The 72,089-nt window shown below is 36.2% G+C and overlaps 7 protein-coding genes across 7 annotated transcripts; 1 reads left to right on the top strand and 6 right to left on the bottom strand.

The window, feature by feature from the left end:
• Window positions 1-531: 531 nt before the first annotated feature.
• Window positions 532-1,467, bottom strand: LOC118992733 (olfactory receptor 51A7-like). Its single transcript, XM_037054697.1, has one exon. The coding sequence runs from the start codon at window positions 1,465-1,467 to the stop codon at window positions 532-534; it is 936 nt and encodes a 311-aa protein (XP_036910592.1).
• Window positions 1,468-11,229: 9,762 nt separating this feature from the next.
• Window positions 11,230-16,214, top strand: LOC118992739 (olfactory receptor 51A7-like). Its single transcript, XM_037054703.1, is given in 5 exon segments — window positions 11,230-11,302; window positions 15,287-15,397; window positions 15,400-15,426; window positions 15,429-15,649; window positions 15,651-16,214. Coding segments are annotated over 5 exon segments (996 nt in total).
• An 8,084-nt stretch (window positions 16,215-24,298) lies between these two features.
• On the bottom strand, window positions 24,299-25,240 carry OR51G2 (olfactory receptor family 51 subfamily G member 2). The gene has a single exon (XM_037054695.1). It carries the CDS (start codon window positions 25,238-25,240, stop codon window positions 24,299-24,301), a length of 942 nt encoding a protein of 313 aa, XP_036910590.1.
• A 6,642-nt stretch (window positions 25,241-31,882) lies between these two features.
• On the bottom strand, window positions 31,883-32,992 carry OR51G1 (olfactory receptor family 51 subfamily G member 1). The gene has a single exon (XM_037054694.1). It carries the CDS (start codon window positions 32,986-32,988, stop codon window positions 32,029-32,031), a length of 960 nt encoding a protein of 319 aa, XP_036910589.1. The 5' UTR covers window positions 32,989-32,992; the 3' UTR covers window positions 31,883-32,028.
• An 11,269-nt stretch (window positions 32,993-44,261) lies between these two features.
• LOC118992730 (olfactory receptor 51A4-like) lies at window positions 44,262-45,218 on the bottom strand. The gene has a single exon (XM_037054693.1). The coding sequence runs from the start codon at window positions 45,201-45,203 to the stop codon at window positions 44,262-44,264; it is 942 nt and encodes a 313-aa protein (XP_036910588.1). The 5' UTR covers window positions 45,204-45,218.
• An 8,834-nt stretch (window positions 45,219-54,052) lies between these two features.
• Window positions 54,053-54,994, bottom strand: LOC118992729 (olfactory receptor 51A4). The gene has a single exon (XM_037054691.1). It carries the CDS (start codon window positions 54,992-54,994, stop codon window positions 54,053-54,055), a length of 942 nt encoding a protein of 313 aa, XP_036910586.1.
• A 12,500-nt stretch (window positions 54,995-67,494) lies between these two features.
• Window positions 67,495-68,442, bottom strand: OR52E2 (olfactory receptor family 52 subfamily E member 2). Its single transcript, XM_037054690.1, has one exon. It carries the CDS (start codon window positions 68,434-68,436, stop codon window positions 67,495-67,497), a length of 942 nt encoding a protein of 313 aa, XP_036910585.1. The 5' UTR covers window positions 68,437-68,442.
• Between the last annotated feature and the right edge of the window lie 3,647 nt (window positions 68,443-72,089).

Here is a 72,089-nt window from a genome sequence, read left to right as displayed (position 1 = left end):
AAGGCTTAGGGAACTGTACGTTAAGGAGAACCAATGGTCGTTCCTATGTGACTATTAAAGAAAGTACAAAGGGATAAAATCTTCAACCAACTTTTCTGACAACAGACTTCTTTCACTTAAATGGAAGATCAGGAATTTGCATTAAATTGACTGAAGACTCCTCAACAAATACAACATGTCTGAAGCTGCTTGAAAGAAAATCAGTAACTGGATAGGGGTAGTGTCCTTTAACTTCCAGCTCCTTTAGCATTCCTTCTCTATAAAGGGGCACAGTCTTAGCTTCCATGCATATTTATCCTGGTGCTGCTAACAGTGTCACTGAAATTCTGTATCAGTGGACTGACTCATGATTTTAATAATATTGCCCATGTCGGTCTCAAGCTCACAGACATCAGCGCCCTGTCAATATGTTGTGCTGTTTGTAAGAATGATTAAAAAACATGAAGATGAATCATTCATAATACTGAAATAGAAAGGTATTATTTAATTCTCTAATTCTGGCTGACTCTGCCTCACTTTTCCCCCATACCTTTATTTTAGACCCAACTTTCCCAGAATTTTCTCACGAATTTGCTGTGTCTTTACACAGTATACAAAAGGGTTCATCAGAGGTGGCACTAGCAAGAAAACGTCAGCAATGAGGATCGTGGCACTTGGGGACTCGTGCTTGCCAAAGCGGTGTATAAAGGCCAAAGCAGTGATGGGCACGTAGAAGATGAGCACAGCACAGATGTGCGAGACACAGGTGTTGAGGGCCTTGAGCCGTTCCTTATGGGATCCAATTCCCATCACGGTTTTCAGGATGAATATGTAGGATACAGCAACGAGCACATTGTCTGACATCATACAGAGGGCAACAAAAAAACCGTAGAAAAAGTCAAGTGTGTTGTCAGAGCAAGCCAGGTTCATGACATCCTGATGGAGACAAAACGAGTGAGAAAGCAGGCTTTTTTCACAATATGTCAAACTTTTGAGAGCTAAAGGAAATGGAAGCATTAAGAGCATGCTTTTAGTGAAAAACACCAGGCACAACTTAGCAACTCTGCCATTGGTGAGGATGGAGCTATATCTCAGAGGGTTGCGTATGGCCAAAAAGCGGTCAAAAGACATTATCAGAAGCACTGAGGACTCCAAATCCATGAATCCATGGATAAAGAATTCTTGAGCAAAGCAGACATTTGGGGAAATTCCGGTAGCATTAAAAACAAAGGTCCTTAGCATAGTGGGAAAGGATGAGAGAGAGAGGCCCAGGTCAGTGGTAGCCAGCATAGAAAGGAAATAGTATGTGGGTGCATGGAGTGAGGGTTCTGTCCAGATCACAAAGAGGACGATGCAGTTGCCGAGGATGGCCACCAGGTACAGGAGGCAGATGGGGATAGAGATCCACACATGAAGGTGCTCCAGTCCTGGGATTCCAACCAGGAAGAAGGTGGTGACCTCAATGTTAGAGGAATTGAGAGTGTGCATGGTAAGTCAGTTGGAAAATATTTATTCCCAGATCTGAAGTGGCACTTTCAATGTGTCTATTACACTCACCTCCTTCCTTTCAGCGCTTTGGTCTGAGACACAAACAAAGAAAATACAATTTGAGAGATTTCTCATATTAAAGAATGAGATATTTCTTTTGAAAAAGACAATTGATGATAGTCAGATAATGTAAATTGACAAAGAGAACCAGAAATATAAATACTGTCTTGATCACTCACACTTCTTTACAATGCCCTCAGAAAAAAATACCCACATAAAGAGTAGTGACCTGCAAATAAATTCCCCCTTTACTCTTAGGCTTGACCGTCCATATTCCCAATCCAATGAAAAATTTTTATAGTCAAGCTGAACTGCAAGATAATGCTTTTTCCTTGTTCCAGACTGACCTTAGATTTTTTTTAAAAAGATGAAACTGTAGGAATTAGATTTTTAAAATAGCCAATAGTAAGTGGTTTCTCTTTTTTTCCAGAGATTTTTGCTCCAAACAATTTTCAGGTCAGGCCTGGAGCTTCTAAATGTGATTTTACTTAAAAGGTGATCTTCCTCGCAATTTCTCCACAGGAAGCAATACAAAGATAGGACAGAAAATAGGTCATGTGAGCGTCACTGTTAATGCTCTCTTTACAGTGAACATATAGAATGTCCTTAAAAATGACCAATCCACAGCAGTTTTCTCCATCCTTGAGCCTGGGAGGAGAGAAGGGATTCTTGGACTTTCTCTACAGTTCAAAATAGACTATATAATGTGGCTTAGTCAATTGGACTGTTGGTGATGAGGGAGATTGGTATTGTCTGAATCTATTTTTTTCTGACCCCCTAAAATACATAGATGTTCTATAACTATGTATTTTTTCACAGACAACTGAGATACGTATGTACTTTTGAGAGGTTCCTTTTTATGGAATTAAGTTCATCATGGACAATGAGGTTCCAAGATACAGGCAGTATGTTAGTTTCTATCCTTTTATCTATAGAAAGTGAGGGTTTAATTGAGAGGCTCCACTTTGTCAGTGGACTCTTGGCCAGTGTCAGGAATCAGAAGCACAGCTTTTCAACTGGTTCATTCTCCAAAATGAGACATGAATGAGTTGTCATTAAGGACCAATATTCAAGGAACTGGAGCTGTCTTCCCAAAACGATAAAGCAGTTAAGTCATGATCTGGGTTAGGCCACCCCCTCACCTCTAAAATTTCCAGTGTGAAAGTATGCAGAGGTCTTTTAAAACAGCATTACTAGCTCTTTGGCAACTCTAATTAGCTCAACTCGGAAGTGGTCTGCTCTTGATCACTCCAAGCAGAGTTCATGTACCTCTACCATAACTTGCATTTCAACTCTAATACAGTACAGAAATTGTCCTGTGATGTGTTATTTACTTATCTACCTTCCTCAGTAGCCAGTAAGTTCATGAAGATGAGTTTGTGTCTTAATATTAATGATCTTGATATTAGCAACACCAAGCACATTTCCTGACATATAAAGCATATTCAATCACTATTAATTGAATCTTATGAAACTGAATTGGTTTACATTCTGTGTAGTGGAGGAGGAAGGGGGCTTACCACACAACACCAAGCAATTGTCAGAACACTGGCAGGACGTCATAAAATTATCTAACTCAATTCGGGCACTATCTATTCCAAGATATCATCGTATCCTGCAGGTTAAAGGCTCAGTCCTACAAGATAACCCCCCTTTTTAACTTCAAATGCCAATCAAATTCCAGGTTATCAACTGTACTTCTGATCAATTGGCTACAGACTGGAGGGTTCCAACACCCTTTTGTTGGACTTCAGATGCCAGTCACAAGTCCAGGTTCTGCTTGTGACCAGCTGGTTGTAAATCAAAAGTTCCCACAACTCCCACCTTGGGTTTGATTTACTTGCTGGAGCAGTTCACAGAATAAAGAAACCCATTTACTCACTAGATTATCAGTGTGTTATGAGAGTACGTAACTGAGGAACAGCCAGATGTAAGAGATGCACAGGGCAAGGTGTGTGGCAAGGGCGGGGAGCTTTCATGCTTCCCTGAGCGTGCCATCCTCCTCCACATGACATGTGTTCACCCACCTGAAAGCTCTCCAAACCCTGTCCTTCGGGGCTTTTATGGATGCTTCTTTACATCGGTGTGATTGATTAATCATTGGTCATTGGCAATTTATTCAACTTGTAACCCTCCCCCCCACCCCTCACCCCCAGAGGTCAGAGGTAAGGAGAAGGCTGAAAGTTCCAACTCTCTAATCCAAGGGCAGGTTCTCCCAGCAACTAGTCCTCAAAGTAGGTGAGGTCCAAAAGTCACATCAGTAACATGACAAAAGATACCTTTCTTTCCCCTATCACTTAGGAAATTCCAACAGAGCTCGGTGATAAGAACAGGAATTAAGGTCAAATGTGTACTTCTTATTAGAAATCACAATAGCACAAGGACAAATTCATTTAATTCACAAAACATTAATTTCCCTAAATATTCCCCTGCTAAATCAATCTTTTTTCAGAATGGCTTTAACCCTCAGGCTTTGGAAGGATCGGGAATGCTGCTTGTTTCTTGTCTTTCTCTTCCCAATTCCCAGGGCCTTTTTTTCAACTTAATTCTATATGCCATTGTCAAAGTTATTTTTCATGTGCCTCTCCTTTCCTCCCTGCTTGTTTGCAAAACTTGTCTAAGTAATATATGGATTAGATAAACTTTTATTTAAAGACTCAATTATCAAAATAAAAGTAGCAAAATCATAAATGGAAAAGTTTTTATTATGCAACTTATCTCTCATTTCTTTGGTATTTTCCTTCATACTTACAATAAAATCTGTAGTTTTTAATGTAGCTGATAAGGATGAATATGATAAGGCTTCTAGAAGCCTCTCTGGGGTGCTACAGCCACATTTCTTCGTGCTGCTCCTCAAACATTGCAACAGTCTTCCCGTCTCAGAACTGCTACAGTTGCTCTTGGCTCTAACTGATGTTTCCCAAAAGTCACATCCTCAGGGAGGACTTTCCTGACCAGTATAGTCATACTCTATTCCATTGTTCTTATTTCTCTTAAATAATTCTCATACAGTCTTTAGCATAAGAAGGCAAATTTAATTGCCTTTGTTCACCTCTAGCATGAGGACTTATAAGAACTTTATTATCATATTTCATGGCTCAAAATTTGGATTTTTGTAGCTTGAGCTCTGAAGCTCTTGCCAGGCATCATTTTGTCCTTTTGGGCTCCAGAACTAGCAGGCCCCGCCCCGCCCTGTGCTGATTGCACTCTTTGATAAGTTGTACTCCTTGTGTTGCTGATAAATAATACTCCCCGTTCTATAACTGTGTGATCAAAGACAGCCATTTTGTTCTACAGGTCTGAGCTGAAACTAGGACTTGATAAATGTTTAATCATATACTATCGATTGTTCTCCCCTTACAATACCACTTGCTCAGTCACTGAGTCATGCAAACATTGGAAGTTCAGTTGCCTCCACCAGTCAGAAAACAAGTGATGTAAGTTTGTGGTCCTGTTTCCCCTACAACTCATCCCTTTGATAATCACCTCCTTGGAACTTTTGCTTTTATAAGCTTTGCCCCAAATTCTCTAATCTGGAATGTATTCTCAGTTCATATAGAGGGCTACATTTATGGGTTTCCAAATTATTACCTGAATAAACTCTCTTTAAACTTTCAGATATTTGTTTACAGGCATGTAGTAAATTCTCAATAATATTTGTTAAATAAATAAATGAACAAATGATGTTTTAAGACACTATCAGGTATTAATTGAAGTGACAACATATTTTCTGTATTTTAAAAGTACACTATAGAAAATCTTAGGGTTAATACTAGTTTAAAAGAGTATTTTTAATAAAAGGTTAAAATACTTAAATTTAAGTGCAATAAATAAATTATGTGAAGTTAAAAAATACACCTATCAGGATAGCTACTAGCCTTTGTATATGTCATTATGTAATTGTTAAATACATACATAAATAAATCACTTCATAAATTGATCCATAAGACACTTTATTTTGTTCCCAGATACTAAGTTTGGGGAAGAAAAAAAGAAAGTTACAGTGGATTGAAAGAGAAAGTAGGGTTGTAAGAGGGGTGGATATTAACCTTCATTGCATTGTTCTGGATATTTCGTATTTGTTATTTTATTTAGCCCTCACATAATATTATTATTCCTGTTTTTCATGTTTTAAAACTGAAGCAAATTTTAAAACTGAATCTCTCTAAAAGATGAATTTCTTGAAAAAATACTGTTATAAACATATATGTTTTGAACTGTTATTTGATTTTAAGCTTTCAATTATACCATGTTTCCATCTTGTTTTGATTACTGTGTCTAAAAACTGAATAAAGCACAAGGAAATTGCATTATAATGGAGGATATATAAAATTAGTGATGTAATAGGCAGTATAAATCTCAAAGTAGGATGAAGTCTTAAATTTATTACATGCTAGTTCCAGTGCCTTACAGTATTACCTCTAAAGCTATTTTAATTAATACAAGTCATTTCAATTTTATTTCTGAAAAAGATTGCATCAGAGGAGAGATTAATGGCCCACAGAAATTGCTGGGAGCAAAATTCAGCAAGTAGCACCAGCTGTGAAACAGTAAAAAACCTAGGGTACATACGTAGTCAATACCTGCTCAGCCAGAGCCAGAGGTGAGGAAGATAAGAGAGAGCTTTTAACAAGGTGACATGGGAGTAAAAGCAGGGAAAGATAGTTTAAAAAGAGGGATCAAAGAGAACATTGGGGATAATTACTATATGCAGACATTGCATTAGGCTAATTTTATATGTAGATAGTTCTATTTTCAAAATGTTTGCTCTACTTTTTACATGAACTTGAAAACATATTTATATGTGAAGCCTCGCAGCCTTACTGCTGAGCAGGTAGTAGTAAAATATCAGAATTAGTTGAGGATGAGATATAATTGGTAAATCCCTGATTAATCTGAAACATAATAAATGTCTTACTAGCAATAGTTATTGTCAAAAAGAGTCTATTGCATTTACTTTTTAAGAATGGTGTCTTATGTAAAAAAATTACTCAAATATTTCTCAAGTAAATTGTCTTGAGAGAAAGCCCAACTCTTATTGCTAATAAGAATTAAAATTCAGGGATACTTCCTCAGATGAATGATATCTTAAACTCTTTCAATATGTCATTTCGTTTAATTCTTAGAGCAACCTCATAGGGCAAATACTATTATTACGTCTACTCTATCAATTAGGAAAGAAAGAAACAAGATAGAACTGGAAGTCAGGCCTAGCTGTGGCGTACTCTCCTGCTGAGTGCCAATCACTGCCCTCTCTCTACTGCTCGCATATTATTTCCTTTCCAATTGCATATGACACACTTGGCGTATCTAAGTTGTTGCTTGGTTTCTATTACAAACTTCTTCTAATAACCTGAGATCATAATGTCGTATCACTTGTCTTTACTTCCCAGACTAAAGCCTTACTTTAGTCTTCTTATTTTAGTCTAGTGGCCAAGATGGTTATCCTTGGCTTGACTTCTAAACCTGGGAAATCTGCCTTCTGATTATTTGGTTAGACAGACAAAATTTAGCCTTTTGTCAGACTAGTTTTTCTATTTCTCAGTCTCTGTCTTGGATAGAGCTCTGACTCTAGCTAGCATTTTGTCTAACTGTGCATGAATAACTGGATGGTTTTTTTAAAAGATGAACCATAGATAGGTGGGTGAAGTGAATAGTGGCAATGGGTGGCTAAAAGGAGATTTCATGCATTTTTAAATTTCATAGCTTCTTCCTCAGATTTAACTTAAAGTCTCCCTGGTCAGGCAAACATAGCTCTAAGTAAAAGCCCCCTCCATTTCTCCATGGCAATTAATTTTTTAAAATTAAGTTCCTCCTATATAAAAATTACAGAAATTTCAGGCAATTAGCCTTATTCATAGCCTTCTCTGAGTTGCAGTTCTTAGAACACCCATGTTTCAGATACCACGATACTAAGACCTGTGTAAGACAGTATTATGTTAGGACCCTGCTGAACTTACCATATCACCACAGAGGGAAACAGAAAGGACTTTAGCTTAGAGGCTTCTCAGCGTCAGTGCCCAAGAACTTTATTTATAGATCCCAGATTCCTTGAGCTGTCTTCTGAGTTTTGCACTCATGGGACACCAATTCCTCCAGCTCTGCTACCCTCTCCAAACAAACGATTTCCCTGAGAAATGTCCTAGAAATTCCCAGAAAAGGACTGGGTTCAAGGCCATAGTTTTAATTTAGACTACAATGTTCCATGGATTTTGGAGCCCCAAACAAATCAAGGAGAACTTGCTCTGCCCCAGATATTAGGGAAAGCAGTTGAGCCTACCAAGAAACTATTTCATTTCAAATAACTTGACATATTAGTTTAGGTTCACCATATCTTTTTTCTTCTTTTTCTCTTATAGTCAATGTAGGCATTTTTCCATTATTATTGAAATATAATTTACATATACTATGATACAAAAACCTGAAGGGATCAGCCCAAATGGTTTTACCTATATCTGCAACCAAGTAGCATTCAACCAGGTAAGTGCTAAAATCTCCAAATCTGATTGCGAATTTGTCTTTTCCTTTTTACTTCTGTTTCTTCTTCTTTGTGATTTTTGAAGCTTTCCTATTGCATGTATAAGCATTAAGGTTGTTACAAGTTTTTTTTATCTTTGTAAAATCCCTCCTTTTTTCTTGGTGATATGCCTTGCTTTAAATTCCATGTGCTCTGAAATACTATGGCTACATTCATCATATATGTTGGTATGTATCACATGTCCTTTTATACTATTAACCTATCTTTTTCATTCTAGTTCACCTGCAACTTTGTTTTGTAATTGAAGTCTTTAGCCAATTACACTTACTGTAAGTACTAGCACCTTTGTTTTATGTCCATTATTGTTTTGTTTCTTCACTGTTCCACCTATTTTGCTACAACTTTGCTCACTTTTTTTGAATCTTCACATCTAATCAATTCACATGTGTTTCAATATTCTATTTTATTTTCTCAATTGACATTTTGACCATTCTTTCTTTTTTGTTTATTTGTTTTATAATTGCTCCTTGGATTATGGTATGTAACCTTAATTTACAGAGTCTACCATGAATTAATATTACACTGCCCTGCAGATAATGTGAAAACTTTCAACAGTTTAATTCAATTTATCTATTTTAACCTGTATGAAATTATTGACAAATACATATTTCTGCATGTTATTAATTTCTTAACACATTGTCATTTTTTACTTTAAAATGTAAATTATTTTTTTCAGAAACTAAAAAAAATAATACTTTATGTTTAATCACATATTCACTCCTTTTAGCATTCTTCATTCCTTTTTGTTTATCTGAATTTTCACCTTGTAGATTAGTTTACTTCAGCCAGATAATTTCTTTTGGCATTTGCTGTGTGCAGGTCCAACAGCTTTGCATTTTCTAAGGTTTTGTTTATCTGTAAATACATGCATTCATCTTCTTTTTGAAAGATAATTAAAAACATTTACTAACCTTCTCTAGAAAAAAGAAACTCCAAAACCCATCTCTTTCAGTTGTTATTAGTTTGGATCTACTATTTAAGGTAGGGTTCATTAGAGAAAGGACTCTTAGATGAAGATTAGCATAAAGGTTACTTTTTTTTGTTCTTTCACAGTCTGTGTGTAGATTTTCAATAAAAACACCTATAAGGATACAGAAAAAATTCCTGAGTAGGTTACTGGAAGAGATGGTAAGTGGAGCCACTCTTACTTTGTATATCACTGTTCCCAGACACATATATGCTAATTATTGAGGTCTAGCTCTATATAATGATTGTTGATGTATTATACACATTGTATCTGGAATACATTGTCCCATCTTCATAGGATATCACTATAAGGTGGAAACTGAACTACACCTGTTCTATTTCTGTAGCAGGTTGGAAACTTTTGGGGGGTGCAGTATATGATAACACCATGACCGTGTGTCTACTGTTGTAATTATTTGCTCTAAATTGCATCCTTTTGTGGGAGGTGATGTTACTTGAGATCTTGTGTTAGTGGATCAGACATTCTACAAACCATAGGAAACTAAATTGACCATTGCGTTGCAAGAAGAAAAAAAAGAAAATGTATCATCGTTATATGTGTCAATTTCTGTCAAATTGATTTGATGCCCCTTTCAGGGTAGAATAATTTTCCATCAAGTGGCTTGTTTCTACTCAAGGGAGAATGCTACATTAACATTGTGTTTAACATTGTTTTTGGTAACTGCCAGGTTGATGGTTAGTAGAAAATGAAATTTGATCAGCCTTTTCCAGTAACCATTACTGCTATCATAGCTACTGCATTGTGCCAGCACTGGGGTTGCTTATGTCAGAAGCTAGGTGATATCATTTATCAGACCCATTCTGTGTACTTGGCAGTTTAGGTCATCTTCTATGATACGAAGAACCAGATAAGCATTGATCTGCACTATTTACAGATACAGAATATTTGCATTATGACAAAATCTGCTCCTCCATCGTAGCTGTGGTTAATCACTATTTACTTTCTGTCATTACAGATTACACTTCTTAAGTTTCTAAAGTTTCATACAAATTGAATTAAGTACTACATATTCTTTTATGTCTGATGACTTTCACTTAGCATCATTTTTTAACTTCATTCATGTTGTTGCATGTATTTGCAATTTATTCTTCTGTATTATTGCATAAGATTTCATATCAATATATAATTTTCAAAAATAAGATGTATTTTGCATCATTAAAAGTATAAATTTTAAACAGATTTTTGGACCAATGGATAAGATTCATCAACTCATTCAAATGTAGCATCCGTTTCATCCTCAGTACCTTTTTCAGAACTACTGGCTTCACCATGAAGCATCATGAGTTTTCCCAAGTCAAATTTGGTCTTCTTCAGCATTTTTACTTTTCTAATGGACATACATAGAAAAGGTAAATAGATTGTCAAATCTTTTTCTGTGTCTTCTCTAGTGCTGTCTGGAATTAATTTGTTGATTCAAGGACTTCCCTACTGGCTTCTGTCTAAGGGGCCTTTAGCTGATGTATGGGGTAGAGAAGCCTTGCTCTTTTCACTATCACCAGTGTTCTCCTGGGTTTGGTGTCTGTTTCCACGACTCCTGGCCTTCCTCCTTACAGAAGCTTTGGCTTCTGTAAATCAAAAGCCAGTAATAGACTTCATGTGTCTCTGCCAATAAGTAAGTAAGTATGTAAGTAAGTAAGTAAGTAAGTAAGTAAGTAAATAAATCCCATCAGTCAAGGTCTGCTATTTTTCAACTACAGAGTACATTTTGTCACAGTTAAGATCCACACCATGGAAGACGATCAGGAAGTTTTTGTCAAAAACATACTCATACGCCCTGGCTGGTGTAGCTCAGTGGGCCTGCGAACCAGAGGATCAAAGTTCGATTCCCAGTCAGGGCACGTGCCTGGGTTGCAGGCCAGTTCCCAGCAGGGGATGCATGAGAGGCAACCACACATTGATATTTCTCTCCCTTTCTCCTTCCCTTCCCCTCTAAAGATAAATAAATAAAAATTTTAAAAATCCTCATAATTAGCTTGACTTTTCTAAATGTAACTCCATTGTTCCACACAGGAAAACTCCTTTAAAAATATGGACTTCGAGTGGATACAAGATGGTAGAGGAGTGAGTGGAAGTTACATTAACCTCTTTCTAGGACCAGCCTGGAATTGCAAGTAAATTGTGGAGAACTCATCCAGAATAAACAACTGAACAATAGAAGGAAAGAAGCCCTATAAGCATGGACAGACCGAAGAAACAGCTTCAACACAATGTGACTGGTTCAGAGTGTGGAGAAGATCCGAGAAGGCTGGGTTGGTCCCTATGGGTGGCAGGTGACCTGGCAGAGGGATCCCCCTGAGAAATGTCAGGTCTAAACCACGAGCTGGGCTCCCCAGCTTATAGCACGAGAGCCCGAAAAGTACGCAGATAACATCTAGCAGTGAAAAGTGGCACAGTTTCTCTCAGGCAGAGATGGACAGCTGGAGATACATAAGCCCTTTGAAAGGCAAATGCATAAATTTTCATATGTATCCACTTACCTTGGGCTCTGGCAAAGGCGGGAACAAAGTGAGCTAGAGACACTTGAAGAGACACCGAGGGCGGTGGCTTGGGGGAGAGAACTAACAGAGCAGCCACCAGGATCCTGGTGCTGAGTCACCTCCGATCTGCAGGAGCCATCTTGTTCAGGCAGAACACTCCCTTCTGAGTGGCATCAGCCTGAGGGGGAGCAATAACACCACCCCCAGGTGATACTTTGCCCCAACTTGTGCTGCTTAAGCCTGAGGGCTGAGTGCAGAGTAACTAGATTATCAACTGAAGGAATGAGCCATGGACAGTAGATCCACAGTAGTCCTGAACAGGCTGCTTAAGGCCAGACTGGGACATCACCTGACATTATCAGAGCCGGATCCAGAAAGAAAAAACAGAACACCTGCACAATAGCATATAAGACCTGGTGGGTGGAGAGATCCTCAGTGAGCCAGCTGGAAGGAAGAACTCATCAAATAATGACTCAACAGCAATTAAAACTCAATTACACCCAGAGAGCCAATATAAATGGCATAATGGCTATCCCAGGAACATCAAGTTCAGGAGATGGAGACTGCACCACAGAATCCTACAGGTCTCCTACCACAGAAACTCAGACGACAAAGATAGGAAGTCAAAGCAAACTTATTTCAGAAGCAGAAATAAGAAGAGTCTCCCCTAAAATGGGGAGATGAAGAAACAACCCCCAATCAAAGGGGAAGGAGGAATCCCAAGGAAGAGTGCCAAATGAAACAGAAGCAAGTAAACTATCTGACACTGAGTTCAAACCAATGGTTATAAAGAAGCTCAATGAGTGCAGGAATGTTTATTCCATTCCTGGAATGGAATAAATAAATAAATCGGTTTATTTCATTAACCAGTTAAGATTGGTGGATTCTGTAAGCAATATTGATCACTCACTATTCAGCCATCTTTTATAAACTAGTTGCATATAATTATGAACCATCTGTAAAAAAAGGACTGTGAAAAGAATTTGAGAGCAAGTTGAATTTTTAGCAACTAATCTCAAGAAATCAGGACATGGTAGTGAGTTATATAGTGAAAGAAAAATAGCCAATATATGTTACGTTATCAAGCAAGTTAGTGCCGAGTCTTGCTCCTTCTAGGTAACTTCTGGAGCCTGTTCAGAATGTGTGCTTTGAAGTTATCCCTCCTAAGGAATAAAAAAGCTAGGATATTTATAAATTTACATATGGGTATGCTAGTGGTTTAGAGCTGTTCCAGGTGGATTTCTATTCTCAACGACTTTGCAAAGCTCCATGTAAGACAAAGTTCACCTATAATGACTCTAACTTAAAGAGAAGCAGATATGGGCAGCTGGAAGTCCAGCCGGCTGCCTCATAATAAACTGTCCAGTCATAAGAGGACAAGATAGTCAACAAAAATATCCTCTAGAATGGCCCATTGTGATTTTTAACAAGACAGTTTGCTTCAAAGCCCTTCATCTCATATGGAGAATGCTTAATCTCACTTATCAGGCGATAATTCATTGTTTTGTCCAGAAATGAAACCCAGCAATGAGTAGGCTTATCCATCCTTATTGTTTTAAATTTCTATTCCTTTTCTTATTCACAGAGATTAATATCTTGTATTTAAGCCTTGTTATGTCTTTTTAAATTATACTTTTGATTTTTATCAAATACCTTTCTAATTGTTATTAATATATAACTTGACTGCATTATTCAGACCAAACTTTCTTTTAAATAGGAATATATACACTTTAAGTGCCTAAAACAAATATAAATCAAAGTTTCATACACCATCATAACATAAAAATTCAGAAACTGTTATTTAATTTAGGTATTGAACCTAAATTAAATATGACTTATATAAAAGTTATAAAGATGTAAATGAAACAAAAAAGATAGTGTTTAAATAGCTTCTAGTGAATGCAATATACAATGTAAAAGGCATGTAATTTGGGGCTACCTGGCTGGAAATCCAACAGTGAGTGGCAGGACATGTCTAATTCAGTGCTTACTTAATGAGATTTGACAAACATAGATCAAAGGAGTAAAGTCATTAATTAGTAAGTCATTCTAAAGTACTTGCATAAATATTTCATACTTGTGGTCTATGGTCTCTGTTTCATAGATAATTTAACTTAGGTGAGAAAAGTAAAGTGTGTGACTTCAAATTAAAACTAAAGTATTTTGATTATAAATAACTTGCTCTTTTAACTGTTGCCTAATCTCTATGAATGCTGCATGTTTTGCCTCCTCTATCAATGTGATTTCCAGCATTTACCTTGTAGTTGAATAGTTTTCAATTGTTTTGCCTTACAACTATCTTTAGCTCTTGCTGGGGATCCTGGGTACCTAATAATTATCATATTAAGCCCAATCTTTTCCCTGTGAAGTCCCTGGGAGATTCTAGGAAGCAGACTTTCTTTTTTTATTCCTCCTAAGGGTCTACACCCCTGAGAGAAATAGGAGTAGTTACATCTCTATAAAGTGAAGGTCAAAACAAAGAGATCTTGCTTTTATTTTTCAGAGATATATTGAACATCCAGTTTTCATAAGTGCAAAAAGCTAAAAATCCTCTTGAAAACCTAAACTAGGGCTTTGTCAGACATATTACATCTGAAGAAATGACTACTAGGGGGAAGAAGAAGTGGGGTGTGTGAGTGTGTGTATGGTGGGGATGGGATTCCATGGCCTGAAATTTAAAAGAGATTTTACCAACCCTGATACCAATAGGGTTCCATTTACTTGACAGTATTACAAATAAAAGTAACTCTTTTTGTTAATTAAAAAAGGAAAAATTCCTAAGCCAATCTAGGACATAATGTGGCGAAGGAATGTTCAGGGAATTTTTGTTGAAGCAATTATTAACACTGGTATTCACTGATTATCTTTATTATGTTAAAGAGTATATCATAGTGTATAAAATAACTATTTTAGATAAATACTGTTTTTTACAACACTTAACAGAGGAGCAAACATCTGCTTAGAGGCCTAAGCAACGTACCCAGATGATTATACAAAAAAGATTTGTGCAGTGTATGGAGAAGGAGCCGTGACAGATAGAATGTGTCAAAAGTGGTTTGGGAAGTCTTGTGTTGAAGATTTCTCGCTAGATGACGCTCCACTACCTGGTAGACCAGTTGAAGTTGAGAGCAATCGAGAGCAATTAATGTGCTGCCATGTGAGAGATAGCTGGCATACTCAAAATATCCAAATCAATAAAGTCATTGGTAAAAATAAAAAATGTGTGTTTTATTTTACAGAAAAAACTGAACAGAGTTTTTGGCCAACCCAACACCTACCTCATAATTTTAAGAATGAAATTAGTCTGTAAATCTATTTTCTAGTATTTAATATTTATTTACCATAGTATAAATATTTTCAAGAATCTCTGATTATTTTCTTAGACTACTATTTTCAAACTTTCTTTCAAGAAGTCAAGAACTTTCTTATAAAACCAACAAGAGGATAACTGAAGATTATGTGGAGAAACAGAGAAAAAGATTCTGAATGCCTATCACTGACTCTCCCAAAGCAGTCCTGTTTTTGGTATTTGGATAAAAATGTTGGAAAACTGCCACCTTAGGATAAATTGTTTTAAGTGAAATTGCTATACTGGAGAACATAAACAGGTTTAAGAATTTTTAATAAATGTTGAAAATTGCATTTTATTAATAGTATGTCAAATATGCTTCTGAGTACAGTATATAAAAGAACTGCTTCTTATCACACTGAATTTTATCCAAAATTATGGCTCCTTTTTGCTTACATGATTTTCAGATCTGGAAAAAGAGCTCATATTTCCACTCGGGTCTATTTTCAATAACTCTGAGGTCCAGCTTTTTTTTCTGATTGGAATCCCAGGACTGGAACATGTCCACATGTGGCTCTCCATCCCATTTGTCTCGTGTACCTGGCTGCCATATGGGCAACAGCACCATTCTCTTTATCACAAAGACAGAGCCTTCACTTCACAAGCCCATGTATTATTTCCTTGCCAGGTTGGCCATCTCTGACCTGGGCCTCCCCTTTTCCTCCTTTCCTTTCATGCTGAGAATCTTCTTGTTTAATGTCATGAGAATTTCACCAAATGCCTGCTTTGCCCAAGAATTCTTCATCCATGGATTTGGTGCTGGAATCCTCGTCATCCATAGAATCCTCAGTGCTTCCAGTCATGTCTTTGGATTGCTTTCTTGCCATTCACAATCTGCTGAGATATAATTCCTTCCTCACTAGCAAAAGAGTTGCTGAAATGGGACTGATCTTAGCCATCAGGAGCATTTTCGTAGTGCTTCCATTCCCCTTCACTCTAAGGAGACTAAAATATTGTCAGAAAAATCTCCTGTCTCACTCATTCTGCCTGCATCAGGATATTATCAAGCTAGCCTGCTCTGACAACAAGAGCAATGTTATCTATGGCTTCTTTGTTGCTCTCTGTACTATGCAGGACTTGGCATTAATTGTGTCTTGCATGCTGATCTTGAAGACTGTGCTCAGCATTCCATCTCTGACAAAGAGGCTCAAGGCCCTGAATACCTGTGTCTCCCACATCTGTGCTGTGTTTGTTTTCTATGTACCCGTCATCACCCTGTCTGCCATGCACCGCTTTGCAGAGCACAAAGGTCTTTTCATTGTTGTTCTTACGGCAGATGTATTCTTGTTGTTGCCACCCCTGATGAACCCCATTATGTACTGTGTAAAGACTTGACTGATCAGGAGAAGGTCTTGGGGAAGTCATTGATGATAAGCAGGAGACAAGAACTTGAATATTGAGGTAATAAATTACTAAACAATAAGCATTTGTTGTCGCCTACTATGTGTTCAGTACCACAGTGCTCACTATTTCATGGAAAATTAAGGGGAGGTGTAAAAAGCTGTGCTGCATAGAATTTATAATAAACTCCAAAATACAATTTTAAATAGAAAAGATGAAATAGTCAGGTGATAGATACACAGAGGTTTAACATTTTTAGGAGTAATCGAAACAAAACACTATGTAGTGAAGCAGGCAGATTTACTCCTTAAAGAAGGGATAAAATTTGGACAGATTGAAATTATTTTTCAAGTAGCATCTATTAAATTTACATGGATGCAATGCATAGTCACTATACTATGGAGGAAAAGTAGACTAGTAGGAACATAGCAGCTATGAAGGATGTTAGTCTGGCTGGAATAGAGAGTATAATTTGGCAAATAGGGAAAAATAATTTTGCATGATATGGATGAAGCAGATTTTGGTGTACCCAGAAAAGGCTTGAAATGTCTAAATTTAGGAGGTCCTGAAAAGACAATTTCATCTCTACAACAAACAACTAAGATGAAAAATCAAATATTAAGAATGGTATGTCTGCAAGTGTACGTAATATGGATTGATTTGAGAGAGATGAAGACAGCAGGTGGATGGGGCATGTTGTAATAATTCTACTAAAGTGGTGGTTCTCAGACTGGGCAGAGAGACAGAGAGAATACAATTATTTAGGGTTTTTGTTGTTTTGCTTCCATAGTCAGATGTCTCTCTGACCACAGGCAGGAAAGGTTCTCTGCTCTTAAAAAAATCATGTAATTATGTTGGATCACCTGGATAATCCAGGATAATCTTTCTATCTCAAAAATCTTTACTCCTAAGTACATGTGCAAAAAATGACCTTTGTCCTGTAAGGTGATATATTCACAAATTTCAGTGATTAAAACATTGAAATCTTTCTGGAGGAGGGAGTGGGAAGGATTTAATATGCCTTAGACAGAAGCATTTCCTCAACTTCTCTTTCTCCCATTTAGCTATTTAGCCAGATTTGGTTTAAATATACTGTTATTTCTTTGCTAACACCTGCCTACTTCAAGTATAATAATTTTATAACTCAATTTTGTTTCCTTTCACCATATACTGATTTCTACAATGTAATTTTAACATCATTAACCTGTAATTATTTAAACATTGTTTGCCTCTGCCATATTATAAATCCCATGATTTATGAATGTCTGAATGTCTTACTTTTTGCTTTGCTTAACACATCCTTGGGCAAAGAAGGGCTCCATTAATATTTGTTAGCCATTTTGTGAATTAATGAGTGGCCATCATTGAATAAAAGCACTGCTCATTTTCTAACCTCAAAATTTTGAGCATCTCTGTGGACAGAGGCCTGACATTATACTGTCAGTCATGTCAGGTTAGTGCACATCATCACTCCCTTAGGCAACTCCTTTCTTGCTGCTACAATCATGCCAAACCTAAAGCAAAGGTTGTGCTGTCTGCCAAATTTTGCTGTCTGCTTTGCCAAAGACCAGGAAATACCTCCCCTACTACTCCTCTCCACCCAAATATAGTCTTACATCTGTATTCACTATCTCGCCTTATTTTCCATACCCAAACTGACACAATTTCTCTAGAAGTTTTTCTCTCAACAATTTCTCATTTTTCCTGTTCTTCTCATCTGGTCTACAAGAATCCTCATCTCCAATCATCATCCCCCTCATGCAAGAACTTTTTGTTGCCTTCTAATTGGACCTTTTGCATCCGTCTCACCCTCTAATTTGTTCTCTACTTTGCAGCCTGTTATCTTTAGTAAAACTAACACAGGCTATATTATTCACTCACTGAAAACACTCTCATTCTCTCCTACTACAATTGGGGTAAAAAACAAAGACCATGCATGGGATCCCCCAAAATACTCATGATCTGGCACCTGCTGCCTTATTTCATGCCAAGGGTCTGAAAACACCTTGACATCTTTCATTGTAGGTAGGCATTGTAAAATCTCAGGCTGTAACAGACAATAGCCATAGAACAGAGACTCTTACATGAGGGGAGGAGCCATAGAATTCATAGATTACAAATCTATGATTCTAAGATTAAGAAACCAGATCACAGAGAAAAGCAGTCACTTTCTTAAGCCCATACGACAAATAGTAATAAATAACAAGGGGGAGTATGGAAACAGGAGGGAGATGGGGAAGGGCTGGGGAGGTAGGCTGGGATGGGGGTAAAAGGCAGAAAACTGTACTTGAACAATTAAAACTAAATTAAATTTAAAAAAATAAATAAACCTGAGAGATTAAGAGTGAAAAAAAAAAGAACGGAGCTCAGAAATTTTTCATACTTTCTTGACTCTTAATATCAGCCTACTAAAGAAGTTATTATAAGCCCTGATAAAGTCTGAGTAAAAAATTCAATATATAAAATAAAGGGATGAAACAAATTGGATGAAAGAAGAACTTTTTCTGGTCAGACATACACCTTATTTCTTGGACTTTCCAAGGGTAGGGGCCTGCAGGTTTGGTCCTAGGTATGGTAACTGGAAGAACTGAAATCATGAACGATGAGGTAAGAGAGATGTTGGTATTTCACCCTGGTTTATTTTTTTGTGGTAAGACTGGCAGGAGGAAGTAAAATATTGGATGGATAAACTTACTGCTCTGGAGAGAAAAGGCCATGGAATTGAGACACAGATTCACCGCATACACTTAATTACCAAGGTATTATTTTTCCATACTTCACCAAATATGCTATGTATAGTATCTCATTTATACTTACAAAAATGATCTGAAGTAGATAATACTCTCATCTAAAATTTACAGCTCAGAGAAATTGAACAATTACTAAAATTGCAGACTTGAGGACTGGACTCGGGTCCTTTTGGGGCCATAGCCTTTATTCTAGTCTTATGCCACATTGTCTTTTATGACCAAAAGGAAAAAAAAAACAATGATAGAAACTGTTTTTTTGTGTGTAATGCTGATATGCTAGAGTGCAAAATAATGGTCCACAGGACGAAGCTTGCTGGATAACTATTTATTTGATCCTTGTAACTGTGGAGTGTTTATTTTTATTTATTTTTTTCTAATTTTTGTTTTTATTCAATTCTTGTTCAAGTACAGTTTTCTGTCTTATGAGTGTTTAAATAATTATATTTCCCATAAGAATCTGAAATTTTATTTTATTTTATTTTTAAAAACCAGCACATCTACTGTAATAACTATTCTTGGTGTCAAGTGAATGACTACTAGTCTTAATGACAGGGGAATTTAATAGTTAAACATTTTGGGTTTAGGCATAGTTGATAGGCTTACGTGATTAATGCATGTGGAATGGTGTTATTCCAGGAGCTGGAATTGAGGACCATGTGACTCCAGGAGGTTGGCAAGCAATTCAACCTTTGTGCCCCAGGGAGTCCTCAGACGTTGAGATGGTATCTGAGCCATTGTGTTCTAGGGAGGGAACTCCTGAGACGCAAATAAAGAAGTGTTGATCAAAACACTATGGTACTTTTACACAATGGAATTCAATGCAGCAGAGAGAAAGAAGGAGCTCTATCCTTTGCAACAGCATGGATGGAACTGGAGAGCATTATGCTAAGTGAAAGAAGCCAGGTGTCGAGGGACAAATACCATATGATCTTACCTTTAACTGAAACATAGTCAACAAAATGAAAAGGCAAACAAAATATAACCAGAGACTTTGAAATTAAGAACAATCTCACAGTGGGCAGAGGGGAGGGGGAAAGGGACAGTGGGGAGAAGGGTTTTTAGGAACTACTATAAAGGACACATGGACAAAGCCAAGGGGGAGGGTGGAAGCAGGGGAAGGAGGTGGATTTGGCTGGGGTGGGGGTGAGTGGTGGAAAGAAAATGCAGACAACTATAATTGAACAACAATAAAATAATTTTTTTAAAAAAGAAGTGTTCATCAACAGAAAAAAGAAATTCTAGGAAAATCACTCCCCAGACTGCAACTATTATCCAATTAACCTTTTTTCCTGAACCCCTCATCTTCTCTTCTCATAAAAAGGCAGGCTTCAGATGAGACATTAAGATGGTTTTTGAGGGTACATAACCTGTTGCAGATTGCAGGCATTCTAACAAAACACTCATAAAGATTCAATTCAATCTTTGTCTATACTTATTGGTTCTGGTAGTGTCAACTCAAATTGAAAAATATAAAGAAAGAAAAAACTTCAGCACATTTAGTAATAACAATCCCACATTCTAGAGCTGAGTAGCTGTGTCCCTCTTGTTAGAATTTGCCACAGATCACAGCCCAGCTCCTATTTGTCTTCTACCATTTGACTTCACTCATTTACCTGACTGCACAGCCTGTGAGGGATTTGTGTTTGTCACTCTAGTTTTAGGCTTTCTGTGAGAGAGGGAAAGTCTTAGTGGTCTTGCCTTACTACCGATTTAATATCACAGGTCATGAATTCATTCCTATACCTTGGCCTTCTCTTGCAAGCTGTAGGCTCATAGATACAAATGTCTTATTGACTGTACTTTTTAATAAGAATAGTAATAATCATATCTCATAATTATTGTCCATTTATTAAGTATCACATATTGAACCAAAGGCTTTATACAATATGTGGTACATTACCACATTCATTCCTATATTAACATTAGAAAAGTATTATTACTTATGCCCATTTGACAGATAAAGAAGTAGAAGTTCACAGAGGTAAAAAAAACACACAGCTAGTAAATGATGAGATCTGGATCCTAGGAGATCCTGTTAGTTGATCCTAACTCACAGGAGCCTGAGTTCATGTTGCAGAGCCTGAGTTCCTAACCACTCTGCTCTCCATGATACACAACCATCTGCCTTTCAGTATCTTCAAGATGCAATCAATTCCTTCCTTTAAGCCTGTTCCTTACAAAGTATTCTTTAACTTACTAAGTAGTACTCTCATACACTTAATTCCTCAAAACTGAAACCAGGGAGTAATTTTTGTTTATTCCTTCTTCTTATTCAGTCTACATATCCAGTAAATAGACAAATCATGAAAAAAAATTTTCAACCAAATGTCTACTGATACTATTCACTTTTTCCTGCTTATTCTATCATGGTACTTGTTATAATAATTTCTTGTCTAGATGGCTGTAACATTTTCCCATTGTCTCTTCCTTATTAATTCTTTTCATCTCTTCTCTAATCAATTCTCTGTATTATAGACAGAGTGAACATCTTAAAATGTAAATGTGACTATTTTACTTTCCTAGCTAAATACTTCATTGGCTTCCCATTACCATGAAGGTATAGTTTCTCTTCTCTGGTGTTACTCATACATCTTATTAGCTTTTTGCTTTACTCATGGTCTAGTCTTTTGTCACACTTTTTATTCTTTTCACTACTATATCTAGAGCTTATCTCAATTCTACAAATTTGTACATTCTTTACCCTTCTATTTATTCCATCCATTCTTCCGTTTCTTCTTTGGAGTAAAAAGGGAGGAAAATGTAATGATGCAAGAGCATCTGATAAATAAGAGAAGGAAAAAACCTATAGGGCTCTACAAAACACCTTTAATTTTTAAAAATAACAACAGAAGGCTATTGAGGTTATAAGTAGAACAACAAAGCAGGTTTGTAGTTCTTAATGTATTGGGAAACACTGGCTGAGTAGCTTAGTTGGTTAGAGTGTCATCCTGGTATGCCAACGCTGTGGGTTTGATTCCCATCTAGGGCACATAGAAGAATCAACCAATAAATGCATAGTTAAGTGGAACAACTGATCTTTCTCTCTATGACTCAAAAAAAGAAACTATTAAAAATGAGGTGGGAAGAATAAGAGATAACTAAAATAAACAAGAAGAAAGCTATTGCATTGAGCTTGGTGAATATGGAAGATAATAGAGAGAGTCAGAGATTAACAACTAGGTGTATAATAGTGCCACGCACTTGAGTTAGAACACGATAATTTATATTTAGTTCTATTGGGTTGAAAGGCCTAATACTTTGTTTGAGAGCCTCTGAATTTGTTTTTCTCTCTGTCTAGAAGCTCCTGTGACCAAATCCATACTACCTACATAGGAGAAAATGGACAGGACCTATTCCTTGTATAGAACAATACCTGGAGCAGAAAGTATCCATTCTGCACATGCTATGAGAAGAAATAAATAAATGAAATAATGCATATGGTTACTCTTGTGTCTGGAAAAGCATCCATGAGTCTTCTTAACCTTGGGGCTGTTTCAGGGATTCCTCTTTTATTAATCACACATTCTCAGTGGTATGTTTTATTCTATGGAATTAGATTTTATTTTAGGAATGAAAGTAATTACATTTATTGTGAGATGAAAAAGATGCTAAGATTTTCCTTTGAAACTTTCATATATATCATATATTTATTCATTTTAATATGTTTACTGATTTCAGAGGGAGAGGAAGGGAGAGAGAGAGAAACATCGATGTGAGAAACATCAATTGGTTGCCTCCCGTGTGCACCCTGATGGGGTACTGAACCCATGACCTAGATATGTGACCTGACCAGGAATCAAATCCCCAACCTTTTGGTGTTCAGAACGATGTGCTAACCAACTGAGCCACCTGGCTATGGCAATATATCATATATTTAAATTTTGTAGAGAGCATTGTAGGATAGATATTGGTAGGTGTTTTAAAAAACAAAATAGAGCTTATATAAGGAAAATAATTTTCCTAAGCCACAGAGTTAGAAAGTAGAATTTTCCAAACCTGACACCAAGTGTAATGCACTTTCCAATATATCACAATAACTCTAATTCATTATATGAGAACATGACTTTCATATGAGGACAAATACACAGTCCAGATACAGATTCCAGCTATAAAGTTTTATGCACAACTCTACAGTGGCTTTGTGCTTTTTCTGAAGTTTTGTGTGTGCACAGACACCTAAGACATAAAGTACCCATGACCCTCACATATAAATTTCACTTAATTCTATTTTCTCTGTACAAGTAATATAGGATCTTCCACACAATGACACCCAAGGGTTACATGTATCCATCACTGCAGAAAGAGAAAGAGTGAAGCATTAGGGGTGGGGGGACGTGATCTGCCAAGAGTTAAATGTCAGGCGTGCTAGATAGCCTAGGAAGATACCAGCTTCTTGTGAGGCCTGGCTCCACATCAATCTCATGGCGGAAGATTTTGTCTTTGGCCCTCTGCAACTCACTTTCTTGATCCCGCACTAAAACTATGCAGTAACATGACATTCTTATACTTCCCTCTAGATTTTTCAAAAATTTTCTTATTTTGTTTATGTATTCTGTTCATTGATTTTTAGAGAGAGAGAAGAAGGGGAAAGAGGAAGAGAGAGAGAGAGCAATCAATTCATTTTCCACTTATACATTCATTGGTTAATTTTTGTGTGTTCCCTGATCGGGTATTGAATCTGCAACTTTGGACTACTGGGAAAGCTTCAACTAAGCTATTCAGCCAGGACCCAAAGCTTTTCTTGACAGCATCTTATCTAGGTCTGTTTTCCTCACAGATACTTTTTTTTTTTAAATCTCAGGCAATATGGAGGTACAATTGTAATACAAAGGTAAGTGGGTTTAAGAAATTATCTCTTTTGGTTCATTGACTCGTGACCTTTTTGATATGGCTAGTGTCTCAATTTGTCCCCCAACCCTCAACCCATGTTCTCTACTCTTTCTCGATATGCAAGAGATCAACAATCACAACAAAAAATAACTTCAGATATTTCTCTTACTGTATTTCCTCTCTCACACTTCTGCCTCAGCTTTGCACATGCTGTTGCTTTGGACTGTAATTCCTTACTTTGACTTCCTAACTCCTACATGTCCCTTAAGGCTGTCAATTCAGAGAAATCTTTCTCGACACTCTCTTCCCCCTGCTACAGGACCATGTTTTATTGTTCCTATATCAACTTCTTTTTACTATGAATAATACAATTTCCTGTATGTATTTGTTGCGTACATAAGTAGCAACCTCCTTCATTTTATGTACACTTCCTGTTACAAGGATAGAGGAGAAATGGTACATTTAAGAAAATATTGCCTCCAGGGCTAGACCCAGCTATTAACAAAAGGCATGGGTCACACGATCTCGGATCTGTTTTGTCTTCACACTGTAGATGATAGGGTTCAACAGGGGAGGGAATAAAAGATACACAAAGCCCATGATAACTTGGACCAGATGAGGTGCCTGCTTACCAAAGCGGTGGATGACGGACAAGCCAATCATGGGAGAGTAGAAGAGGAGTACAGCACAGATGTGGGACACACAGGTGTTAAGAGCTTTGAATCTCTCCACCTTGGATGCAATGGACAGCACGGTACGCAGAATCAGGGCGTAGGAGAAGAGAATGAGCAGTGAGTCTATACCCACTGTGGAAACAATGACAAACATGCCATAGATGCTGTTGGCTTTGATATCTGCACAGGCCAATTTCATCACCTCTTGATGGAGACAATAGGAATGAGAGAGGACGAGTGAGCCACAGTAAGGGAATCTTCTGAGCATAAAAGGCAGTGGGAAAATGAGTGCTACACTGCGGCCCAGGGAAGCTAGGCCAATTCTGCCAATGACTGTATTGGTGAGAATGGAAGCATAGCGCAAGGGGTGACAGATGGCCACAAAGCGGTCAAAGGCCATGGACAGTAGCACAGAGGACTCCAGGAAGGATAAGCAATGAATAAAAAAGAGTTGGGCAAAACAAGCATTATGACCAATATCTCGTGCCCCAATCCAAAATATGCCCAGCACTGTAGGAAGTGTACAAAGAGACAGACCCAGGTCAGTCAGAGCCAGCATGGACAGGAAGAGGTACATTGGTTGATGAAGTGAAGGCTCTGTTTTAATGATAAAAACAATTGTGCAGTTGCCCAGGATGGAAACCAGATATATGAAACATAATGGGATGGAGATCCAGATGTGCATGTGCTCCAGCCCGGGAATGCCACTCAGCAGGAAGGAGGAAGCAATGCTACTACTGTTGTTTTCCAGGGGTCCCAATGTCATTGTGTATGGAGGTAAGGGGGTGATGAATTCTCTTCAAATTCCTGAAAGAAATGAATTGAGAAAGAGCTAGCGATTGTCCCCGGAAAGAAAGTTTTCAAAAAATGATTAGAACTATATGACTCCTCCAAAGGTGTTTTCTTTTTGGACACTAGCTCCCTCTTATCATTTTTTAAAAAATTACTTTCTTTAAACTTTTTGTTTTGCTCCTTCAGACTAAGAGGTTTGAGCACCTTTACTATTCCTGTTGACTATACTTAACTTTGCCTACCCCTTATGAGAAGGCCTTTAATTACATGTGCGTGTAATTAATACATCTCCTCACATGTATCTTTTCTGCCAGGACTCTCACCAACGTTTTAAACTTTCTTTTAACTTCTCATCCTTTCTCTTCACTTACCTTACTTTTCTTTCTTTCTTGCTTTCTTTCTTTCTTTTTCTTTTTTTCTTTCTTTCTTTCTTCCCCCCCCTCTTTCTCTTTATTTTTCTTTCTCAACCACATGTAATTGTTAAGTTAAACACTGACAAATTCTTTACACACCCTTCTTCTGGTCTTCCTGCTATTGAAGTCTAGCTTAATCCAGATAAGAGCATAAGTGCTACTCAGCTCACAGAATTTCAAAGAGAACTGGAGAGTATGTGAACGGCTGTCTATAAAGTTATTCTTGATGGCTGGAGTAAGAAATCAAAGCTCTGATTTTTATATTAATCAGTAACTGGCTTTCCCTGGAAGCCTAGGAATCAACTGATGTGAATGTGTGGAAGGAAAGACCAAAGTTCCACCAATGATGGGAACAGTGCTGATCATCATGCAGAGTCTACGGGAGTCCACAGAACAAAAGGCAATGATGCTGGTATTGCTCATTCTTCTTCAGGTGAAAAAATGCTCAGGAGGGGAGTCTCGAGGCAGAGGCTGTATGCTGATTAGAGCTTCCTGATTTCTAGAGCAGTGATCATCCTACTTACAATTTATATCCCCACTAGAGCATGAGCTCAAAGTGCACAGAGGCTTTGCTTTGCTTATTTCTACGAAGACGGTGTTTTAGAATGTGCACTGGTATACAGTATGTGCTCAGCAATTTTTTAAAATGTATGAATAAGAGTTAAGTTTTACTTATTTAACTGTCGCTAGCTTGGTTCATGTTTTATTTACTTAAAACAATTCTATGAATGAAGTTCTATTAATACTATGATATTTTAGATGAGGAAACAGAAGCTTAGAGAAAGTTAACATTTCTTACATCACAGTCAGACCAAATTGGGATTTGAACTGAGATCTAATTTTTCTCTAGATTCCAGGCACTAAAAAATGATTACACTTTCTTCTCACACTGATGACAATTCACTGTCTACAGCAGTAGTGAGCACAAAAGCAATGGCTTAATAGGGACAGACAAAATACATAGTGGTTAATAATATAACTCATAAATACTAAGGCAGAGAATTTTTTGACCTGAAGATAAAGTAGGGTGGTGAGAAAAAACTATAATTTCTAATGAACATTCACTACTTATCAGACAATATACCAGAACATTTACATTGCAAAAGAAATAGCATGAGACCTTAGAAAAGACTTGCAAGTTAATATTATTACCTCAATTCACAAATGAGGAGAGAGAGGCTTAGAAAATTTGATCATGTGCCTAATGTCAGGCAGCCATCAGTGACAGAGCTGGAACTCAAAGGCATAGTCTGAAGTTTTGGAAACATTTAGGTTAACAAAGCTAAGCAGTGAACAGATGTGAGAAAGCTGTTGTCTTATTTCTTAGCCAGTGCTAAAACCAGACCTGGAATCCCACGAAGTCTGTTCTCTCTGACCATAGCAGTGTCCACTTTGGGCAGGCAACCTCTACAGGTTTTCTTGTGCCTCAAACTTCTTTCTCTTTTTTCTCCCTCTCCAAATCTCTGGCTGAGCCTCTTCTTGGTTCCACAGCTCAGCACCAAATACCTGCCTGCTATATTGACCCTTCACACACCAAGACTGAGTCCAGAGGCTCCAGGACTTACATGGGGGAAGAAGGAAGGCTAAAACTAGAGACTCTGGCTTTGGAGTTATAAAAAGGACAGAGGGTGAATGCTTAATGACCTGATTTTTATGCACCTTCCTGGGGTCCCCATTGAGAACCTTTTAAGGATCTTTAATCAAGTCCCAAATCTGACTGTCTCCCTCAACTTCATTATCTCAGACCTTGGGAATAGGGGAAAGAGGAGAAGAGGATGATCTTGTGAAATGATTAGAAGGGGATCCCAGAGGATGTTATATGTGAAGTTATAGTTGGAATGTCTGAAGAAGGTTTTAAACAACCTGCGCAAATTCAGAAAAGCAGAGTGGGTGATGTTAATAGTTCTTTATGTGTAATGTTTCATAACTGTATAGTTTATGAAACATATTATTTGTGATGGTGTACATGTTGTATATATATAACCATATGCAATATTTAAAAGGGCTTTTTAAATTAATGGCTTTCTTATCACCAAAGAGGATGCAAGAAGTCAGGCCAAGTTCTTAGAATATTGTGATTGTATGGATGCTTATTCTTGGTACCCTGTGCAACCCTATATGCTCTTGACCCCTGGCTACACTCTGACTCTATCTCCTCTTCCTGTCTCTGATCTACTCAAAACTTAACCTTACTTTTCTAGATATCAAGGGGAAAATTAGAGAAACTAACCTATTCTCATAACTTGTGGGCAACATAAGCCCCTGCAGAGTAGTTAAATCCAAGAAATTTTATATGTTAATACAGGAATATGAAGAGTTAATCATCTATTTTTGAACTCTGAAACCTGATGGAGAAGACATTTTAGACAGAGGAATTAAGGACCATTTCAGTGTTATCATTACCCAGGTAATTAGTATCTAGCTTATTAGATTCTTTTTGGGAATATAAGAGTATAAATAGTAAGGAATGCCCCAGAACAGGGGTCCCCAACCTCCAAGCCATGAATCAGTACCAGTTAGGGCCTGTTAGGAACCAGGAGGTAAGCTTGAATATAATGTGCTTGACACATCCTGAAACCATCCCTGACCCTGGGCTGTAGAAAAATTGTCTTACATAATACTAGTCCCTGGTGCCAAAAAGGTTAGGGACCACTGCTCTAGAGTCCTCAATCCAATCATAAGACATTATTCCAATCATTGACTTGACTGGACACTTTGAAATGTGGTGGGCATCCTCTTGTGGCCACATTTTATTAATTTCTGGTTGAGCTTGTATACCTATTTGAGTATTATGAAGCAGTATTTTTCAAATCATAGTCCCCAGATGATATTAGGATCAGAACCTGGGATGCTTGTTAACATTCAGATCTGTGGGCCTCATCCTTACAGAATCAAAACTGTCATTTTTTGCCCTGGCTGGTGTAGCTCAGTGGACTGAGTGCGGGCCTGTGAACCAAAGAATCATGGTTCGATTCCCAGTCAGGGCACCTGCCTGGGTTGCAGGCCAGTTCCCAGAAGGGGATGCACAAGATGCAACCGTACATTGATACTTCTCTCCCTCTCTCTCCCTCTTCCCCTCTAAAGATAAATAAATAAAATCTTTAAAAAACTGTCATTTTTGACAAGCACAAAGGTTTAGAAATTTTAATATATCCCTTTTTATGATTTATTTTGAACTCTAATTTCAGAATTTTCTATTTTCTCTATAATTAAAAAGGCATCTTCACATTTAGCCTGAAATTTATCCCAAAATATAAAATCTCTTGTATCAGATTTCTAGGACTGCAGCAACAAAAATACCATGAAGTGGGTGGCTTTAACAACAGAAATTTATTTTCTCATAGTTCTGTAGCTTGTTGTAGTCCAAGATCAAGGTGTCAGCAGGCTTGGTTTGTTCTTAGGCCTTTATCCTTGGCTTGCAGGTGGCCACTTTGTCACTAGGTCCTTATATGGCCTTTCCTCTATGTATCAGTATCATCAGTATCTTTTCTCTTTACAAGGACACCAGCTGTATTGGATTTGGGCCCACCCTAAGAGCTTCATTCTAACTTAATCACCTTCATTTTAACTTAGTGTTTTTAAAGATCTTACCTCCAAACACATTTTGAAGTACTGAGGATTATAACTTCAACCCTTTTGGGAAGGCCATTATTTAGCTCATAACATTTGTTTATCTATACTTTCTATCATTTTTCATCTATTTAACAAATATTTTATGACATAAATAATACTCCTTCTCCTCACAAGTAATATTTCTTTACAACCAATACAAGCAATATTTCTTTGCTCTGAGTCCAAGCACTGAAAAGAAACAGGCAGTGTTAGATGTGTTTCGGCAGAAAATTGGTTTGAATGTGAGATGTTATCGAGAAAAAGAAAGAGAGACAAAGAGAGAGAGAGAAGATAAAAACAGAGAGACTGCCCTTTCATTCTAAATGGAAGCTTTGCTGGATAGAGTAATCTTGGATGTAGGTCCTTGCCTTTCATGACTTTGATACTTCTTTCCAGCCCCTTCTTACCTGCAAGGTCTCTTTTGAGAAATCAGGTGATAGTCTTATGGGGACTCCTTTGTAGATAACCCTCTCCTTTTCCCTTGCTGCTTTTAAGATTCTCTCCTTATCTTTAATCTTGGGTAATTTTTAAAAAGATTTTTTATTTATTTATCTTTAGAGAGGAAGGGAAGGAGAGAAGGAGAGAAATATCAATGTATGGTTGCCTCCCATGAGTCCCCTTCTGGGAACCGGCCTGCAACCCAGGCATATGCCCTGACTAGGAATCAAACCATAATTGTGTGGTTCACAGGCCCAAGCTCAATCCACTGAGCTACACCAGCCAGGGCTAATCTTGGGTAATTTAATTATGATGTGTCTTGGTGTGTTCCTTCTTGGGTTGAATTTCTTTGAGACTCTGAGCTTCCTAGACTTCCTGGAAGTTTATTTCCTTCACCAGATTGGGGGAGTTCTCCTTCATTATTTGTTCAAATATGTTTTCAAATTTTTGGTCTTCCTTTTCTCCTTCTGGCACCACTATGTTTGGATGTTAGAATGTTTAATGTTCTCTCAGAGGCTCATAATCCTCTCCAAGATTACTCTATTTAGCAAAGCTATCGTTTAGAAGGATAAAGAAAGTGCTTCCCAGATAAGGTCAAGTTAAAGGAGTTTATCATCACCAAGCCCTTATTATACAAAATGTTAAAGGGACTTATCTAAGAAAAAGAAGATCAAAAGTATAAATAGTAAAATGACAACAAACGTATAACTATCAACAACTGAATGTATGCAAAAAACAAACTAAGCAAATAACCAGAACAGGAACAGATTCACAGAAATAGAGATCAAATGGAGGGTTATCAGTTGGTGGGGGGAGTAAAATGAGGGAAAAGTTACAAGGAATAAGAAGCATAATTAGTAGGAATAAGATAGGCAGAGAGAGATTAAAAATAGCATAGGAACGGGAGAAGCCAAAGAACTTATATGTAAGACTCATGGACATGAACTAAGAGAGAATGCTGATGGGAGGATGTGTGCAGGACAGAGGAGGATAAAGGGGAGAAAGAAATGGGACAGCTTTAAGAGCATAATCAATAAAACATACTTTGAAAAAACAGAGAGACTGGTTAATCTTTTAGCAGCTTTGATTAGAAGGACCATAGAATTTGATCCTTTTACAAGGAAGACAATTCCATCTGCTTTAAATTTACCTGTGAGGCTTCTTAAGGGAAAAATGGTATGTGATGTGTGGGAGAGATAAACAAAAGCCCATGTCTTCTAGCCAAGGAAAATGTAGAGAAAAGAAGCAAGGTTGAGAGAGAAAAGGCAGAGAGAGAAGATATAAGGGAGTATCTCATACACAAAGATGGTTCCTTGAGGAGACACAGAATTAAGGGAGAATAAAACTGATTTGTAGGAACTATTATTGGATAGGACTGAGAGAACTGAAGTTAAAATGAGCAGTTTAAAACATTTTTCATTATTATTATTTTTAATTTTATCTTAATGGTTGTTCAAGCACAGTTAGTTTTCTGTCTTTTACTCCCATCCCAACCCAACCCCCTAGTGCTCCCCACCTCCCTCCCATTTCCATTCCCCCTTGTTGTTGTCCATGTGTCCTTTATACTTGTTCCTGTAAGCCCTTCCCTTTTCCCCTGAAATTCCCTCCCCTGTCCTTTCTGGTCACTGTCAGCCTGTTCTCTATTTCAGCATCTTTGGTTATATTTTGCTTGTTTGTTTGTTCACTATTATTTTTATTTTTGCTATTGCATTTTTTCATGATCATTAATTGGTAGAGGATTATGAGGAAGACAGATGATTTGGAAAGAAAATAGTTAACTTTCCCCCCTGCACATCATACTTGCAGTGTGAATAAAGCTGTTCTTATCTATATTTACCTGGTACCTGCAGTGTATAGTTCTCACAAACATTTCATGCTATTTTCACATCTCTTTGTCTCTCTATTTCTATTACTGTAATAAAGATGCCTCAGTAATCCCAAATGTTAGTATTAGTGGTAAACAAGAGTTCAGAAATGCTAAACAGCAGAAAGTCTAAATATTTGTTGAGAATTGATATATGTTAGGCATTGTTAAAAATTTGCATGAATTATCTCATTTAACTTTCATAACATCCCAGCATGAAAGGTATTGTAATTATTTACATACTCATTCCTCATTTGAGGAAACTAAAGAACAGAGAGGTAGATAATTTTCTTAGGGTCACTCATGTATTATGTTGCATTGTTAATTCACTTTTTGTTGATAACTGGAGTTTGTAATTTTGCCACAACACAGCTGAAACAAAAATTATCTATGAGCCTTATGCTACAAACTTCTTCCTTTTATCCTAACATAACCCTATTGAAAACACCTCAGTGATTTAAAAAATTCAAACTTCTTAGCAATGCGTTGGCGGATTTGCTTGGTCTTGATGCTGTAGACAATGGGGTTCATGAGAGGCGGTACCAGCAGATACACGTAAGACATGAGGAGGTGAACAATGTGGGGCAGATGCTCACCAAAGCGGTGCACGAGAGACAAGCCAATCATGGGGATGTAGAAGAGGAGTACCGCACACAAATGGGAGACGCAGGTGTTGAGGGCCCGAAGTCGTTCCTGGCGAGAGGCAATGCTTAGTACTGTACGGAGGATAAGGGCATAGGAGAGGAAGATAAGCAGCGAGTCCACACCCACGGTGCAGGCTACAACAAAGAGCCCATAAATGTGATTGACAATGATGCTAGAACAGGCCAGCTTCATAATCTCCAGGTGCAGGCAATAAGCATGGGCCAGCACATGGGAGCGGCAGTACTGGAAGCGCTTTAGGAGGAATGGCAGGGGGAGAATGAGCAGGGCACTTCTAAGCACTGAGCTCAGCCCCATCTTGACAATACGTGCGGGTGTCAAGACTGTGGAGTAACGCAAGGGGTTGCAGATAGCTACATAGCGATCAATGGACATGGACAATAGAATTGAAGACTCCACTAGAGACAAGCTATGGATGAAGAAGAGCTGAGTGAAGCAGGCAGGGATACCAATCTCTCTGATGTCAAACCAGAAGATGCCCAGCACAGTGGGTAGTGTAGAAAGGCACAGCCCCAAGTCTGTGAGGGCCAGCATGGCCAAGAAATAGTACATGGGTTCATGGAGGGTAGCATCAGTATGGATGACATGGAGAATGGTGAGGTTTCCGACAATAACTGTCAAATAGATGGAGCAGAAGGGAATAGAGATCCAGCCGTGGAGATCTTCAAGACCTTGGAAGCCTGTCAGGAAGAAAGTGGCTTTTTGGAGGCTGCTATTATAAAGAATTGTCATGGCTTTACAATCTTGGACTTCATCAACCTTCAATGTAGAACAAGATTCCTGAAGAGTGATAGATCACTCACCTAAGCATCCTGGTTCCAGAGGGTCAGAATGGGTCTGCAAATTAAATGGGAAACAATCAGGGGACCTGATATATTAGTTTTTTCTCTGGAGGGCTTTAGAAAAAGCTAATATATAGAAAGGGGACTTTAGAAGGCATTTATTTATTTATTTTTAAATACATAGTTTTAAGAACTGTTTTAGGCTCACAAAAACATTGAGAAATAATATAGAGAGTTCCCTGAACCCAGTCTCTTTAATTATTGATATCTACATTTGTATTGTATATTTGTAACAATCATTGAACCAACATTGTTATTAACTGAAGTCCCTGCTTTATTCAGACTTTTAGAGGGAGTTTCTACAGCTAAGGGATAACATGTGATTTACCTTTGTGGTACTATGCCCACCAGTGTTGGACTCAGTGGTTCAATGAGGTCATCTCAGATGGAAATTTTTTCTTGTGTTTCTCCCTGGAAAAAAATCTCCAATTCAGTCAGTAAAGCATTCAGAATTTATATCATACATATGGGAAACTGGTACTACACATTATTTTTCATAACTGTTTACTAGTATCAGGTGCATATCATATACCTTCAGATGTATTCATAATTTAGCTGGGGATGGTACTTTGGTCCACAGTGCCTAGCCTGCAGGGGAATGCAAAGGAAGCACTGAGAAATGTCGAGCTCCTTCAACTTGTAACTGTGACCAGTGATGCCTTTCCTGAATCTACATAAAATCCTTCAGTGGCTCCAGAGGCAAATGGTGGCATGAAAATCTAAAGTCTGGAACTGAGAAATGCCTGCGAAGAAGCAGCGTCTCTGGAAAACAAATAATTCTAGGAAAGGGTGCTTTGAGGCTTAGTTTTGATAGGTATCTGGAGATATATGCGTTTCCAATGTGGGAATGGTTTGACTGGGGCTAGATGTAGACATGGGGATGGTATGTACCAGATCTGAAACACAAATAAAGAGAAACCTGAAATGGGCAGGGAAAGCCTTTGATCTTTAGCTTATAATGAAGAAATGAAATCTTCAGGGTTTCAGAGTGAGCTGTGCCCCTGGAGCTTGGATCAACATTACATGTAAGAATTGGTCTGTCTGTTTTCTAACTGACCTGCAATTTCCTTTACTTCCACCCTTGGAACTTTTATTCAACCACATTTCTCGAAAACCACAATAGAATGAGTCTATATATGGTGTGTTAATGTATAATGAGTCTACATATGGTGAGTCTATATATAATGAGTCAATATGGCGTGGCAGGTATATTTTTAGCACATGCATAAAGAACTTAAAATAGTTAATACTTATTTACTATGTTTCTGACTCTTTACTAAGTGCCTAATGTGTATTACACTTTTCTACTCTCAAAACACTCTAAGATGAATTCTCATGTAAAGAGCACATTACAGGTGAGAAAATGGTGGCACAAAAAATGGGAAGTGACCTGGGTGTAGTTACAGAGCAAGTAAGTGTGGAGGATGAAATTCAACCCTATATACTGCTGAGTTTATATTATTGTCCTACATCACATATACTTCTCTTACTAAAAGTCACACACTTAAGAAATTAATTTTTAAAAAGCTAAACTGTAATTTTTGTACCTTGACACATCTGGATAGGCATCTCCATTATATGCATAACATTAGATGGACCAAAATAGGTAACAATAGAGAGGAAAACTATTTTGGAGACTGAGTTTAGCTTGGAACATTTTGAATGTGAGCTTAAAAAGGAATTCTTAGAGAGCATATCTAGAGCATGTTATATGTAGTGATCTTGGGTTTAAGTGAGGGTTTAGATGCAGAGCATCTCCCATGAATATGGAGACAATTGCTAGTGGATGCAGTGTGGAAAGGAAAGAGAAGAGCTCGGTTCATAACACCAGCAGCTATTTTAGATAAGGGTAGGACATAAAACTTGAACTAGAAAAGAAACAGAGAACATAGAATCAGAGAAACAGAGTGAGAATAGTAGTCTATAGTATCACTAAAGGCAAGTCACCACTGTTGATTACAAAAAGAGAGGACAGAGGATGGAGTTTTTTAAAAGGCATTCTACTTAAATGATGGTGAGATCAGTGTCGATTTTTCATTGTCGGTAATTTTAATTTTACCGACAATGAAATAATTTAATAGATTGCAGAAGGATAATTTAATAGATTGCAGAAAGATTCTAAAGGCTTAAATTATCTGTAGGTAGGGAGGAGTAAATAAAGGTGTGTATTACTTGTAATTTTCCTCTAAGAGGAAATCTATAGCATGGGGAAAGCTGTCAGGATATTTTAAAGAAAAGAGATAGGAAGTTGAGCGTACTCCTTCAGAAGGCTTCCTTTTTTCTCATTAAGATGGAGGGGCACTGAAGCACCAAGGCTAAATAAAGTAGAAAAGTCCATACCAGCTTTTACCATTCACACTTCAAATTAAAACAAATAATAATAATGTAATAATTAATATAGCAATCAAACCCCTCTTGATGTATGATTCCAAAGGAGAATCAAGAAATAAATACAAAGAGAAAGGAAAAGAGATTTCTCATTTAGGAAAGAGAAAAAATGAAGGAGAGAAGTGGAGACTTGGAAAAAATATAGGCTGTGGAGGAAAAGGAAATATTTAAAGATTTGGAGAGCGTGCTTACAGTGGCATAGGCAACAATACAACCTTTCTGTAATATTGAGAGAAAAAATGGCGAAAACTTTTTGAAAGGAATGATAACAAAGAAGGGAAAAGTTTTCATCAATTAAAGGGAGATACAAACAAGAATTTCAATATATGTGTGGCTTTTCAGCCATCAGGCTTACAGTGAAGCTGGTTTCCACACATCACACACTGAGCCATTTCAGAGAATTTGTGAAGTAGAGAAAACATGTAGCAGTTATCTATTTCATTCAGACAGGAAAAGGTCATTATGTCTGTTTAGTGAGGAGCTGCACACATAGTATCCCATTTTTGTTATTGTCTTTCTTCCAGATACATTCCTTGCATATTATATTTAGGGTCTGAGTAAGAAGCAAATATGCCAGGTAGGAGGTTGAAGTGAACAAGCACTGGAAGATGGAATTACTGTATTACTTGAAATCTCCACACAGATTTGGAAGCTAATACAGTTTGCTGAATAAATGCATGAATGAATGGATAAAAAAAGAGATGAGATGCAGTTAAGGATTAAATAGAACAACTTTTAGTGCAGTGGCTCTACATTTTCTTCCCTAAGCCACTCACCTCCAGATTTTTCCAGATTGGTGTCAGCTGACTTCACCACTAGATGATATTGTGCACCCTTGATTCTCCCAGCAGCTCCAATTTACTGAGGTAAAGGAATGTCACCCTAGGGTTTATGGCAGAAACAGAGGATCGATAGGCTGAGCAGTAATTTTGATAACACTCTCTCTTGACTCTTAACATAATTGCAAACAGAGCTATTTAAGGTTGTCAGCATCTGCGTTGATGACGGTTTGCAAAATTACTCCCAAGTACAATCATGGCCTTATATGATTATAAAGTTTGACTGTTAAAAAACACTGCCAAATACATTTTAATATTTAATTATCTTAATACAATTTAAGGTAAGAAAGATAGAGATTGCAATTTCAATTTTAAAGATAAAGGAACTATTGCTCTGAATGATGAAAAAAGATTAGAGAGAGGCAGCAAGGATTAAACTAAATGTTTAAAATGACTTTTTAAAAATTGAATTTATTGGAGTGACATTGGTTAATATAAAATTATATAGGTTTAAGGTATATACAGTTTTATAATACATCATCTATATATTGTATTGTATATTCACTACCCCAAGTAAAAACTTTTTACAACATCATACGCAGGGACAGAGTAGGACTAGACCAGCAGGTCTCCTACTCCCAGTTTATCTGACACTCAAAACTCTGTTCACTAACTTGCTGTGGGGATTTAGCCAAGTAGCTAAACTGAGAGCTCAGTGTATGATCCTGGTTATATGTGCTCCAGTTATCTCTGTATTCCTGGCTGTTCTCGGTGATTCTTCTAATACATACCTGACCACCAGCCACTGGAGAAAAAGGCGCTTGGAATGCACTTCTTCTCAGTCAGAACTCAGGATGGGTGGTAGATCCGCTACACAAATATTCTCTGCTTAAAACACAGGGTGTTTTTGAGAAGCCCAGCAGCTTCTCCTCAGAAGCCTTTTGTTGTGACTAAGAATTCCCTGAAGAGGTCTCAAGATGATTAGCTGAACTTAGAAGTCACGAGAGGCTGAGAACCCCCAGTGCTGTATATGGGCTAGGAATACCTCAAGGATGTTTGTATGTTTCTACTTACAGATTTCAGTTTCTGGAACTGAGAAAGACCTAGCTAGGCCTGCAGAGCAGGATATGAGAAACAGAGAGCAAGAGAGGGGAAGAGAGAGAGAGAAAGAGAGACAGAGAGAGAGAGAGGTTTTTAATACAAATAAAAGATTAAGCTGATTCCAGCCTTATCTCTGATACTTTCTAATGATGTGACTATGCAAAGTAGGATACCTTAGCTAATCTCTTAGATTACCTCCTTATATCTTAAAAAGAGAGCCTCTCTCCTCTTTTTTTTTTTTCCAGATGGACCCTGGTACTATCAGGCACTCTCATAAGTTTGAGAGTCAACTGCTAATGTAATTTGGTTTGTGTTTAGGGAGAATGACGGCCTTCAGTGTTAATAATAAGTTTCTTAATCACTATTGACCATTCATTTCTTGTGTTTTTCTCACTAGTATACATGTGCTCTGGGTCATAATTTGGAAACTCATAATCCAAAATGCCAGCTTGGAACTGGCATGATGAACCATTTGAAACCTTCAAATGGTCCATCAACCCATTTTAACTCCAGCATGTACATCATGGGCGGCAAACACAGGGCCCGTGGGCCAAATCCGGCCCTCCACCTTGTTTTATGTGGCCCAGCACCTTGATTCTACCCAGTGGCAGCACCCAGCTCTCACTTAACTGTTAAGGAGTAGTTACATTTGTATAGTCCTAAAATTACATTCAGCCCTTTGAAGGCAACTGGGAGGCTGATGTGGTCCCTGGTGAAAACGAGTTTGACACTCCTGATCTATATCAAGAGTTCTTCCAGAATTAATTTTAACAATTGGAGGAAACACCTGAACAGAATAGCTGATACTTAATGTATTCTCAGTAACCACCATTATTAAAATAATTAGAGTGGCCATGACTCAAGCTTGCCAAAAATAGCCCTAACTTGCACTTATTGTGTTGATTCCCCAACAGGTTGCAATCTGTCCTGTACTTTTCATTTTATCACGTGTTGTACGTAACTATATTCAAATGAGCCAGGATGGGTTGTTAGATCTTCCCTCTGTGCTTCAAGTTTTTGTTGTGGTTTCATCTAATGGCTTGTGAGATAAACGTGCAGGGAGCATGGTTCCTACTTGAACACATTTCTAAATCTCATAAATGACTAGTGTTTTTCCTCATTTCTCTTTCTTTGTCCATTTCCAATAAAATATTAGTAGGGCTGCAAAGGCAGCAGGCAGAGTCGCTGTTGATAAATCAAAATTCAGTGGTATAGAAACAGATAGATATAGCTCACTCCTCCCACTTTCGATTGGTGGTGTGAGTTGTATTTGACAATGCTGCCTCTTCCAGATGCTTTCTCTCTTTCTTTAAGCCAACTACTGATGATGCTTCTTATGTCAAAGCCTGTGGAATGAATGAGGCCAGTAGCTTTGGGTTAATAGAAAATAATTTGAATATACAAACAAAAAATCCTCAGAAAAAAATACTCTCTTAAGAACATTAAAGTGTATAATACATTATTGTTAATGACTATATAATCACAACAGTGTGTATTAGATCTCCAGAAACAATTGCTCTTCTAACAGGAGGTGTGTACCTTTTGACCAACATCTCCCCATTTCCCCCTGGTATTACGTTTCTTCATTCTACTCTGTTTTTACAAGTTTAGTTTTTTTTCTTTTTGATTCCACATATATGTGATGTCTTTCTGTGTCTGACTTGTTTCATTTAGCATAATACCCTCAACATCCATTCATGTTGTCACAAGTGGCAGGATTTCCTTTTTTATCGTGGCTGAATAATATGTCATTGCTTATATATAGACCACATTCTTTATCATTTATCTATTGATAGACATTTAGGTTTTTCCCATATCTTGGCTGTTGTGAATAATGCCGCAGTAAGTACCGGGGCACAGATGTCTCTTTGGCATCCTGATTTTATTCCTTTTACATATATACTGAGAAGGTGAATCTCTGGGTCATATGGGAGTTCTACTTTTAATTATTTGAGAAACCTCCCTACTGGTTTCCATAGTGGCGCCATCAATTTATACTCCCGCCGACAACATGTGCACAATGGTTCCCTTCCCCCCACATCTTTGCTAGCACCTGTTCTCTCCTATCTTGTTGACAGTCATTGTCATTGTTTCCAATTTGTATTTCCCTGATGATTGGTGATGTTGAACATCTTTTCATGTACCTATTGGTCTTTTGTATATATTCTTGGAAAAATGTTATTCAGTTCCTCTGCCCATTTTTGCAGTCAGGTGGTTTGGCTTTTGTTACAGAGTTGTATGCATGTTGGATATTAAGTTTTTATCAGATACGTAGTTTGCAAATATTCTCACCCATCAGGTAGGCTGCCTTTTCATCATGTTACGTGTTTCTTTTGTTGTGCAGAAACTTTTTGCTTTGATGTAGTCTCACTTCTTAAGTTTTTTTTTTGTTGTTGTTGTCAGTTGGGGAATCTATATGTGATGCTTTCTTATTGGCACATGGGATGACTTCTTGATGAAATTCACAGCACAGTCATACAATGTCCTTTAATGCCCTCTGAGAATTTAATCTTCCTCTCTCCTGATCTCTTTCCTCTCTCCAGTCAGGAAGATTCTTATTTAGTACTCTGGATGCAATAAGAGAAATTAGTCTCTTTGGCAGCATCCTGCACAGCTCCAGAAGCTTAGCACTTACCACCTGATCTTCTTTTCCTTTGTGGAAGAACTCATGGGCTAAGATGGGCTTGCTTACCCCTAGAAATTACGGCTTTGGGAGGGGGTGGTAAAGAGAAAATCAAGCTATTTCTCTTACTCTCATTCATTTAAGCTCTTTTAAAAAAAATCCGGAAGAGTATTGGAACTTCTCCTCTGGAAATTTAAGCTTCTCTTGTCTGTGGGTCATTATACCAGTCAGTGTTTCCCAGGAGCTAGCAGACCAAGGTCAACAGGGGCTGGAGGTAGTTCACAGGCTCTTATGGAACCAGTACTGAAGTCTATTTGCGTATTATCCAAAGTGCACGTGGGTGAGACCCATCCTCGGTCCCTTGGTATATGGTGTAGCATCTCACGATTCCTACAGAGACGTGTTTGTTCGTGTGTTCTAATGAGAGACATCATCTGTCATCATGATACTGATGTCACTCCATACATCAATGTTATTTAAGTTGTTTAATTATTTATGTTAATATATAACTCAAAGTAAAGTTTTAAGGTTTTAAACATTTGTTCTATTCAGATTTTATGGTGTAAAACACTTGGTTTTATTGTGAATGCTCTTTTTTTTACAGCTTTAAAGACTTCCTCTTTATTTTTAGCTTGTGACATTCAAACAAAAATAGGTTTGGGTATAGATATATTTAAGTTTGTTCTAGCTGAAATTCATTAAGACTTATAATTTCATAGATTGACATTTTTCATCAATTTTTGGAATTTTTTGTACATTATGATTTGAAATACTCTGTCCCTTTCTCACTCTCCTGTCTTTCTGGAGGTATGATGTGCATGTGTGGTATTCAGTCAGTGTTTGGGTATTTTCTCGCCTTTTCTCTCTAGTATTTAAACTGGTTAATGTGAATAAGCCTATCTTTAAGTATGTTGGTTCTTTATTTTGTATATTCGAATTTCTATTAAATGTCCTTAGTGAATTTTTCATTTCCATTATTATATGTTTAAACTCCAGAATTTTTATCTGTAACTTTTTACCATGTTCTGTCTCACTTTTTAAAATTTATTTAATTATTTTTCAAGTACAGTTTTCTGTCTATTACTCCCATCCCATCCCACCCCCTGTGATCCCCCCTCCCTCCCATTTCCACCCTTCTTAGTTGTTGTTCATGTATCCTTTATATTTGTTCCTCTAAATCCCTCCCCTATTTCCCCTGAAATTCCCTCCCCTCTCCCCTCTGGTCACTGTCAGCCTGTTCTCTATTTTGTGAATGCTCTTTTGAGTTCAGCTAAGAAGCTCAACAGTAGAAATACATTTTAACAAAATGTAGAGATGTTATCAATGCATATTTTATTATAGTATAGCAGTGTGGTAAAACAATGTTCTTATTAAGAAATTTATTCTACTCGGAATGGATGTAGTTTAAACACATTTATGATTATAGGCAGGCAATTGTTTTTCTAGTCTATTTTCTTTGTATACATATTTAGAGTAGCTAAAGTAAGAAATTTTTGAGACAAAACATATTTACAGATGTGAAGACATACTTTTCATCTCCCACTTGAAGAAATAATGTCTTCGGGTGACTTGGTAATCAGTGAGCAAGTAGTGGTATAAGTAATTGGCCCTTTCTGATCAGTGTAAACTTCTTCATAAAGCAGTCTTCACCTTGAGCCCCCACTCAGCCTGGGAGATATTTCATTATCTGTGAAGTATGGCCTCATGTCTCCCTTTACTCAGTTCTGATTTTCCCCTTCTCTTTCACACATTTAATTTTTTTGCACACTGATTCCATCTTAACATCTGCTTCCAGAGAACACTATCTCTGATTTTTAAAAAGATTATATTTATTAAGTTTTAGAGAGGGAAATGGAGGAAGAAAGAGAGTGAGAGAAACATTGGTATGCGAGAGATACATAATTGGTTCCTCTCCCATGTCCCCAGCTGGAGACCTGGCCTGCAGCCCAGGCTTGTGCTCTGACTGGGAATCCAGTCAACGACCTTTCTTTCAGTTCGCAGGCCGGCACCCGGTCCACTGAGTCACACCAGCTAGGGTTAAATTTTTGCATGTGTTTTGTTCAAAGTAATTTAGACATCTTTAATCAAAATATTAAAAAATTGGAATACTCAAAAATCTAGCTTTTATGTTTTCAGCACACAGAAATCATTTGCTAATCCAAAGCTTGCAAACAGAGCTATACATGGAAGGCAAGCTGCATAGATTGCTTTATTTCTAGAGAAAATTTATATTTGAAAATATCTTCTGCTTAAAACTGTTTCACTAACCAACCAATATACTAAAATAATTTTTCAATTAATATATCAATATTTTATGTATGAAGTACATATACATAATTATTAAACATATATGAATAATTATGAAGTGTGTGTATGTTTTGAAATATTAATATATATTATTATTAATTGTATTATCTTGTAGCCTTGTTAATTCTCAAAAGGGTCTAATTATTACTTTTAAATGTTTTAATTGAGATAAAAGTTAATGTGTTTTAAGAAATTAGAAAGCTAAAACAAAGTATATTTAGAGAAAATTAGAGATTGTTAATAAAATTGAAGATGATTAAGGTTATTGAAAAAACATGTAGTAGAAATATAAATGCATACATATTTGCCAAAGAAAAAGATTATTGCACATCTTGAGTTGTTAGAGAAATACAAATATTGTTCAATGGCATAAATTCCACAAATATATATGCCATTCTATGATTATATAAATATAAACACAATATGAGACAAGGTTTGAAAAGGGTTTCTACCATTGCCAAGAGTCTGGGTGAACTATTGGAATTTTGACTGTGGATTGTTAAACACCCTGCAATAAGCAGAATTTCCCAGTCTGGTGTTTTCCTGACTGGAATGCAGGTAGTGCATCTTTTCAGAAACATTGTTAGCTGTTCATACTAATGGCCTGAAGGGCTAGTGTGATTTGTTCATGTCTGGGTGTAAACAGATGAAAAAGAAATGAGAAGAAACAAAAAAATAATTTAAAAAACAACATGCATTCATGTTGAATGCATACTGATATACGTGTATATACATATTACTGTACATAAATAAATTAAAACACATTAAAATAATTAATTCATGAGAATTGAGAAAGGTGAGGCAGCAAAGGCATGCCACTCTTAAGATGTTTCTCTTTTAAAACAAACATGCCTATTGGCTGAGAAAGAGTAGCTATTAGTAGGGAGACTGAAAAAAAAAGGAAAAATATGGAAGGTGCAGCAAGGTCGCTGAAAAGACAAGAAGATATGGAATTTACCTCTTAGGAGTTATAATTAAATTTTGGCAGGGAGGGATTTTTCTTGAAGGGGAATAAAATAAATTGGCAGAATATATATAGAAGACTTTAAGTCAAATAATAAAAGATGGGAGTCAGTCATGTTACATTGTCTTTACTTTGAATAATCAAAATACATTAATATTTATAAAGAAAACATGCAGAAAAGTAGAGAAACCACATTTTGCCTTGTATAATGCTCACTTTTTTCCCAAATATTTTAGAGAAAAATAAGGATGCACATTATACATAGGTAATGTACTGATTCCATATCTATATAATTGTTTCTAATTCTTTTATTTATGCTTATGCATTAAAAGTGTAACTAGCCCTGGCTGGTGTAGCTCAGTGGATTGAACATGAGTTTCAAACCAAAGGGTTGCCTGTTCAATTCCCAGTCAGGGCACATGCCAGGGTTGTGGGCCAGGTCCCCAATAGGGGGACGCATGAGAGGCAACCACACATTGATGTTTCACTCCCCCTTTCCCTTCCCTGTGTCTAGAAATAAATAAATAAATAAAATTTAAAAATGTGTAACTATAGAAAGCAATAATGATATCTGTATGCAAAATAATACCCTGCAATATGATAAGTGGTTTTATATATAAATAAAAAGTTGAATTAAAAAATTAAAACAAAAGATTTTTTCTGAAAGTTGGGGCCAAAAACATGGGTGTGCATTATACATAGCAAAATACAGTACTAAAGAACCTGAAAAATGGTTGTGGGAGCTGAATAGAAGAGTAAAATAACAGTATTCCTAGTGATATTTGATGATCAGCCAAGACAGGAGATGTTGGGCACCAGTTTGAAAAACCCTATGATTGTCTCCATCAGTGCTCAGCAGGGTAGTGAGGGTACTGAGTTTCAAAAGCCAGTCACTCTATGAGCTCTGTCTGATTATGAAACCCAAGGCCATTCTACATTTTCACGCTCAAAGTTTATTTAAGTCATTACTTACCAATGGTTTCCCTTTCTCATCCCTTTGATCAACTTTTTTTTGGGCAAAGTTTCCCCATAACTTTTTCTCGGATTTGACGGGTCTTCATACAGTACACAATGGGGTTCATCAGTGGGGGCACTAGTAGGAAAACATCAGCCATGAGGATGTGGATCAGAGGAGACACTTCTCTGGCAAAACGGTGGAGCATTGCTGCACTCAGCATGGGTACATAGAAGATGAGCACGGCACAGACATGAGAAATGCAGGTGTTGAGGGCTTTCAGCTGCTCTCTGGGGGTTGCAATGCCCAAGACTGTCTTTAAGATCATTATGTAGGAAAAAGTAATAAACAACAAATCCAGGATGGTGGAGAGTGCAGCAAAGAGTCCATAGACAACATTGACTCTGTTGTCAGAGCATGCCAGCTTCATGACATCCTGGTGAAGACAGTAGGAGTGTGAGAGTAGGTTTTGATGACAGTATATCAGCCGTTGCAAGAGAAAGGGCAATGGAAGGATCAAAAGAACATTTTTAGAAGTCAGTAAGAGCCCTGTTCTGATGACTCGAGAGCTGGTTAAGATTGTGCTGTATCTCAGAGGATTGTGGATGGCCACATATCGGTCAAATGCCATTACAGATAGCACAGAAGCTTCAGTGACTGTGAATAAATGGATAAAGAACTCTTGCGCAAAGCAGGCAGCTGCATGAATTTCATGGACACTGAATAGGAATAGCCCCAAAGTGGTGGGTAAGGAAGAAAGGGACAACCCTAGGTCCGAGATGGAGAGCATGGAAAGGAAATAGTACATGGGTTCATGGAGGCTTGGCTCTGTCTTGATAAGAAAGAGAATGATAAAGTTTCCCAGGAGAGAAAGAAGGTACACAGATGAGAAAGGAATGGATATCCAGATGTGACTCTTTTCCAGTCCAGGGATCCCAGTAAGGAGGAATCTAAGAACTTCAATGTTTGTGTCATTAAGAGGAGACATGACACATGAAGAGATACCTAACCAGGTGCTTACCGCAATGCAGTGAGAAATTTCCTGAAGGAAGTCTGGCAGAAGATGTCCCTTTCTGGTATGATGTAGGTCATAGATACTAAGATGACGATCAGAGATTTCTTAAGGTGTTCTATGCATTTATTGTCAGTTCAGGCTGTCAGAAAAGTCAAACACAGAGACAAATGAGAAGAATCTGATTTGCTTCTTCATTCAGGAATTTGTTTTAATTTTGTAAAAAGTGTCAATCATTGGGACTGCACATTTAATAACCCCCCCAAATCCTTTGACCATATGCAACTACCCATGGCTGAATCTCATAAAATCAGGTCACCAATTTTATGGTTCTCTTATTTCAGTTTTATAAAAACAAAATCATAAAGGGAAAAAGCAATGTTCTATAAATTGGGAAGGGAGGTAGAATTCATAAATAATTTCAAATCTGTTTATCTCTAATAGGATAATACTTGAAGTAATGACAGAACTAAAAGTTTATAATTATACCGTCTTGAGTTAAAAGGGACCTTGAAAACACATAGTCTTACTCTTGCTTGGACAGAATACTCTAAATCAGTATGTCACCATCAGTTAACATAGCATACCTTATTCTTAATATTGGTATATTAACTAGTACTCAAAGCTTTCTACTTCATGGTTGAACACTCAGATTATTTGTCTCCCTTGAATTGAGTTGATACGTGTTTCTAAAAGTTTCTATCTTCTTTTCTCTGCAAGTACAGAATCTTGTCTCATTTATACAAAATTGTTTCTTTTTTTACATACTTTCATTATTATTACTTAATGTCTATCTTCTCCCATTACTAGACTATAAGCATAGGGAATTGTGCTTATACTGTTCACACTGTATTTCCAGTGCCTAGTAGATTAACTGGAACATAGCTATAGCTTCATAATTATTTATTTAATTGAATATAATATCTAAAGTTGAAGACAGTATTACTTTCCTCTATTAGCTATCTCTTTTTCAGACTATACTTCCATATTCTATGAAACATGTGTATGTATTTTTGTTGTTTGTTTTGCTTTAGTTTCTTCATTTGGTGCTCCTCTAAGAATCAAAAAAATTGATGCCTCTTAACATATGAAAACAATTCCTTGATTATTGGTTCAAAAAATTATCTTTTCCAAAGTCATTATGTTATAGGTTCTTTTAAACCTTTTTCTTCAGGATCTAGAAATTATTGAATCACTATTCAATCATCCACACAATCTCCCTCATTTTGTTTATCAGGGTTGACTCTTAGACTTTTCCAAGAATATTCAGAGTATGGAAGAAACTTGGCTTTTAAAAAAGTATAATTTCTTAGTGTTTCTGTCTCAACTGTCTGCTGTTATGTTGGATTTTGCTCTTCTTCCTAACCTCCAAATGAGTGAATATTCAAAGAATTGTCCTAGAACCTGGTTTCCTTGGGGACCTATAATTTATTAAGTATAAGTGTTTTGAACTTAAATGAAAGTCAAGGGTACAAATAAGGACACGATATCCATCATCTTATGAATGTTCCTATCTTCTGAAACTTTTTTCTGAGCCATAGAACATGCTTTTCTGTGCTAGATATGGCTAAAATTACCTCATGTCAATAGGCTGTGGCCATTTGCGTTCTGGCCTTTGTCTCACCATTGAATTGAGAACTGCATTGTTTTTTAGAACAGTGTGATTTAATTTAAATGTAGAGGGTAAGCACTGCACCTTTAATTATTTTAATATAAGTTATTATTAATTTAACTTTATTATAGTAACATGACACCCTGAAAATAAAAATTTATATAAATGTTCTCATTTATGCTCTTAGGCTATCATTTTATCCACTTTATAGATAAGAAAACAAGTCTTAGAGAGGTGTAATAACTCATCCAGGATCATGTATCTACCTGCCAGGAGTCATAAAGAAGAATAATCATGTAATATTTGAGATATATATTCTTCTTACGTATATCATCCAGGCTGAGCATTTCTAAAACATCCCTAGATATACATATCCACCAATATGTACATTACATCCCTCCTTGGCAATTCTGTAAGGTTCTCAAGTCTCCAAGGGGATATTTTGAGTTGCTTTTGTTTCTATGTCTAGCCCATCTCTTCAGGATCCAAAGAGGTGGAAAATGCAATGCAAATTTTTCCAGACATTATGAAAGAGTAAAATTACTTCTTACCTCCTTTGTGATTTTTTTTTACCAAAATGACATTTCTCCTTAAAGTCAATGAATGATAGAAAAAATATTAGAAGCAGGAAGAAGCCTTTAGACTCTCCATTTCTGCTCCGCAAGCACTGTGTTATAAAGCCCAGAGAGCCCTTTGGGATGGCAATAAGCAAGAGCTATTTGGACAATAACACCTTTGTGAAAAATCTTCCATGGGGTTGACTCAAGGGAAACTGATCTAGAAATGAGCTCATAATGCATTCTCAGCTTGAAGAAATTGAGTTTGATAAAATCTTAGAGGCAATCTTCAAATTCAATAGCTCTTCATTAATTTTTGCTCTTGGCTCATTTCCCAGCCCATCCTGAGCCAAGTTCACTAGGCGTATTAGAATCCCAAGTTTGGAAAGAGAACAAGCCATCAATATTGTGTATTAATTTTCTTCTAACTTAAAATTATGTGCCTATATTTATATGTTTATAATGGCCATGTGTGTTCCTTTTTTTGAAGCCTCTGCTTAAAGCTTGTCTATTTTCTATTGACTTATCTGTCTTTCCCAAATTCATTTGCAAAAGTTTTGTTTTTATAAGTATAAGCTAAGCCATTTGTTAGTTATATATAACATATATGTTCTCCCATCTTACGCTTATTTTTTTTAGTCTTTTAATTCTCTTTATTCAATTATTGAAGTCAGCCATTTTAGGTTATGTAGATTTATGCTATATATGAAGGCAGAAGATTCTCTTTGGTACAAATAGGAGCAAACCATAGTCCAGCAACCACATGTAGCCAGCCTGTTTTTATAATATATTACATCTAATTTATTTAATATAGTATTCATATAATCTAGGTAGAAAGAGAAAAATTCACTATAGATTTTCACTTTTGTCTAAAATTTTTGTAAGCCTCCTAACTGCCATTAATACACAATCATGCATAAGTTCTCATACATTTGGTAATGATAAAGTGCTTGAGTGAAATATTTCTTAGTGTAAAGAAAAATCACCTTAATATTTTGTTAAAATAAGTATGATTCAACATATTTTGAAAGGATCACTAATTACTATATTGTTTATTAAGTTTCTGTGTGATGCCTATGTTGATGGTCCAAGGAGATATGCCAATTTAGTTATTGGTCTTCTACTACATGGTTTTGGTAGATGGAAGAAAATCTGTCAATCATGTTGGATTTGCTTGAGAGTGATTAGTTTTGTCTAGGAAAAGGGAAAACATAAAGATAATAATCGAGTCTTTTTTTTTAAGTTAAAAGTATAACCTATTTGTTAGTTTGCTGCCGGGAGGAGAAAAATGACTTATTTAAATGATCTATCTTCAATTATGTCAACTAAAGAGCATTTCTGTTGTGTTAAAATGTCTATGCACTTTGTCTTATACTTTAAAACTTATTACTATTTTTTCAATTATGCCACATTTATTTCTTCTCTTACTTATTTATACTTATTTATCCTACATTCTCATCAGATATTCTTGTATGTTTGCTCTACTTCCCAAGTTATCATTTTTTCTTTCATCTTAGTGTACTGACTGAGGCATGAATCAAAATAGAAGTGATGCCTCAGTTGGATGGGCTCTGTCCTGAAAATCAAAAGGTCTCAAGTTTGGTTCCAGTCAGAGCATGTGCCTTTGTTTCAGGTTTGGCCATATGAAAAGCAACCAATTGATGTTTCTCTCTCACATTGATATTTTTCTCCATGTCTTCTTAGCTTCCCCTTTCTATAAGGAAAAAAATGAGACAATATAGGATCATCTTGGTCTTTTTTTTAATTTAATTATTTTTTAAGTACAGTATTCTGTCTATTACTCCCATCCCATCTCACCTCCTGTGCTCCCCCCCTCTCCCATTTCCACCCTTCTCAGTTGTCGTCCATGTATCCTTTATATATGTTCCTCTAAATCCCTCCCCTATTTCCCTTGAAATTTCCTCCCCTCTCCCCTCTGGTTACTGTCAGCCTGTTCTCTATTTCAGTGTCTTTGGTGATATTTTGCTTGCTTTGTTTTGTTGTTTAGATTCCTGTTAAAGGTGAGATCATATGGTATTTGTCCTTCAACACCTGGCTTATTTCACTCAGCATAATGCTTTCCAGTTCCATCCATGTTGTTGGAAAAGGTAGGAGCTCCTTCTTTCTTTCTGCTGCATAGAATTCCATTGTGTATATGTACCACAGTTTTTTGATCCATTCATTTACTGATGGGCACCTAGGTTGCTTCCAACTCTTGGCTATTGTAAATTGTGCTGCTATGAACATTGTGGTGCATATGTTCTTTGGGATTGGTGTTTTAGGGTTCTTAGGATACAATCCTAGCAGTGGAATTGCTGGGTCAAAAGGCAGTTCCATTTTCAGTTTTCTGAGGAAATTCCATACTGTTTTTCACAGTGGCTGCACCAGTCTGCATTCCCACCAACAGTGTACTAGGGTTTCTTGTCTTCCACAAGCTTGCCAGCATTCGTTTTTTGTTAATTTAAGATGGCCACTGTGACCTGTGTGAAGTGGTATCTCATTGTGGTTTTAATTTGCATCTCTCTGATGGCTAGGGACTCTGAGCATTCTTTCGTATATTTATGGGCCTTTTGTATGTCCTCTCTGGGTAAGTATCTGTTTAGGTCCTTTGCCCATTTTTAATTGAGTTGTTTGTTTTCATGGCATTTCGTTGTATGAGTTCTTTATATATTTTGGACATCAAACCATTGTCTGAGGTATTATTGGCAAATGTGCTTTCCCATACTGTTGGATCCCTTTTCATTTTGCTGATGTTTTCTTTAGCTGTGCAGAAGGTTTTTATTTTGATGTAGTCCCATTTGTTTATTCTTTCCTTTATGTCCCTTGCCCCAGGAGATATATTGCTGCATGGGATATCTGGAATTTTTCTGCCTATGTTTTCCTCTAGGACTTTTATGGTGTTATGACTTATATTTGTCTTTTATCCATCTTGAGTTTGTTTTTGTGTATGGTGTCAGTTGGTGGTTGAGTTTCATTTTATTGCTTGTAGCTGTCCAGATCTCCCAACACCATTTACTGGTGAGGCTATTTTTACTCCATTTTATGCTCCTGCCCCCATGGTCCATTACAAATTGACCATAGAGACGTGGGTTTATTTCTGGGCTCTCTATTTTGTTCCATTGACCTATATGTCTGTTCTTATGCCAGTACCAGACTGTTTTGATTATAGTGGCCTTGTAATATAATTTGATATCAAGTATAGTGATCCCTCTTACTTTGTTTTTCTTTCTCAAACTTGTTAAGGCTATTTGAGGTTGTTTATGGTTCCATACAAATTTTTGAAATATTTGTTCTATATCTCTGAAATATGTCATTGGTTTTTTAGTAAGGATTGTGTTGAATCTATAGATTGTTTTGGGTATAACAGACCTTTTAATGATGTTAATTCTTCCAATCCCTGAATATGGTATATGCTTCCACGTATTTGTGTTTTCCTTAATTTTTCTTCAGTGTTTTGTAGTTTTCTGAGTGGAGGTCTTTTACCTCCTTGGTTAAGTTTGTTTCTAGGTACTTTATTTTTCTTGTTGCTATAGTAAATGGAATTTTTTCTAGTTTCTGTTTCTGATATTTCATTGTTGGTGTATGAAATGCCTTTGATTTCTGAATATCAACTTTGTATCCTCCTGTTTTGCCAAATTCACTTATTGGGTCAAGCAGTTTTTTGGTGGGGCCTATAGGGTTTTCTATTTATACTATCATATCATTTGTGAACAATGGCAGTTTTACTTCCTCCTTTCATTTATAGTAAGATTTCTAACCCTTGGCACTACTGATATTCTAGGCTGGATAATTATATTTGTAAGGGGCTTTACTGGACATTATAGTATGTGCCCTGTAAGATGGTTAACAGTAGCCCTAGTCTTTATCTAGCAGATTTTGATAACACACATTATCTCCCAGGTTGCCACATCCAAAAATATTTCGAGATACTGCCAAATGTCTCCTGGTGGAAAAATTGTTCCCACCAGGGGACAATTGAGAGCCATTGTTTTAGCAGGCCCAGAGTTTGCCTTTCTTTCCTCTAGGTACTATAGTCCATATTTCAGGAACATGGGGAAATAACCATGGTGACCACAAATTCCCCCTGCCCTTATGGGCATTTTTTTAGGTTTAACTTTATTTTCATTTTATATTATTATGGAGGTATGAAACAGACTTAAAACACAAATTTTTTTGAGAGTGATGAACATCATATTTTTGTACAATATCCTGAAAGAATTAAATACCCATCAAACCCATTTAATTATGCCTCCTCTTACTAACTGAGACAAGGGAGTGCTTTGCTTTGAGCTGCCCATCTTCGCAATTGGAAAATTCAAGCTGAATTTCTTTGCTGTGCTACAGCCCTCAATGTCCATGGCTGCATTTGTCACGTTTTGGAAAATTTTGCATCTCAGGCACAGAAACACTTAGTACCCTGATCTGATGATGGAATTTTCTATACTAAGAAAGCACTGTGGGTGGGAGGTGGGGATGGCTGGGGGAAATGGAGCCAACTATACTTGAACCACAAACACTAGGCAACCACAACAAAAAACAGAGAGGAAAAGATAAAATTCTATGGCATGCCAGAAAAATAAAAATAAAAATAAATACAACTACCACTCTTATACCATAAAAAAAGCATTGTAAAAACAGATGCAATCCTTAATGTGAAAGCTGGATTGTAGCCAAGATATACCTCCCCCCGCACCAATCCTGGTGTGTAAAATAAGTTTTAACTCTGTTTCCTGTCTTTGTGGAATTCATTAAGCCAATCTATCAGAACCTTAATCTTGTCAACTAAAAAAATAAGAAAAATGTGCCCTGGCTAGTGTGGCTCTGTGGCTTGAGTGCCAGCCTGAGAACCAAAGGTTGCTGGTTGGATTCCCAGTCAGGGCACACGCCTGCACTGCAGGCCAGATTCCCAGTTGGGGGCATGTGAAAGGTGACCACACATCAATGTTTCTATCCCTTTCTTTCTCCTTTGCTTTTCCTCTGTCTAAAAATAGAATAAAATCTTAAAAAATATAAAATAAATGAAATAAAATAATAAGAAAAATATTTTATAAAAGATGGGTTATTCTGAAAATCAAAAGAGAAATTATGCCTAAAAATTCCTGGAAGTATATCTTGTATATATTAGAAGTTAAAAAGCAATGCTTATACCTATACAAATTTTAATTAATTGTTAAGTACTGTCTAGATACAGGATGATTATTGCTCTTTAAACATTTGACCTTGCTGGAAGTAGCATTATTTACCTAAGGACAAAAGGTAAATATTTACCTTTGTTTACCTTGGACAGTTCACTTGGTGTGGCATGTGAAGAGGACTTAGGTCAATGAGTGGACATTAGAAAAAGCTACAAAAATTGTACTGTGATATACAAAGTTTGTAGGACATGTTAAGAAGGGAAGTTGGATTATTTATCACCCTTCAAACCTGAGACAATAAATTCTTCCCTAAAACCAGATGATTCTTTTGTACTTTAAAAATCTTTGTATATCTGTGATATGCCTACCTTTGAAATACACAACTTAAGAAAGTTATATTTGATCTAGATGAAGTATTACTGAACTTTTCAATATACAGTTCCCAATTCCCCAAACATAGCCTCATTTTCACCTTCAGTTGTTAACAATTATTTATTGGAGATCTACTCTACATTATAAACAACCTAGGTTAGGCAAAAAGTAAAAAGGTATGTTCTATCCCTTCATTAATGGCACACTTTATTAAGGAAGTAGAAAGAAAAGAAACAAACAACTGTATCTGTAATTAAAATTATAATAATGAGTAAGAGAAAGAATAAAGGATAAAAAAGCAATTAAAGGAATTTTTTTAAAGCAGGGTCAAATTAGAACTAAGGGATTAAGTAATCTATAATGAAATTAAATTGAAACTTAAAAGAAGTAATAGAAAGGAGTTACATAAAATTGAAAAAAAGAACATTCTAAGAATAGTGTCATGTGTGAAAAAATTGTAAATGTAACAAATTTTCAGAAGACCAAAGGGGCTGAAGTTTGATTTCTGATATTGTTGTAGAGGTAGGTCAAGGTCATCTGTAGCGTTATAGTATATACTTTATTGCTATAATTTTATTTCCAAATAAATAAGAATTGATATTTATATCATTCACATTGTCTTTTAAAAAGATTAATCTCACTTGTATATATAATCACTTACACAATCACTTACAATGCAGCAGAAATAGACACTTAGAAATCAAAGAGGTTATTGAAATATTTCACAAAGGAATGCTGGTAACTATGAGGATGATTAAAACAGAAATAGAAGACACTACAAAGATATAATTTTTGTCTAGAATCAAAAGAACAGTATAAATAGATTAAATATGGAGATAAGGAATCCATTTTTGTCAGAAGGATAAACAGTATAATTTGTCTGTTTTGATTAGGATTTGTTGCTCTCATCAGAGATGATATCATAAGGCATTTATTTTATTTTATATTAATTGAAATAGAGACCCAAGGAAATGTACTCCCTGTTTCAGGTTTTATGCCCATTCTCAGTAACTAGTTTAAATGAAATAAAACTGATGATATCAACAAAAATATATTCATCACTTGTGTCAAATACTAGGTTTTCCTAAACTCACCTAAAATCTCTTACCCAAAACATTCCTCCAATGTGGTTTTTACACTGTATGCCTGTTATATCTGCTTCTGACATAACTTAGCTGCAACTCTTACTCTAATCTGTCTAGTTTTTACGCAGTACACAATTGGGTTCATCATTGGAGGCACAAGTAAGAGGACATTTGCCATGAGAACTTTGAAGAGAGGAGAGACATGCCGGGCAAAGCGATGGACAATGGCAAGACTGATGATGGGCAGATAGAAGATGACCACTGCAAAGATGTGTGAAACACAAGTATTAAGGGCCTTGAGCTGCTCCTTCTGGGATGCAATTCCCAGCACAGTCTTGAGGATCAGGAAGTAAGAGACAGCAATGAGCATAAAGTCTACCATAACACAAAGTGCTGTAAAAAATCCATAGATGACATTAATTTTGTTGTCAGAGCACGCCAACTTCATGACATCTTGGTGGAGACAGTAAGAATGGGATAATTGGCTTTTCTGGCAATATTTCAACTTTCTCAAAGTGAAGGGGAAGGGAAGAACCAGGAGGACACTCCTAAAAGACAATACTATTCCTATTTTGGCAATTCTGACAGTAGTAAGAATGGAGCTATATCTCAGGGGGTTGTGGATAGCTAGGAAGCGGTCAAACGACATGATCAGGAGCACTGAGGACTCCAGTGCTGTGAATCCATGAATGAAGAATTCCTGGGCAAAGCAGGCATTGGCAGAAATTCCAGGAGCATTGAACACAAAGATCCTCAACATGGTGGGTAGAGAAGATAAGGACAAACCCAAGTCAGACAGAGCCAACATGGACAGGAAATAATACATAGGTTCATGCAAGGAGGGCTCTGTCTTGATGAAATAAAGGATGGTACAGTTTCCCAAAAGAGCAAAAACATACACACTGCAGATGGGGATGGAAATCCAGATGTGTGCATATTCCAGCCCTGGCATCCCAACCAAAAAGAAGGTTGTTATTTCAACATATGATGTGTTGATAATTGTCATGATGCATTGAGAGCCCTACAATGAGAGAGAGAGATGTTGAATTGACAATATATATATATATATATATAAACATTGTCATGATGCATTGATATATATATATATATATATGGAAATTGATATATATATATATGCGGAAATTTCACAGGAAGAAAAGCAGTTTTTGAAGTTTCTGGCTTTCTGTAGTAGCACTTTTGACAGGGCAGAACATTTATGTGGCTATCACACATAGAAAAATACGTACCACATTAGACTAGAATCTTCACATGTTATAGGTTGAAAAAATTAATTGTGGCCATCTTTTTCCTTGGAGAAGGTATTTTTAATTTGCATTCAAATATGTGTCTAAATTCATTTTTCCTGTAAAGATTGAACAACCTGAACTCAATCTCGCTGAGTCCTCTTTCTGTCTTGTTTTCATACCCTCCATATGATATTGGGTAAAATATATGATTTCTAGTTTGACACTAAAGAAAGATAAAGAAATTTCAGATCCATTTTCTTTTTAACTTTTGGAAATTCCACAAATGTATGGTCTTCTTAAAAATAAACTCATTGCTTCTACACCCTGCAATTTGAAAATTGGCTATATAAACATCCTTCGACAATTTTCATGATTTTTAAATTATTTATATATTAGTAAGAATAGTTACAGCAGAAATTACTGACAGACCACGTCACATTTTCTCCTGGCCTGGAATTTGTGACCACTTGTATGGTGTTGACAGAAGAATAATAACCCGAAGCGGACAATATCACAACTTAGGAAAATGTTAATGCTGCTGAAGACTAATTCCCAGAATGGTGAATAGTCCATTCATATAGTCACTGAAAAGAACAATTTTCCTAGAGAAGTGACTTTTGAGGCGTTTTTCTGCTCAATGTAAAGTTCTAAGTGGTTGATTGTCCCCAAATAAAAGTAATGTGAAAGCCAAATAGATTAGAATATCAGAGTACTTACCAGACAGTGTATACTTTGGAGAGCACTTTTCAAACTGGCTGCAGGATTAAGCATAAAATGTCAGAGGTGATTGGGTTTGTCTGCCACCAAAGGCTTCTGCTGATATATGAGGGTTTGCATATATTTCCTCCTGCAGTCATCTGCTACAGGGACACTAGACTCTCTGGAGACTGCAGCCAGGTGGGATCTTTCCTGGGAATAAGAATAAACATGGACTGATATTGCAAATCCATAGAGACAGTTAATACTAGGAACATGAAATAGGTATGTATACCTTGAATTTGGGACTGTTTTGGTTAGAGAGAGGTCCTTAACAACCAGGTATGGTAGAAATGTGGTAAATGTTATGCACAGTCTCTGACACTCTGGTGGGTTCAAACATTACTCCCCTGCCCCAGACAGAGTCAATGCACAGATGCTATGAGTCTGTGCATTCAAAGAAGTGATAAAAACAAACACCCTATGACACATATTTTTAACCTGGACTTTACTCATCAAGCCTGGATTTATCTTTCCACATTCACCATAAACTAAATATCCCTTTAAACCGCATTGTTCAAATTAGATTCCACTTCTCCCTTCTGAAATCTGCCTCTTCTTAGGGCCTCTTCATAATAAACTTTTATGCTTAACATTTCACAAGCCAAAAATGTGAATGTTTTGATCTCTTCTTCCCTACATTTTTGTACATTTAGATTGCACTACTTACTGAGACTCATTTACTTCTAGATGTTGATTTTTAATCCTTTAATATTTTGATAACAGTAAATATTGTTATTACTTTCATTTAATCAATGAAGAGAAGTGTTTCCCAGGAGGTCAAATAATCTGTCCAAGCCCTGGCTGGTGTAGCTCAGTGGATTGAGCGCGGGCCTGTGAACCAGACGATTGCGGTTCGATTCCCAGTCAGGGCACATGCCTGGGTTGCAGGCCAGTTCCCAGCAGGGGACACATGAGAGGCAACCATACATTGATATTTCACTCCTTCCCTCCCCCTCTAAAGATAAATAAATAAAATATTAAAAAATAATCTGTCCAAGATCATCTAGGAGTTGCATGGTAGAGGTAAGATAGGAATTCAGATCGGTCAGATTCCTAATAACTAGACATATGTCATGCAATCAGGAAGGTCAGTCAATACCTGGGAAGTTACAAACTGAACAGTTGTCTGGAACTCTGTTATTTTCAGCATTCTAAACTGCCTACCATTTTATTCTCGGAGATAACCTCATTAATCTTATAGTTCAAAACCTTGGGACTAAGAAAATAATGCAAATAATATAAATTTTAAGGAGGAGTTTCATGAGGAGAAAGCAAACACATACTCATCCTCGTTTATCAATAGTCTAGGAAAAAAGTATTAAGTAGACCAAGGAGAGGAAGCATAACAAAGTTTTACTATAACCCTCCAACATAAAATCTTTTAGAGTTTATTATTATTACTTTTAGAATGCTAATGGGCTATCATTTGCATCCCCCTTGGTTGTAGAGTCAATTATCCAGCCCCGTTTACTCTTACTTTCTCTCTGAGGTTTTCTATAGGTTCTTGTCTTTAAAGAAATAGCTGAGCCACCTGGGTTCTTTTTAATTATTTATCGCTCTGGTGGTGTTATGTGTCTTTTGGCTCAATGCTCAACTTTGGGGACTAAGTTTATTTGTTCCAAGCTACAACAGGGCAAGCAGCACATTTATTTTGTTAGTATCAATCTGTCCAGTCACTAGCACTGTGGAAGGACTATGGCAGCTTAATCAATATTTATTGAATGAATGGATTGCATTTTTTAAACTGTCACCATAAGATACATACTATTTTTACCTTGATTATTATTCCCATGTTACTATGTTTTCTATAGAATAAAAGAACAGATTTTAGACATTGTAGCACAGGCTCATGAATGTTTACATACTAATATAATATAATAACTATTTTGCATATGTTTAACTCACATATTAGATGTTGAAAAAATTTTATATGCAGATAATGTGTAAAAGTTTTTTGCATATAAATAATTTAAAATACATAATATTACCAGTGTAAAAAGTGAAGTATGTGTACAATATAATTATTAATATTTTCTCAAATAGATTTGAAATTCTTTTTCTGTAATAGAAAGAAAAAGAGTCAGTTGATGTCTGTTTTGACTCCCAGACCCCAGCAATAATGAAGACATGGCGTATAATATAGTTGGAATACAGATAAAAGCAGTGTCTCCACCGACAATTTTAGGTTTTGTTAATTTATTAATAAATAAGAATAGGTGACCATCTAAGGATATAATTTCAATTTCAGGATGATAGTGAAAAAATGAATTAAGTCCAAAATACAAAGAAAGGAATAAAAATGGTAAGATAAGAAATCACTAAAATACTGACATAATTAAAGAAATACTAAATATCTGACATAAATACAATACTAAAATATCTGACATAATTAGAGAAAATTAACAAAGCAGAAACCTGGCCACATAAAATTTGAGAATTTTATAAAAAATTTTTACTACGCACTATCAAGAATAAATACTGAAGACACAAAATTTATATTAGTAATGAAGACAGGAAATATTGCTAAAGATATTACTAACAATGAAAATATATTAAGTACATACAATAAACAACTTTTTTCTTTTTCCAGTAAAATAGATAACTGAGGGGAAATGGACAAATTATCTGAAAGACACTAGTCTTCATAAAATAACAAGAAAGGGAAAGACCGGGCAGTTCTTTATCTGTCAACAAAAGTCAATACACAATTGTTTTTTAAAACCTCAAAGTAAACTCCAGTAAAAAAGCTAAATTTTTTATTCATTTTAAGCATTTAACAACAACAACAAAAGGCCAAAGGTATAACAATCTTTTGAAGAATAAAACATTTCTTCATTAATTTCATGTGTTGACATCTAACCAATCACACTGTGAGAAACAACGAACAATAATTAATGTACCATGTGAATTTAGGTACAAACATAATAAAAATATCAAGTAGAGCACTGAATGTATAAAGATATAATATCATAACCAAGTAGAGTTTATCATAGAATATACATTTTTCAAAAATCATATATGTACTTCCCAGTGGCATAGAGAAAAAAACTACATGATCACTTCAACAGATAAAATATATTTTCATCATAATACCTCTGAGTAACATAGAAATGGGGCTACTACCTTGAGTTGACACACACACACACACATATATAATATGCTATAACTAGCATTGAAAAAATGAAAAGATATTCGACACTTTCACTCACTGACAGGTAAAGGTCAGAAGGTATTCATGAATACTCCTATTCAAAATTGTATTAGATGTCTAAGACACTGTAATATAGGGAAAGAAATAGAGAAAAGTACAAAAATTTAAAAGGATAGTATAAAGATGTTTACTCACAAATAATATGATTGTTTATGTAGAAATTCATAAATAGCAGTATAAAGAATACATGAGTTTAAGAAAAGTAAGTCAGGTAAAAAATAAAAAAGAAACTGAATCCCTAAATACTTGAAAAACAAGTTGCATAAATTTAGAATACCATTTACATCAAACAATCAAGATGTTTAATTAGGAACATCAAAATGTAAAAATAAACACAAAACACTTCTAAAATATATAAACTGAAAATTTCAAACCATTGCAGAAAACTTCAAAAGACCTATAGACCATGTTCACTGATTAGAGAACTCTATATTGTTAAGATAGCAATCCTTCCCAAAGGAGCATATTGACAGCACAGTTTTACTCACATTCTCGTTAGGTTTTGTTGTGGAAATTAACAAGTTGGTTGTATACTTTATGTGAAGATGCAAAACACCTACAATAGGCAAGACAAAGAAGACATTATACTACACCACTAGGTCTTAGGACCAACACTAAAGCAACTTTTACCCAGCAGTGTGGTGGTACTGACACAATGTTGGAGGGGGTAATTGTGTGGTCATGACCTCCAGTGAACCACAAGCTGGTCCCACACAATCAGAACCTCCTCGCCCCTCCTCTATCCTTAGAATGTGTGGTGTGCCCACCGTTCCTACAGTGGGAGTCGTTTTCAAGGAGGTGTCCTTGAGTGAGAAATGTATTAATGAGACCATCAGGACAGGACAGTGACTGGACCTAGTTAAGGCCTCTATATAAACTTAAGATTCTTGCAAGCAGGTGAGGAGATATACTGGTTTTGTGGCTGCAGGACAAACCTCACTTATGTTCCCTTGCTTTTTAAACCTGCCACCCACCATTGTGAAGTGATCAGCCTCTTTCTTCTGTGGCTCCTTGTCATTTGCATACAAAGGCCAGTTTCTGATATTCCTAGGAAATTCCCTGAGGTTGCAAACCAGTACAGAATAGACAAAGTGGCAACGACAGAATTCAATAGAATTTTTTCAATAAATGGAGCAATTTATATATAAAAATAAATTAATGAATACTGAACTTTATCATAAATTGATTTCATTTGAATCATAGACCAAACTATTACATGTAAAAGAAAAATATGTAGAATATTTTGATAACATGTTCACGACCTTGGATAACCAAGGACATAAAAAGATTAACCCTGAGGTAATGATAATTAATCACTTATAATTAATTAAAAGAAAGATCTTCTATTTATTGAATCATGCTTTTAAGAGAATGAGAAGACCATCCATCCCCCAGGAGTAAATATTCTCACTTTACCGATCTGCCAAAGGAAATATAGAGAACTCCTAAAAATCAGTAGGTAAAATACTAATTTATTTTTTAACTGAAGAGATTTAAAAGAAGATAATCCAGATAATAATCAAGGTTTGGTTAATCTGTACTTTTTGACCGTAAGGAAAAGCTGATGAGAGGTGGGCAAAAGAGAAAAATCTGTAGTAAGCCAGATCAGTCTCACCCCGCAGCAGATGCGATTGGGGCACCTTAGAAACTCCCTCATGAATGAACATCGATTGTTACATGAGTTAGTCACATTGTTGTTGTAAACATTATGCTACAACAAATGTTGTAAACATTTGTGGAAATTTGTGGAAATTTCAACAAATCTGAACTGTTGTTCCTGGGATATATAGAATAAAGTGATGAGATTCATTTTTGCATTTGTTTATTCACTTAATAAATATTAACAAGCATCCATTAGGTACCAGGGACCTACCTGGTAATAAAAAATGTGATAATAAACTAAAGAAGAAAGACTACTTCTGTTAGTGGAGGTTGTAAATAAAGGATGGGCAGTAAAATAAGTAATGTACGCATATATACCTTTCGCAGTAGCATTTAATACTATAAACATTAGTCTAATTCATTTTTCAGTTGCATCTGAAACCTTTTGATTGTTCACTTTTTCTCTACTTATTCTATTGGATACTGAAAAAGAAATCTTGAATTCTTAAAATATATCTGTGGATTTGACTGTATTTTCTTTCAACTCCATCGTTTTCCTTCATGTAATTTGGAGCTCCACAGTTATATTCATGGAACATTTAGTATAGTTATGTTTTCTTAAAGAATTGATTCTTTCATCATTATGTAACTTCCACCTTTATTTTTGACGGTGTTCCTTATCCTGAATTCTACTATGATTTAGGTTAATATCACTTCAGTTTCTTTTAAATACTATTTGCATGACTAATATTTTAACTTATCTATGAATTTATATATATTTAAATATTTTATTTACTTATTTTTTGAGAAAGGATGGGGAGGAGAAAGAGAGGGAGAGAAACATCAATGTGTGGCTGCCTATTTAACATCCCCTTCTAGGGACTTGGCCCACAATCCATGCACGTGTCCTGAATGGGAATTGACCCGACAACCCTTTGGTTCACAGTCCAGCACTCAATCCACTAAGCCACACCAGCCAGGGCTGAGTTTATATTTATAGTGTCTTTTTGTACACAACCTGTAGTTGGATATTGCTCTTTTATCTGATCTCACTATCTCCATCATGAATCAATGTGTTTAGACCATTTTCATTTGATGTAATTAGTAATATAGAAATAGGGAGGAAAAAATAGAGATTTCAGACATAATCTTGAGATCCAATCCTTTCTTGTTCCTTCCCTTTTTCCTTCCTCCCACCTTCTCTCCCTCTTTTTCTGCTCCCTCCCTCTCTTCCTTTCTTTTATTGCCTGTATAACCTGCTATATCCCTGCTGTGTGCTTGCCCTCTAATCAATGGAAGGGAAGAACATAGGGGAAGATTTTTTTGAAAATCTACATGATATAAGTCACTTCTTCAAATTTTGACTCCTTGTTTCAAATTGCCCAATTTTCTAACTTGACAGGTAATTGTCTTTGCATTTTATCTAAGTTTTATTTTTAATGTGTGGGAGAGATTAGTTATAGTAGACTCAATGCATTTTAGTCACAATGGACTACCTTACAAATACAATGTTCTAAACATAAATATAGATTTTAGGTAAGTGCTACGGGAGGAAAAAGGAAGGGGAATGAGGCAGCTGCTGTATATTCAGTAGAAGGTATATTGACCAGAATATTTAGGGTTGCAGATGATATGTGAGTGGATGTTCGAAGACAACAAAGTGTTTAATGAGGCAATCTTTGACAAAAGAGCATTGTATGGTGAGGAAGGAGGTGGGGAGCCCTGGGGGAGAGCAGGGCTGGGAATATAAGACAGAAAACTGTACTTGAACAAGACTTAAATAAAAAAAAAGAAGGCAAAAGCACTGAGGTTTTTACTGTTCTTAAAATCTGANGTTCTAAACATAAATATAGATTTTAGGTAAGTGCTACGGGAGGAAAAAGGAAGGGGAATGAGGCAGCTGCTGTATATTCAGTAGAAGGTATATTGACCAGAATATTTAGGGTTGCAGATGATATGCGAGTGGATGTTCGAAGACAACAAAGTGTTTAATGAGGCAATCTTTGACAAAAGAGCATTGTATGGTGAGGAAGGAGGTGGGGAGCCCTGGGGGGGAGCAGGGCTGGGAATATAAGACAGAAAACTGTACTTGAACAAGACTTAAATAAAAAAAAAGAGGCAAAAGCACTGAGGTTTTTACTGTTCTTAAAATCTGAATGAAATGACTTATTTCACTTAACATAATGCTCTTCAGAAATGAGGAAGCCAGTATAGTTTGAGAATGACATGCAAAGGAAAAATAGTAGGACAAAAAGTTCAAGGGTATTTCATGCACCCAACATATAGCATACACAGGTAACACTAATACCTTTGGCTTATAATATGAGTAAGAATGGCAGTCACTAGGGATTTTTTAAAATACATTTTCACAACTTTGTTAATGTCTCACATACAACAAAATAAACACATTTAAATCACACAGTTTAATATGTTTTGTTATATGTATTCAATTGTGAAACAATTGTCATGATAAACGTAATAAACATATCTTTTATCTTTTCAAATCTCTTCATGTGCCTATGAAATACATACCTATTGTCCTTCCCTAAAACCCATCCCACCTCTCACTGGCAGTGACTGCTTATGTTTGTTAGGTTATTTTTTTTACAAGTTTACATAGATGTAATAGGAATACATGCTTCTTTTCTTCTGGCATATGCTTGTTTTATCAAGCATGATTATTTAAAATCCATCCATGTATCAGTTTATTCCTTTAAAATGCTGAATTGTATTATATTTTGTGGAAATGCCTAAATTTGTCTTTTGGCATTGCTGATGTATATTTGAATCAGTTTCTGTTTTCAGATATTATGAATAAAGCAGCTATGATTTTTTTGTGTACAAGACTCAGTGTGAACATAGGCCACATTTATCCTAAGTAAAACCTAGAAGTAATGAGCAGTTTTAGTAATGTTACAGGATACAGAGTTAATATACAGAAGCCAATCTTTTTCTTATACAGCAACAATGAAGAAATGGAATTTGAAATTAAAGACATAATATAGTTAACATTAGCAACTGAAAAATAAATGTTTGGGTAGAAATTTTGAAAAATATGTACAGTATTAATGTGAGAAAAACTATAAAACTCTGAGAAAATATATTAAAATAATAAGCAAATGGAAAAATATTATATGTTCATAGGTAGGAAGACAATATTGTATTGATAATATTGTATTTTTCCCAAACTGATCTTTAAATTTAATACAATTCCAATAAAAAGACCAGCAAATTATTTGTGAATATTACAAACTGATTTTCAGTTTATATGGAGAATAAAATAGCAAATACAATATTAAAGGAAAAGAATAAAGTTGGAGAACTGACATTGGACTTCAAGGCTTGCTATAAACATACAGTGATTGAGAGAGTATGGTATTGGCAAAAGAATCAACAAACATAAATGAAACAAAAGCCCTGAAATAGATGCATGTAACAGTCAATAATCTTTGACAAAACAACAAAAGCAAAACAGTGAAGCAAATTCTTTTCAACAAATAATTCTGGAGCAATTGGGTATCTGCATGCAAAAACCCTAAAGAATTGCATGTTTTTGAAATCTTACTTCCACCCTGGCTGGTGTGACTCAGTGGACTGAATGCTGGCCTGTGAACCAAATGGTCGCTAGTTCCATTCCCAGTCAGGGCACATGCCTGGGTTGCTGGCCATGTCCCCAGTAGGGAGTATGTGAGAGGCAACCACACATTGATATTTCTCTCCCTTTCTTTCTCCTTCCTTTCCCCTCTCTCTAAAAGTAAACAAAATCTTTTTAAAAATGGGGAAATCTCACTTCCTATCAAACCTTACATAAATTTTACTACTGGCATGAAAAACATCATTGTCCCACCTCACACATTCAATACTCTCATTACATCTTTTGCTTAGGCCTACAATCTGGTCACATTCAATGAGAAAAAGCAGTTTAATTGAGTGAAAGTCAAATTATCTGAAGGAGCCACTGGGACTGAGTTTAGAAGATACTAATAAAGGCTGAAGTAGTGCCTGAGTTTTCTTTACATAGTCTCAATTTTCTCAAACCTGAGAAATTTACAAACTAAAGATTAGTCTGAAAGAATTTACCAGTTCCCAAATACATTTGGGTCACACATTCTTTACAAATATTCTTTCAATTCAGTCCTGAATTTGCCTAGTTTTGACCCCATAAATGACTGGATTTAAACAATGAAGGAAAACTACACATAGATGGGCCAGGAATATGTGAATGTAGCAAGGAATATTTCTATCAAACCTGTGAGTCAGAAAGGAGGAAAATACTGGTGTGTAAAAAGCTAAGATGACACAGACATGTGAACCACGTGTACTAAGTGCTTTGATTTAGGCATCCCAGGAAAGAAGACAGAGAACAGCTTGTAGCATTTGGACATAGGAGAGGACAATAAAGGTTAAGTAAAAGATGAGGGAAGCAATGGTAAATAAGTCATAGATGATGCTGACTTCCTTGATTTATCAATAAATTTAAAATAGCTTCAATACTATAAGTGGAACCTAAGCAACAAAACAATCAAATGAGCTAAACAAAACCAAAGATTTGAAAATAAAGAACAAACAGATAGTGACTAGAGGGGAAGGGGATAACAGGGGACAGAAAGGGAAGAAACAAGCCAAGGAACACGAATAGAGGACTCATGGACATGACAATGGGGTAGGTATTGACCGTGAGAGCAGAAGCAGGGGAGAGCAATGGGAGAATAATTGGAACGAGTGTAATTGAACAACAATAAAAAAGGAAAAAAGATTTTGTTTTGACAGCAGATTTAAAAAATTAAAATGCAAATTCCAGAAAACTGGTGTGGAACTGTTATTTAGCAAATGGAGAAGAAAGAAAATGTCAGTAAGTTTTATAAAGGAGGTAAACTTGGATTGTAGAGGAGTTTAACAAAGAATAGACATATCTCTAGAAAATGAAGACAAAGAAGTATGTTGAGTTTGATAGAAAAAGTGAACTTTGGAGAGATGTTTTGTGTGAAGAGATCAGCAAAATGGTAAATATCATATGCTAGCCATTAATAATAGCAAATAAAACCATAGTGTCAGAGATAGAAAGGAAAATATCTAAAGAAAATTGTGAAATAAAATCAGAGGCCCAAAAGACTGAGAGTGGCTCATGATAAAGGTACATGAGAGACAAGGCTATGACATAGCTGATGCACGAATTTAGGATTCAGGATACATGGAAGAGAAACATTTAATTAAGATTAAGAGATTATGAGCAGAGATGACAAAAGGTTATGGAGATAACTTCCCTCATACTACAAATAGAGGAAAAAAGAATAAATTCTGAAAATAATTATTTCCAAATTAAAAATGTTCCAAAGACTAAGAAGTAATGTGATATGCATACATACACATATCTGAATGTAATTTGTGATGGACTTAGAGAAAATTAGCATTTTTGCAATTTCTCTTAAATCAGAATTTCAAGACAATAATAATTGTCTTGTAAAATATCAACAAATTAGTTATGCATTTATATACTTGTGTGTACACATATAATGTACACATAATATACATATATACTTATATATTCTTCTATAATGTACCTATAATATACATAATCTTTATATTGTGTTTGATATTTGTAGTACTTTAGTTACATCATTTCAGCTTCATGATATTTTATATGAGAGATATTAAAAGAAAAACCACATACATCTCTAATAAAAACATTGTTGTCAAAGGAAACAATAAAAAACAAAACAGAGTAATATAAATAATTATGCTGATAATACTAATGGCTAATAATTATTTTTGTATCTACTGTTACCAACATGCATGACACTGTACTGTAATACTCTAGAAACAATTACATAATTAAGCCATCATGGCTTATCTTTGAAAAAAATATATTATTAAATTAAAAATTTAATAATCTTTGAAAGTTATACATTAAAGACAGACTAGTACTAAACTCAAGTTTTCTTTAACTGATGAAATCCTATGAGGAAAAACAACAAAGGAAACAACTACAAAGTGAGCCTAAAAATAAGTTAGAAAGCAGAACAGGTGAAAGAAACTTCTCTAGGCTGTAAGTGGTTCTTTATTTATGTTTACACCATAGTTTGGTTAGAAAAACATAAATGTATTTGCAACAGACTCTATACAAAAATTTATAACGGATCTTTTTGTAGCTTGTCACCTTCTTTCCATGTACAAAATCAGTATTTAATCTATGACATAATTTTGGATGTTTACAATATTTATGCTGAAATCACAAGATATTATAATACAGTCCTTGTAACAAAAGATTGACTGATTTCTGATTGAGAACTGAAGAAAAGGAAAACAATAATGAAGGATGAAAAAGTGAAGGAACAATTACAGAAAGGCTTAGAGATTAAAAAAAAGGAGTGGGAAACATTAAAAAAATTCCTAAGAATAAGATAAGGTAGCTAATGTACACAAAAAATATGGCACATTCGATAAATCCTACTTTATATCTACTGAAAACTATGATAAAAATCACATATAGAAACTCATAAGTCATTGTTTGTCATACAAATTGAATAATAAAGCTTAAATTTTCATTCTCTGAACTCATTGGTATGCTTAAACAAGGGAGCCAAAATAAATAAACATTTATCTCAAGCAGATTTAAATTTACTTAATATAACAAGATATTTTTCTGTTTAAAATTTTCATCTCATACATATTAGGTTCTATTTCTTTTTAATTACATTTTTTAAATAATATTTTCTTCAGACGGTCATAGATCTGCTTAGTTCTGACCCCATATATGACAGGGTTGAGTGTTGGTGGCACTATAACATAAAGATTCGCCAGAAGTATGTGGATATAGCGGGGGACATTTCGGCCAAAGCGATGTGTCATGAAGGAAAAGAGGGCTGGGGTATAGAAGGCGAGAATTATACAAACATGGGAACCACATGTGCTGAGAGACTTGAGTCGAGCTTCACGGGAAGGGAGACGGAAAACAGCACAGAGTATCTGAACATAAGAAAGGGCAATGGCTATAATATCAAAAAATAGGATTGAAATAGCACCCAAGCCATAGATGATATTGACCTTGATGCTGGCACAAGACAGACGAGCAAGACCCATGTGTTCACAGTAGGTATGAGGAATGACTCGATTCCCACAGAAAGGCAATCGCAAAATGAGAAATACAAATGGAATAACAGTAATAAATGACCTCACTAACACACCAAGACCAATCACAGAAACCACCTTGTTGGTGAGGATGGTGCTGTATTGGAGTGGGTTGCAGATGGCCACATAACGGTCATAAGCCATTGCCAAGAGGACTGCTGACTCCATACAAGTGAAGATGTGGATGAAAAACATCTGGGTGAGGCAGGCATCAAAGATTATCTCCCTAAGACCAAACCAGAAAATCCCAAGCATCTTAGGAATGGTTGCTGTGGAGAGACCCAAGTCAATGGTAGCCAACATGGCCAGGAAGTAGAACATAGGCTGGTGTAGGCTGCTCTCAGTCTGGATCACAAACATAATAGTGAGGTTCCCTGTGAGTGCAATGAGGTACACAACGAAAAAGGGGAAACCAATCCAGATATGGAGTGTTTCCAGTCCTGGAATGCCCAGTAACAAGAAGGAGGAGGGGTGGAACTGGGTGTCATTGGGAGAGGGCATCCTGCTAGGTAGCGTGTAAGTCCATGTTTCTTACAAATGCATGTTTGCCAATCTGTAGGACACCAGGTAAAACAGCAGTGTTTTAAACCTAAAGAAAAGTAACAGCATACAATTATGAATATTCTCTCTCTTAGTTAATTTACACAATTAAAAACATAATACATAAAAGCAATGTGTAGGAGTAAATTATCAATGAAAAGGTTTAAAAGAGGTTATTCAGTACATTGTAATAAAAAATTCTACATAATATATTCATCTTTCCTGGCATCTTTTCTATCTTTTAGAAAAACGATCTCATCTGCAATGGTCAATTCATTGGGATTATCCTAAGATTTTGCCTTAATACTATTTTGCCTTCATTAATTACCTTCTCTCATCATCACCAACATAATTTACTTTGAATTTTGACATTCAAAGGGTTCCATAAAGAGTTTTTTTTATTGTTTCCATTTGGTTGGATAGTAACACTCAGGTGTTAACACACAAGATAGCTAGAAAGTGTTGATGAAAACACAGGTTCATTAAGATGTGTTCTCAAATACTAAAAATAAATCTAAAAAATGTGCCCTGGCCAGTGTGACTCAGTTGGTTGGAGCATCATCCCATAAACCAAAAATCTGTGGGTTCCATTTCCAATCAGGGCACATGTCTGGGTTGCAGGTTCTGCCCCAGGTTGGGGCACATATGAGAGGCAGCCAACTGATGCTTCTCTCTCACATCAATGTTTCTCTTCCTTTCTTTCTCCCTCCCTTCCCCACTTTCTAAAAATCAGTAAGCGTGTCTTCAGGTGAGGATAAAACAAAAAAATTAAAAGATTAAAATCAACTCAATCATTAATACTTATTCTTTATTATTACAAAATAAGAAGTAAATACAGTGAAAACAATATTGTCAACTACTGTTTGTTGAGATACTGGCTACTACTTTCAATGCTGCCAAAACCTAGGAAAATACCATCTGTAATGATTATAGACACAGATAGGCAAACATACTGAACTCTATTTTTATATATAGATCTGAACTTCAAAGACTTTAAATGACTTGCCAAATGCTTGAAATGCTTACAGTTAAAGAGCTATTAAAAGAAAGTAGAAAGTGGAGGAGATATAAGTAAATTGAAAAGAGAACAGAATAAGAAATAAGAAAAAGATAAGTCATGCCTCCCTTATGTCATATATACACATTCGCCCTCCTTTACACATAGTCATACATACACAATCTCTTTTAAGCTCTCACCTATCTGAATAAGGGATATCAGTATCTTTATTATGAGTCTGAGGCAATTGTGATCTTAATTGTTTGCAATGCATGGTAAATATTTTGAAGAAGAGACTAGATAGAAAGCATATTCTAAACAAAATGGATCACTTCTAATGTTATCTACATTGTTTTCTAAATAATTTCATGTATCTTACTTAGAGAATTTTTAAAAGGCATATTTTCAAAGTATTTAACCATTCATTATGTGTAAATGTTTTGTAGTAAAAAGTATCTTTTTATCATTTTGTGTCACTGGAGGATTCCAGAGGAGAAATGCTAATTATGATCACAATTTCAGTAAGACAATCATGGTATTATGAAGACATCGATACATGGGAAGCAAAACCAAGAAAAGTGTCCTGTCCATGATAAACAAGTAGTAAAAGGAAACTGCAAAGTAGATGAGGAAATAGGGAAGTCCTAGTAGTAAATGTAAACATTGGAAAGGAAAAGGATCTAGAGGAAAATAAGTGTTTGTGAGAAGCACTTTATGAAATGTCCAAAAGAATAGTCTTTCTAGTATAATGTTCAGACCTTGTAATGGAACAGTGAATACTCCAAAAAGGTGTGACATGAACAACATAAGGAGTGACAGTTGGATTCAATTACAGAAGCATAATTTTCTGTGCCTTGTCAGTGTAAGTTCCAATGGCAAGTTCTTTTAGTAAATAAAGATTTGTTCTCCTAAATAAGTCTCTGAAGATCACAAATGTAGGCAACAGTCTCTGAAAGTTAGAAAGACAATGTTTTCCTTTTTTTCTTCATACCTACACGCAATAGATTCTCAATAAAGAAGAAAATTACTCCACCTAATAGGTGCAGAGCTCATCATCAAAGGAGAGAATAAGCTACTTTCCATTTCTGTGAAACTTTTCTAGTTGTTCTTGTTGTTATTGTTCTTAGAGGGGAAATGGTATTATATTCTTTGGTCACAAATAAAATGATAGGGAATTATATCTGTCAACTTAGTTATATTCTGCAATGGGGCCTTGGTATTTTACTAAGTACAGAGACAGTGATATGAATAACTATAGAAATAGTTAGAAGACATGTAGAAAAACGAATTTTTATAGTTGTTTGTGTTACATCATTATTCAATGAACAGGCTAGATCAAAAATCTGAATATCATCCTCCTCAAACATTGAAGAAATACACCGATTCTACTTCTCCAGTATCTTTAAAATCAGTACATGTGTTTCATTCTAATAGAGCTATTTCAAGCGCTCACCATTCCCTGGGTTTGTTACAGCACAGTACTTGGCAGTGCTGAAAAGGAGTTCTGACATCCGACTTGAAACCAACTGCAAGACTTATTCATTCTGTGATAAAGGAAAGTAAATAGCAAGCATTTTTATTTACAAAATGCAGATAAGAAAGTTCTTATTTTTAAACAGGTAATTCATTTAAAACCCTTAGAAACTATTCCAAAAGTACTATGTTATCCATCATTCTTTAGATATTAGGAAATTGGTTTTTCTAAAGTACACAAAAAGAGGATTCAGGTAAAATCCAAATGTGTTTACTAGCATAATACGGACCTTTCTATATGTGGTCCTATTCTTTTGCTAAGTTTCAGCCTTCATCTTCTTTCCCTCAACTTTATCCCACATCTCTTCTCTTCCCTTCTTATGCTTCTTCTTTCCCTTCGTCCCTCACTGTAAAGTAAGGATACACTGTGAGCTGGGATATGGGGGAGACTCACCAGACCAAGCGTCAGAAACCCCATCTCTGACTTGTCTCCACCTTCCCAGTTTTAATGAGGGCACTGCTATTTGCCTAGGAGGAGCTTCCAATAGAAAAATGCCCCAGAGCCAGTTTTGTAAAGGACACAAGGTCTCTGATGACACCAGTGTCTCACCTGCCTCTGACTCAAAAAGAGAGAGACATAAGGAGCTCTGGCTTCTGAGGAAATAAAGGCAGAAAAGTTAGGCTTATGGTAGTAAGATGATGGAATAGGAGGTAGTGCTCCTCCTCCCACAGAAACACCAAGTGAATGAGCATTAATGTATGAAAATACCTTTGTGAGAGTTTCAGCATCCAGATGAAAGGTTACAGGGCCCTGGTGGAGCCCAGGAGAAAAGACCGATGGAAAGTGTATGAAGTAAAGTTTTACTCTACCCACATTACCCCTCTTCAACCTGAAACTGCTCTGCTCCAGAGAGATTCTCTCAGCCCGTGAGCTCTCCCATGGGGGAAGAGAGAGCAAGCGCAACCCCAGACACATGTCTTTGTGTGTTTGTGTGTGCACTCACATATACTCATATATGTATTCACACAAACACATGGTAAATTCTTATTATTCTCATTAGTGTCCTAAAAAGTCACTGTGAACAGTGAATTAGAAACTATGAAACCATTGCCCCTGGGAGAAATGCAAGAATTAGCTTTCTGT

Source organism: Sturnira hondurensis, unplaced genomic scaffold, assembly GCF_014824575.4.
Source record: "Sturnira hondurensis isolate 20B ecotype Veracruz unplaced genomic scaffold, ASM1482457v3 Scaffold0008321, whole genome shotgun sequence".
NCBI classification, from domain to species: Eukaryota; Metazoa; Chordata; class Mammalia; order Chiroptera; family Phyllostomidae; genus Sturnira; species Sturnira hondurensis.
Note: the sequence above shows the minus strand (reverse complement) of the source record. Positions and strands in the feature narration are given on the sequence as shown.

Excerpts from the sequence above, each read along its gene's own strand:
- OR51G2 (XM_037054695.1), bottom strand. The coding sequence starts at position 25,240 with ATGACATTGGGACCCCTGGAAAACAACAGTAGTAGCATTGCTTCCTCC.
- OR52E2 (XM_037054690.1), bottom strand. The coding sequence starts at position 68,436 with ATGCCCTCTCCCAATGACACCCAGTTCCACCCCTCCTCCTTCTTGTTA.
- LOC118992733 (XM_037054697.1), bottom strand. The coding sequence starts at position 1,467 with ATGCACACTCTCAATTCCTCTAACATTGAGGTCACCACCTTCTTCCTG.
- LOC118992729 (XM_037054691.1), bottom strand. The coding sequence starts at position 54,994 with ATGACAATTATCAACACATCATATGTTGAAATAACAACCTTCTTTTTG.
- OR51G1 (XM_037054694.1), bottom strand. The coding sequence starts at position 32,988 with ATGACAATTCTTTATAATAGCAGCCTCCAAAAAGCCACTTTCTTCCTG.
- LOC118992730 (XM_037054693.1), bottom strand. The coding sequence starts at position 45,203 with ATGTCTCCTCTTAATGACACAAACATTGAAGTTCTTAGATTCCTCCTT.